The sequence below is a fragment of the Achroia grisella genome, unplaced genomic scaffold (genome assembly GCF_030625045.1).
Source record: "Achroia grisella isolate CSIRO2021 unplaced genomic scaffold, CSIRO_AGI_Agris_v1 utg841, whole genome shotgun sequence".
Lineage (NCBI taxonomy): Eukaryota > Metazoa > Arthropoda > Insecta > Lepidoptera > Pyralidae > Achroia > Achroia grisella.
In genome coordinates, this window is record NW_026713039.1 from 2,283,531 (window position 1) to 2,355,619 (window position 72,089).

At 34.7% G+C, this 72,089-nt stretch overlaps 3 protein-coding genes across 3 annotated transcripts; 2 read left to right on the forward strand and 1 right to left on the reverse strand.

The window, feature by feature from the left end:
* Positions 1-733: 733 nt before the first annotated feature.
* Positions 734-51,175, reverse strand: LOC131852305 (unconventional myosin-Va). The gene is made up of 40 exons (XM_059202979.1): positions 51,103-51,175; positions 50,444-50,566; positions 48,787-48,905; positions 45,450-45,532; positions 43,822-43,944; positions 43,235-43,365; positions 42,595-42,814; positions 41,834-41,941; positions 41,286-41,413; positions 40,059-40,305; positions 38,685-38,821; positions 37,790-37,988; positions 37,054-37,274; positions 36,132-36,310; positions 34,993-35,073; positions 33,917-34,055; positions 33,210-33,367; positions 32,736-32,910; positions 32,474-32,563; positions 31,214-31,398; positions 30,101-30,357; positions 28,299-28,425; positions 25,804-25,882; positions 24,730-24,825; positions 23,593-23,701; positions 22,455-22,598; positions 21,292-21,371; positions 15,350-15,379; positions 14,306-14,415; positions 13,669-13,776; positions 8,843-8,942; positions 7,659-7,776; positions 7,210-7,344; positions 6,336-6,540; positions 5,494-5,639; positions 4,553-4,782; positions 4,006-4,155; positions 3,071-3,202; positions 1,368-1,484; positions 734-985 (listed from the first exon to the last, which is right to left on the reverse strand). The coding sequence occupies exons 1-40, from the start codon at positions 51,127-51,129 to the stop codon at positions 857-859; spliced, it is 5,475 nt and encodes a 1,824-aa protein (XP_059058962.1). The 5' UTR covers positions 51,130-51,175; the 3' UTR covers positions 734-856.
* Positions 51,176-54,833: 3,658 nt separating this feature from the next.
* LOC131852269 (neuropeptide SIFamide) lies at positions 54,834-57,078 on the forward strand. Its single transcript, XM_059202927.1, has 3 exons — positions 54,834-54,884; positions 56,233-56,362; positions 56,905-57,078. The coding sequence occupies exons 2-3, from the start codon at positions 56,242-56,244 to the stop codon at positions 56,994-56,996; spliced, it is 213 nt and encodes a 70-aa protein (XP_059058910.1). The 5' UTR covers positions 54,834-54,884; positions 56,233-56,241; the 3' UTR covers positions 56,997-57,078.
* Positions 57,079-61,706: 4,628 nt separating this feature from the next.
* LOC131852179 (probable inactive tRNA-specific adenosine deaminase-like protein 3) lies at positions 61,707-64,913 on the forward strand. Its single transcript, XM_059202819.1, has 2 exons — positions 61,707-61,893; positions 63,526-64,913. The coding sequence occupies exon 2, from the start codon at positions 63,579-63,581 to the stop codon at positions 64,656-64,658; it is 1,080 nt and encodes a 359-aa protein (XP_059058802.1). The 5' UTR covers positions 61,707-61,893; positions 63,526-63,578; the 3' UTR covers positions 64,659-64,913.
* Positions 64,914-72,089: the final 7,176 nt, after the last annotated feature.

Genomic DNA, 72,089 nt, shown 5'->3' on the forward strand with positions numbered 1-72,089 from the left:
GATCCCCGTTTGAATTGGACGGGGGATCGATCGGAGGGGTCGATCAGGGGAAAGAGAGAGACGAAAACTTGTATCTGGCTACACATAAAATTAATAACTCGCGTCTTATAAACATGAAAATCATCGTTGCTTTTTCCTTCATCCCATTATTAGAATTTCCTCATAACTTTGGAAATACTAATCAAAATGTCGTGTGAACTATGAACCCGGAATATTATTAAGGTTTAGAATTTCGCAATTTCATACACCTCATTGATATCGCATCTTCATACATTTAATTGTGTACTATTTTCTTGAAACATAATTACGATTAACCTAATACCATAAACAAGAAATCATGATTGCTTTGCTATCATACCATTGTTAGGAAATTTCCTTATAAACATGGAAATATTAATCAAAATTTCGAGTGAACCCGGGTATTAATAAATAGTTTTTTTTTTTTATTAATAATGGGTTTGCGCTTGGTCTTACCTCATCTGATGGTAAATGATGGTAAGACCTAGGATGTAGCGCGCTTACCCAGAAGATATCTATTCACCATAGACTTGAAGAATCCGGGGTTGTATTTCTCCGGGAACACAAAAGCTGGAAGTGTGTTCCACTCTTTGGCAGTGTGTATTAGTTTAAGTTTAGATTTCAAAAAGCAGGTCTACTCTCAATATGGCCTTTATCTAATCTAATTATGTACCATTATTTTGAAATAATCACAAACAATTGAATGAATATCAAAAGCATGAAGATCCAAATTGCTTTGCTATAATCCCATTATTGAGAGATTTCCTCATTACCATGGAAATACTAATTAAAATGTCAAGTAAACTCGGGATATTAATAATGTTTAGAAGCGACTAACTTATATTTTAGTTAACAGTCCGTCCAGCTCCAACACTTCGGGTAGTTCGATGGCTTCCAATCTGATTGATGACGGGTTGAATGGAAACTGGACTGAGAATATCATCTTCGAATCCATTAATAGGTTTTGCTGTAAAAATATATATAATTATCATTAGAAATATAAATAAACTGTATTCAAAACAGCTTCCATATAGAATAGTAATATATTAGTATTATTAGTTGGGACGGGTCATCGGGGTCCCTACAATATGGTTGAGTGCATCAGTGATCAGTGGCTGTCTCACTCGTCATGCTCGTAAACGGATGTTGCTTGTAGGGACTGGCCTGCTCTGATAACTGTGACTGATTTATTTTGTTACCCACTTTAAGACTGGGTATCAGCTTGTTTGACATTTCAATCACACTTACCTCATCCTTCAACCGAAACATCTTACAAAGAAAGCTGCTTGACGGTTGAAATAGATGAGACCGAGGTACCCAGAATTTGTATAAATTTTATCTCTACTTACCGGTTCCTTGTCCGCGTTTGGTCCAGCTTTCTCCTGCATCTTCCTCTGTATCTCATGAATGAATTCGCGGGTCACTTTCACCTCGTACTCTTCAGCTGGTGTGTACATGTTCAGGATCTGGAAACATTACGACGATAGCAATTAAGCATACGACTGGCCTGATGGTCGCTGACAACCGCTGAATATAATCGAATTGTATTTTGTGTGCAAAATGTGCAATTTTAAACAACAGGTCAAATCTCAATGTCTATTTATATCTAATATCGTATTTCTTATTACATTACAGAAAATTCAATTTTATAAAATGACAAAAAAAATACAATAAACAAAACTTTCCAATGTCCGTCGTTTGTTGCAGCAACCGATGGAGAGAAGTGATTAGATTTGAATTGGTACGCGCGTGTAATGATTTTTTCGGAAGAAATTTTACTTTAAATATACAAATATTTATTCATTTTCAATACAAAATAATATAATAAACTTACATATACATACATATATATGAATATATATACAATCCCACATACATACGACCGTAATACTACTATTACGATAACTTAAGTAAATAGTGGTTTTTGATACCTAATTTGAAGCTCTGCAGTAATTTTAGTCTTACAGATTTTAATTATTTTTATATTATTTATACTTTGTTTTAAATAAGAATAAAATTGGTTAAAAAGAAGTCACTGTTTTGCGGGAATAGATCTGTGTTAAAACGTTCGAAGGGTTAAACTGAATAAATCTATAAGAAAGTCAGTTCTATATTTCAGTAAATATAGAATATGTAGTTAGTACCTTGCTGGTGTACAATTCAAGAGTACAAAAAGAGCGAAAACAGGCGGAAGGGAAGCGAAATAATAATAATAAACCTGGACAAATCACAGAGCGTCCTTTATTTAAGCTAAGTGTAGTTTGTTTTATGGATACTTGACAAGAGATGGAAATACCTAAATATATATTTTTTTGTACATAAGTATATATAATAATACAATACAAACAATGATACTCATGAATACAATTGTTTGCGAGGAATTGTACCCGGAACCATTCTCTATACGTATAAATAAAATTGGAGTGTCTGTTTGTAATGTTGAAATAACCGTTCTTTACTACATGCATATGAATATAAATACGGTACATATACCAAAATAACATTTTTTACAATTTTTGTCTGTCTGTCTGTTTGTTCCGGCTAATCTCTGAAATGGCTGGACCGATTTTGACGTGACTTTTTTTGGCAGGTAGCTGATGTAATAAGGAGTAACTTAGGCTACTTTTATTTTAGAAAAAATAAAGTAAAATTCCACGCAGACAAAGTCGCGAGTACAGCTAGTAAACAATATTATATCGATCTATGAATATCAAGACTAGACATATATACTCAGATATTGCCAGCTACACATATATTGACAGCTGAAAATCTGTGTTTTGTTCCCTAAACAATGTTCCACGCTGAGTTTCGACCTTTTTGTATTGCTACAGATCACACATAATAACACACTCGTAAATCTTATGTCGTATTATGTATTGTCTATTCTTATGAACATGTTGTGTGTGATTAGTAACAAACAAATAAACGATATATCTATCTATCTGTTCTATTTAATCCGCTTAACCGTTGAGACCGTCAAAATAATGTTTCTAACTATCCCATATAATATAATAGTCGTGAGGGTATTAGGGTATTATCATTGTAGTTTTACCTTGCAGACTTGCATGGCGGTGAGGTCTGCACACATCTCCACCGTGCTCTGTACGTCTGCCATCGACTTCCTGGCTTGTAGCAGCTGCACGGCTTGCGTGATAGGCTTCAGGACACCCAGGATCTCTTCCACCTGAGGATAAGACGACACAAAAACCAAAATATATTTATCCATATAGTCGTATTACAGACTCTTATGATATGTTAAATCTACCGATAATTAGGAATGCTTCCGAGCTAAGAGGAACTGACAAGAAACTCTCTTATTCTTTTCAAACTAGCTTGGACGTAATTATTTTTAAAACTTTGTTTATAGACAACGATAGAAACCATGTGAGTAGAAATAGAAATAATCTTTATTCAAATAAACTCAATGTAAACACTTTTGAATAGACATATGTTTGGACACTACCACTCTTTCGGAATGCAGACTTATAACAAGAAGAATGAGCAAGAAACTTGGGGTTAGAATAGAAATAATAGAATAGAAAATCATTTATTCAAATAAACTTACATTGAAGCACTTTTGAATAGTCATAACATTTTTTTTAATCTACCGCTCATTCGGAATGCTGTCTAGTCACAAGAAGAACAAGCAAGAAACTTATGTGTTGCTCTTTTAAATAATTTATTCTTACTTACAATTTAAGTTTAAGTGTGTGAATACAAACCACCGATTAGAACTAATTCAATGAAATAATAAAATAGAAAAACATTAAATATACAACAACTGGTTAAACAATTAATAAGAAAATCAGTCATAGTGATTAGAGCAGACCAGTCCACACCAGCAGCACCCGTTCACGAGTATGACGGATGAGCCACCATTGCTCTTATGTATAAATTTTATTTTAAATAAATACAGAGTAACAAGTAGGAGGCATGCGATAATCATTAGCTTATGTCAGTTCAATTACATAATATAACTATACTTACACTCTTCTGTCCGTACTCGGCCAGGTGCTCCTTAATCCAGGTCTCCAGGTGGGAGATGTTGTACCTGATCTGCAGACCCTTGGCCCAGCAACACAGGTCTTTGCGTAGTAGCAGCTGGTTCAGACTGTACGCGCAGATGTAGTAGAATAACTGCGGAATAATAAAAACATAGTTATAAATTTACGACTGTTATCCTAGATGGGGTAGTTAGAGGCATTGTTAAATGTTGACACGTTGTGAACGCAACACTTAATACGCCTTCATCGAATCAATTAATTCATTCATTCCTTCAATCACTTCAATCGATTTCAGATTTTACAAGAGAGTCGGTCAAAAATATAAATTTATAATACAATACACAAGGCTTTTTTTATTTCTTTATGAATTTCCTCATTGATGATGATGATGATGAGTCAAAAGATCCCAGATACGGTCCTCAGTATATTTCGGGCCCTTTGACCGACGTTGATATTTAATTTTGACACAATTGCCCAGTTCCCCAGAGTTAGACGTCGACGTAGTTCCTCATTAAGCGTCGAACACGAACCTGCTTGAATATGGTAACCCTGAGGGGCTGGTCGACGGCGAAGGTCTGCAGATGTTCGTGGGTGAGTGCGAGCTCCTGCTTGAGCCTGGCGGGCCCGGCGGCGGGTGGGGGGTGTGCGGGGGGCGCGGGGGAGGGCCGCGCGGGGCCCGACAGCCCGCTGATCTCCTCGTGCTCCAGGATCGCCGGGATGATCAGCCGCTCCAGCTGACGCTCCAGCAGGTGGATCAGACCTGCGTGTGCAGCATGCCCGGTTACTCCCAAAGGGTATAAGCGGCAGGGATATACAAGTGACTCGGTAACGAACGACTTCGTTCGTTCTATAAGTTTCGCTGAAGCCGAATAATTTCATTCGAGATTCAATAGGTTCAAAGTAGTTACATTAAATATTGAGGAAGGGGTTCAATCATTTCAAAAAGATAAAAGGATCATCATCATTTAGCCCGGAAGACGTTCACTCCTAGACGAAGGCCTCCCCCAGAAATCTCGACGACGATCGATCCTGCGCTGCTCGCATCCATTAGAGTAGAATAGAATAAAAAATCATTTATTCAAATAAACTTAGTTTAAGCACTTTTGAATAGTCAGCATTTTTTTAAATCTACCTTATATTCGGAAAGCTGTCTCATCTCAAGAAGAATAAGCAAGAAACTTGTGTGTTGCTCTTTTAAACAATCCTTGTAAGTTCACATTTTACAAGTCGAAACGTGTGAATACAAACTACCAACCAGCACTAATTTATTTAGGCTCAAATATAATAATATTAAATCTGTCGTAGTGATAAGAGTATAATATATAGAAGATATAAGAGTACAATATCTTCCGATCCACGATCGTCACTCGAAGACTTTACTGCACCAACGGCCATCTGCCCTGCCCATTGCCACTTCATTAATAAATATTAAAAATAAAAGGTTATCTTGAGTTAATTTAATTTCACTAACCTTGGTATATCCACACGGCGATATCGCTGAGTACCTGCCTATACTCCGAAAGATCGAATATCCTCAGACACTGTTGATTCTGACGCGGTGTGTTCGTGTTCTGGTATACAGAGTCCCCGCTATACTGTCGTAGATTGTTCAGTAATCTGCGAAACAGAAATAAATTCCACATTATTATGTAAAAAAATACATAAAGAAAAATCAATAACCCTGGATCCTATACATCATCATTCACGATCAATCTCATGACGCCATCTACTCCCATACCTAGTACCCATAACACAAGCTCTGCTTAGCTTGTCTTATGGGTACTGAACAACTGATAGAAATATGGCGGTCCTGCACCATGCGTTTTTTCAGAAACTCTTTGTCACGCACAACCACATTGTTGAATCACCTTCCCGAAATGATATTTCTGAACCAATAAGATATTGAAACCTTTAAGAAGAGACCTTTAATATCATCTGCTTATTCCTTGTACCATTCATTTGCGGTCGGCGTAATATATTTTTCTCTTCCATTCATCCCTGTTCACAGTCATCTCGTTATTTACTCCCTTTCTTGCCATATCATCTTTCACACAGACCATGTATCTCTTTCAGCCTTCCTCTGCCCTTATAACCATCCACATTCATATGTAAAACTTTCTTTAAAATATTCTCATCATTCCTATGCAAGAAAAGGGCTTATTCCTTCTTAAAAGGTCAGCAACGTACTTTAAATTCCTCTGCTGTTGCGTATGATATATTCCTTTGGGCGACAGTCATCACTTACCATCAGGTGAGCCACAAGCTCGTTTGTGCTATAAAAAATAATAAAAATAGGTTTAACATTTTACTGACCTGAGCATATTGGCTAACCACAAAGCATTATACTCCACGCTGTCGGCCCGTCTCTTCAGGGTTTTCTTGACGCCAGTCCTGACTGCCTTCATCAGCTGGTGCATCTTGGGCTCATCGTCCACGTGGTCCATATGACGCAGCATCATGAACAGGATGTACGCTGGCAAGCCGGGTAGGAAAGTCACTGCTATCTTGGGTTTCAGATCTGGAGATTATGAGATGAGAACGTCGTTACAGAACTGTTATGGTATGTACTGAGCGATGCCCAGCTTAAGGATTTGTTTAAGTGCCTTATTTGGAAAATAAAAAAAAAACAACCACAATAAAAACAGACAAAAACCAAAATAAAAAGAAAAAACATTAAATAAATCCTGATTACATATAGTACTACTTCTTAGGTTAAGCTGTAAATATGGTATGAACCATAATATAGCGTTGTTTTAATTTTTTTGGAATCTCAATTATTTACATAATACAAAACGAAGTCGCTTCCGCTGTCTTTGCCCTTAGATCTTTTAAACTACGGAACGGATTTTAACACATAGCCGGGGCGTGTAGCTAGTTTATAATAATAATAAAAAAACATCACGCATGCTATCTCTATGGAATAATAGCTGCAATGAACATCCATGACAATAAATGCAGTGTTAGGCCACCAGTGCTATATCGTTGTAGCTCGTTCGTGTACTGATACAGGTTCTGTGCAGTACAGTAAACATAACTGAAATAGGTAAAATCTTAAAATATTAAAGGGTCAGTAACTGTCTTGGAACCTAAGTGATCTCACAGTACGGTTTCAGAGGAGTTTCCTCCTGGATACAATTAGTGGAATGAACTACCTGCTGAGGCTTTCTCACGAGACTACAATACATACCCGTGATGAGTTTCTTTATGATGGTCCCCTCATCTTGGACCTTATATTCGAACATGCCCAAGTATTCGCGCTCCTTCTTGCGCGTCACGGGCGCCATCTGTAGTGTCAGCGGCGCGTTTGGTGGCGCCACTGTGTCTGAAAAAAATAGTAATAAAAATAAATATATCCCCTATATATATATATATATATATATATATATATATATATGGCACCAGCTTAATAGCTACGTTAAGTTAGTATTAATTACACAATAAATGACCAAAGTATTAATGATTTTTTTTTTTTTCTCAGCTTTTGCTGGTTTTCTCCACACTTACGGGCCGAAACCAAGTAAGTGCATAGTGTGTGTATGTGTGTGTGATGTATGAATGTATGTGTGAGTGTGTGTGTACTTACTGTGTGCGTGGTGTGACTGGTGTTATATCCTTTATTATTATTAATAAAAATACCTGTATTTTCCAAGATGTCGCTAACATCGTCGATGCCGACTTCCTTCAGCTTATTGACCAACAATCGTATCTGGTTCTTGTACCGGCGGCAGCTCTCCGATAATTTGTCGACGCGTTCCTGAAAATAAAATGTGTTTAAATATTATTCACGCGGGTAATTTTTTTTATTGGTGGATATGGGGCGTCTATTGTCAGTTGCTGAGACCTGCAATACTGCGACCTGTATTGTGCTCGGCCTATTATTTATTTTTTCGTCAAACAGGCGAGTTAATCGAAAAGCATGTATAGTGCACACGAGCTTAACTTTTCTAAAAAAAAAAAGAGATTCCACTTTTATACCTGTATATTCTAAAAAAATAAAATATATTTTATAGGTACTTTTATTATTGAGGGTTTTGGGCTGTTGTTAGGTGCTAAGACCTGTAACACTGCGCCCTGTATGGATCTATTGTGCTCGCCCTTATTCAAAGTTCGCTACCTAGACCCGTGAGGGACAAGAATTGAAGGATATTCTTACGAGATACTGATAATGCTGACCTACACGATTGTTGTAAACCCAAATGTAGTCAAATTGACAGCGTCAGTGATTTACTTTCGACGATCGCAGATTCGATTCCAAGCACGGTGTAAATATATATATTCATGAGTATAAATTTGTATTCAAAAATAAGTATTTAAGTATTTATATCAGTAGTCTAGTATCCATAACACAAGCTATGCTTAGCTTGGGACTCCAAGGGGATCGTATAAGTTAGACGTTAAAACGTTTTTATTAATTTTATGCAAAAATTCTAACAGTTCCATGATGTTCTAACCGTCACCTATGCACAGAAAATGCACTACGGACATCACGTTAACACGTGACACTAGCGATACCATTCAGTTTTTACGGACTACTCTAATGCTGTTGGCCGCAGCTGGTCTTTACACCTTCGCCGACGATAGAGGAGCGAGTGTAGATGGCAGTCCAAACCAAAGGTAGGACTAATGGAGCGGTTGAAGATCAACTTTCGCCTGACGGATACGATTTCACTCTGAGGGCACCGCTAGGGGTTCGAACCTCGGCTCAGGCCGTCGTAATTTTGATCTCCGTTTGCAGTGGACGGGGGATCGATCGGACGTTCATGCATCGCCATTCTGAATAACTAATAATTAGTAAACTATTATAAATATATGTATAATACCTGCAACGCCAAGCTCTCCGCTGCCAAGCGTATGATTTCATTCTGCGAGAACTCCAGCGACTTGTTCTTGGGCTCTTGACTGAGGTCCGCACTGAGCAATCTATGACAGAAATGTCTTATTATTTACGTCCTGACTTAAATACAGATATATGTCAATTTATAGACTTGACGGTGTATTTTCTAACATACAAAAATATAGAACAAATTTTAACAGTTTAGTAGAGGTTAGGTCCTTAAATCTATTGTAATAATTCCAGTATTTTATTAGTTTCTTTCAAATTAAGAAAATAGTCCGAAAGAAACAAAACAAATAATAACCTAAATAAAATTAGACATTTAACCATTCTAACAAATTCTGATCAATTTCTTATTACATAGCATAGCATAAAATAGCAGAATAATGGTTATATACTGTTTGGCAAATAAAAAAAAAGTAGTTAATTCATTGAGAGCTAATTACACAGTGAGATGAGCTCTAAGATAAGCTATTTGTTACATAGTGGATCTGAGAAGAGTCCTTAGTTATACTAGTTTCGAGAAGAGCCGCATATTAGACTGTGGCTCTGAGAAGAGATCTAGGTTACACTATGGCTCTAAGAAGAGCCGAGGGTTACACTGTGGCTCTGAAAAGAGCCGGTTGTTACACTTGGCTCTGAAAGAGCTCTGAGTTACACTGTGGCTCTGAGAAGAGCCGGTGGTTACACTGTGGCTCTGAGAAGAGCCGGTGGTTATATTCTGGCTCTGAAAAGAGCTCTGGGTTACACTGTGAAAGAAGAGCTCTGAGTTACACTGAGGCTCTAAGAAGAATCGGGGCTACACTGTGGCTCTATGAAGGCTCTGAGAAGAGCCGGTGGTTACACTGTGGCTCTGTTAAAAAGCTCTAAGAAGAGCCAAGGGTTATACTAAGAAGTGGCTTTAGAAGAGTCCTGGATTATACTGTGGCTCTTGAAGAGCCCTATTCTGGCTCTGAAAAGAGCTCTGGGTTACACTGTGGCTCTGAGAAGAGCCCTGGGTTACACTGTGGCTCTGAGAAGAGCCAAGGGTTACACTGTGGCTCTGAGAAGAGCCAAGAGTTACACTGTGGCTCCGAGAAGAGCTCTGGGTTACACTGTGGCTCTGAGAAGAGCTGGTGATTACACTGTGGCTCTGAGAAGAGCCAAGGGTTACACTGTGGCTCTGAGAAGAGCCAAGGGTTACACTGTGGCTCTGAGAAGAGCCAAGGGTTACACTGCGGCTCTGAGAAGAGATGGTGATTACACTGTGGCTCTAAGAAAAGCCGAGGATTACATTGTGGCTCTGAAAAGAGCTCTGGGTTACACTGTGGCTCTGAGAAGAGCCAAGGGCTACACTGTGGCTCTGAGAAGAGCCGGTGGTTACATTGTGGCTCTGAAAAAAGCTCTGGGTTATACTGTGGCTCTGAGAAGAGCCGGTGGTTATATTCTGGCTCTGAAAAGAGCTCTGGGTTACACTGTGGCTCTAAGAAGAGCCCTGGGTTACACTGTGGTTCTGTGAAGAGCCAGTGGTTATACTGTGGTTCTGAGAAGAGCCGGTGATTATACTGTGGCTATGAGAAGAGCCGGTGGTTACATTGTGGTTCTGAAAGAGCTCTGGGTTACACTGTAGCTCTAAGAAGAGCTCTAGGTTAAATTGTGACTCTAAGAAGTGTCGTTGGTTACACTGTCTTTGAGAAGAGCTCTATGTTACACTGTGGCTCTGAGAAGAGCCCTGGGTTACACTGTGGTTCTGTGAAGAGCCGGTGGTTACACTGTGGCTCTGAGAAGAGCCGGTGGTTACATTGTGCTCTGAAAAGAGCTTTGGGTTACACTGTGGCTCTGAGAAGAGCTGATGATTACACTGTGGCTCTGAGAAGAGCCAAGGGTTACACTGTGGCTTTGAGAAGAGCCAAGGGTTACACTGTGGCTTTGAGAAGAGCCACGGGTTACACTGTGGCTCTGAGAAGAGCCGGTGGTTACACTGTGGCTCTGAGAAGACCTGGTGATTATACTGTGGCTCTGAGAAGAGCCAAGGGTTACACTGTGGTTCTGAGAAGAGCCGGTGGTTACACTGTGGCTCTGAGAAGAGCCAAGGGTTGAGAAGAGCCAAGGGTTACACTGTGGTTCTGAGAAGAGCCGGTGGTTACACTGTGGCTCTGAGAAGAGCCAAGGGTTACACTGCGGCTCTGAGAAGAGCCGGTGGTTACACTGTGGCTCTGAGAAGAGCCGGTGGTTACACTGTGGCTCTGAAAAGAGCTCTGGGTTACACTGTGGCTCTAAGAAGAGCCCTGGGCTACACTGTGGCTCTGAGAAGAGAGCCTGAAAAGAGCTCTGGGTTACACTGTGGCTCTGAGAAGAGCCAAGGGTTACACTGTGGCTCTGAGAAGAGCCAAGGGCTACACTGTGGCTCTGAGAAGAGCCGGTGGTTACACTGTGGCTCTGAAAGAGCTCTGGGTTACAGTGTGGCTCTAAGAAGAGCCGATAGTTATACTATAGCTCTGAAAGCACTCTGGGTTACACTGTAGCTCTAAAAAGAACTCTAGTTTACATTGTGGCTCTAAGAAGAGTTGGTGTTAACACTGTGACTCTTTTTGTCTCCAAAAAGAGGCGGTGGTTACGCTAGCTAGTGAACGTGTACTTTGAGAAGTTGGTTTTATTCTGTTAAAAGGATGTGGTGTTTCTAGAGGTATATAGGAATAACTAAGTACAATTACAAGACTACTAGTTTCATATTCTCTATGTCTAGCCTTTATCACATAAGTTAATATTTGTCCACAATTAAGTGTTTGACCACAATCTCGCTTGATTACTGTATCGATTTTGATATAATATATAATATTCATACATTACCTTAAATTTACATTTAAAAAAATATTGAATAAACAATGTATAAATTCTTGCATAGTAAATGGTTGAACGGTTGCATTAAAACATTTATTTACAATAAACATTAATAAATAATAAACTTAGAAATAATATAAATAAAAATAATAACTTAAAATAAAAAATCTAATGTCTAATTATTTACACTATGCTAATATTGTTTGTTTGTCTAATCAGTCTGATTAAAATTCAAAGTCAACAGATTCCTAATGACCATCTACACTAATATAATAAAGAGGAAAGATTTGTATGTTTGTAAGGAGTAAACTCAAAACACAACATATAAAACAATTCAATACAACTTTGAAAGTGGTAATAATAATATAAAAGAAAATGAAAATATAGCAGAATGAAAATTTAGCTACATTAAATAATTGTAATAGGAATATTATTGTTAATAAATATATATAGAGTATAGAAATATTATTTTTAGTTTAGTTTACACGTAGCTAAAGAAAAATTAAAGCGAGATAACAATGTTATCTCAAGTAAAATGGAAAGATGAAAGAAAGAAAATCAGGAATAGAAAGTAAAACATTATTTACATTATATATATAACTAGATTAGTACAAAATGAATATGATGCAATATCAGAGTACCTAAAGGTATATTAAAAAGACAGATATACCTATACATACACATATTATATACAGTATATATATAAAAGATGAGAGGAAAGCTAATTTTAGTATTTCTAGATTTTTTATATAATTTTAGGGGACGTAGTTATTTACCAATATTTTTTACATTTTAGCAACAATATCAATCGACATTGGTTAATATTAGCAATGTTTTAAAAGTAAGATTAGCAACCTTTTTCTTATAGATAACCTATATAAGCTTAGCTAATAAAATAGGTAAGATAATAAATCATTTTTAATTCATGTATAAAATTATTTATTTTAATTTAATCTTGTCGTTTTAAATGTAGCAACGTAGCATTAAAGAATCTGTTGTCTTTCAATAGTTATCTAATTAAAATATATCGATACATAATTAGTTACGCAACATCGATAAGATTAGATTCGACGCACTCTACATTCCTAAATCACATTCACAAATCAAACAAAAGTATAATATTGTTTGAATAAATAATTTTTATATTCCTAATTCAAATGAACAAGATTCCAAGTCCTAAAAAGAAGAATACAAATAGTTTATAAAAAAAAAACTATTATTTATATTCATAATTCAAATGAATAATACAAGTTTTAGGTTTTGGACCTTCATAACATTTTGAGCACTGAGCAAGTAACCACTATGTTTTAATTTGTCTGTTATAAATAAAGTACTGTCTCAGACAATGCTTATTTAGTTTTTTTTTTTTTCAAGGATACGTGTAAGACAATTAGTAATATATTGGGACCCTGGAATCTTGTTCTATAGCAACTCGAACAGTATTTTTGGTACTACTACTACATATTATCTACATCTGCCTATCAAAGTGCGCCAAATAAAGAAAAAGTCAAATGAACAAAAATGTCTATGTTGAATAGGAAACTTCTAGGACGAGACGTATTATCACAGAGTTCGCGTAAATATCTTCTCAATGATCTTATATTGGTTTCTTCATCGCTGTAATAAATTAATATAAATATGCTTCTTATATTGACCTCTAAGAGTACAGAGATCTTGTAAAGGTATGGTGGAACACGAGTTGAGCGGTCCAAATACATTCATTTATTGTTCAAGTACGGGATATTTACATATTATATAAATATATATTACATTTATACGTTTTATAAATGCTATAAACTCTAAAATAAAATGTAAAAATATTATATATATATTAAAAATATTGTACTAGTTGTATTTTTTTCAGAAAACTCAATCCAAAAAATACTTAATAATGTAAAATAATATAAATATTAAAAGGACGAATGAACAGGCGAAGTTGCCAGCATCCAGGCCCTTAAAAAAATTAAAAATTAACAAAAAAATACCACTTACTTTTGATACTTCTCATTCTCCTCTCGCAACCTGTCGATTTCACCTTTAGTCTTCATGATGTGCTCCGAGTAGAATTTCTTCTCTGCTGTCAACTCCTCTTGCAGTTGTCTAGCGTGAAGGCATTATTATTAATGTTAGTTAATATAACTCCCTCTAACTACCCCATTCAAATTAGGGAGGAGAAATTGTAGCAAAGAGGCTAGTAGCTCTATTACTAACAATGGATCGAAATAGTTCAACCTCCATGCGGTCACCCGTCAAACCATCGTTGCTACTCCCTAGTGAATATGCCATGATGTGAACTGCTAACTGAATTTCATGGATGTTTGATTGTTTTAAAATTAATGTTTAGTAAATAAAAATGCAATATCTCGATAACCTCTGTTAATTGTAATTTTATTCTTTTTATTATTACGTTTTTACAGCATGGCAACGCACATATTTGTAGGCTGCCAGTTACAATTTTATTTTTATATAGATTTGTACTTATTTCGTGCTCATCCTATCCTTCTCCACTGGTGCCCCGCCAGCATACACCGTTCTGCATGCTGGCAGGGCACCAGTGCATCACTTCAACATTATCCATAAAAAAACCGCTTATCCGTGGATTTACAAGAGTGGGTGTATTCTTTCTTACCTGTTAATACCTTTCTGTGCTTCGTAAGCCGTTGCCAGTTCCCCATCTTCGTTGATGATGTCCACATCTGAACCGTAATTGGACGACGCGAGGGACTTTAGATTCACCGTCTGTACACATAAAGTTTACATTTGTAACACAGCTTGGCCATATTTTTTTTATGTAATTATGAAGAATTTAACAAATACACTTTTATCCCATCTGGGTTATTCTCATTAAGACATACTCATTTATATATTCTTAGAGACATTCTCATTAAGCCATACTCATTTAGATATTCTTAGAGACATTCTCATTTAGACATCATGGGACCGTAACACTTGACATGCCCACATGTCACTCGGTATATTTGAATCCAACGTGACTAGGGGCGAGTCTACCGTCATCTCTCGGCTTATTTTGGTTTTTTATCGGTATTTGTAACACCTGAGAGATTTCGGCCACATTGGAAGATTTTTTTGGTGTGCAAACGTATATAATAAATAACAATATATAAACAATATATAGTATGCATTTATAAAGTTCTTTTATTAAGTAAATACTAATAATGTGTATTAATACAATAATATGTATATAATAAATCATATCTATGCAGACAGAAAAAATATATAATACAAATTAAAGTAGATACCATGCAACAGGAAAAGAATGCATGAAAAATAAAAAAATAAAAAGAGAAATGTAGTAACATTTACATACTCCAATTTTGAATAAACATGTTTCTAAAAATTCAAAATTGGAATACATTTCCACACATACGTACTTCTGAAAAGTATAGAAAAAAAAGTCTACTAAATCCACGATATGCTAGATTCATAAAAAAACATCTATTGATTAATAATCCAATGTGTTAATAAAAAAAATCCAATAAAAATATAAAATTAAAAAAAAACTCCAATAAAAGAAAACATTTCCACTCTATATATTTTTTTCTATTAAATAACAAAAAAATATAAATAAATGATATACAAGCTGGCTCGGTACAGTCATGCAATCATGTTTGCGACTAAAACAAACAATTCCATCTAACTGAAGATTACTCACGACACTTTTGAGCGCTTGGAACCATGGTTTCTGTGGTTGAAACAAATAAATATACATATATTTATATACTATACTATAACATATAATATAAATAACCCTGGACCATTCACACAGTGCCATCTAGTCCAAAACAAAGCAGAAATTGTGTTATTGGTATTAGACAACTGATAAAAATACTTTTAAACATTTTTTTTTTTGTTATAAATTACTAGCTGATCTACTACTTTGTTTGCATTACACTTACATGACATTTACCGATTGTTGATTCAATTTACATAATATCTTTTTAAATTATAGCCTATATGTTATTATGATGTAGGTATAAGCTATATTACGGTAAAATTTCATTAAAATCCGTACAGTAGTTTTTGCGTGAAAGAGTAACAAACATCCATCCAAACTTACAAGCTTTTGCATTTATAATTATAGTAACATAATATGCACAGAATTCTAAGTATACTATAATATATTACAACAATAATAATATCTATAAATTTATTTCTTCTTAGGCAAAATATATATAGAAATAAAAAATATATTAATATTCTAATTCCGCCGACCGTACCACATTTAATTTAGTTAATAAAGTAATCTAAACAAAAAATAAAGGATATTAAATTAAAACAAAAATACGAAAAAATACACTAGACCCAGTACGCGGATCCTTCTATTTATATTCTTGCCTACCTTCTTCTTATGAATGTAACAAGTCCTCGGTATAACAGGCAAATCCATGTACAAAGTTTTCGATATCCGCGTTAGAAGAGGCATAATTACGTATGCCAATTATTATTTAATTAACTACCATGCGACAGTTATTCAGCTAACTGTATGTTAGCGAGAACTGTCTAGATACTGTCAGATAACTGACAGACATATACTCCTAGGTATATATGTATATAATATACAATCTCTCACTGGGTTCCGTTCCTACTACTAGAATGGTATAATGAAGAAACCCAGCCTCGGTGGTCTAGAGGTTTACCACACTGCTTTAATTCCGATGGTCGCGGGTTCGATTCTTCGGACGGTGCAAACATTTGTATTCATGAGTTTGATTGTTTGTAACAATCTGGTGTTTTCTATGTATTTATTTTATAAAAAAAAAATCTAAATATATTTATCAGTTGTCTAGCACCCATAACGCAAGCTCTACTTAGTTTGGGACTAGATGGTGCTGTGTAAATTGTCCAGGAATATTATTATTATATTATTTACTGTGATAACATTTATTGATGTAAATATCGTTATAAGTATCCTGGTCACATGTCGATTGAGCCGTAATAACAAATCAAATCAAAATATCTTTATGTAGATCTCTTACACACTATTATGATATGTCAAGTCTACCGTCATTTCGGAGAGCTTTCGAGCTAAGAAGAACTGACAAATAACTCTGCTCTTATTCATTTCAAATGTACATGATTATAAGAATACCGATTAATATTTAAATTCTATTAACATATTAATAAATTAATATATATTGAAATAAATTAAAAATACATAAATAATATTATCTATCGTATCTATAATATTTACATATATTACCAACTATGATAACAGTTTAAAACATTAATATTTTATTGTTTTGACGACGAAATTGTTTTTTTCGGATTACTCTAATGCTGTTGGCCGCAGCTGACCATTACAGCTTCACCGGACGATACGGGACGACTGCATATCGCTCTCCAAACTAAAGGATGTACTTATGGAGCGGCTGAAGGCCATCTCCTGCCTGACGGATACGACTTTAGTCTGAGGGCACTGCTAGGGGTTCGAACCTCGGCTCAGGCCGTCGTAATTTCGATCCCGTTGAATTCGGCGGGATCGATCGGAGAGGATCGGATGATAGCGACCATGGAAGACTTTTACGAAGGCAAAGACCATACATATTTATATATTTATATATATTTGAAAGTCCGTTAAAAACAATCCAATATATAGAACCCAAATCTAATATTTACCTTATAACGATTACACGAAACACATTAAAAAATATATATACTTTCATATTTGAAAACAATAGGATTGTTCTATTTATGCGTTTAAAAATGAGTTTTATTGCAAAGAAATAAGTTTGAAAATCAAATAATACGGACGGAGTGTTTTTAACGGATAAGTATGAATGTACCTGCTTACTCGTCTCTCCGTCCATGTAACACGCACGAAACTACTGTTTACTCAGATAATGTGGACAAACATTACAGTTTTAGGGTTCCGCGGTCGATTATACATAAGTAATCTATCAAAAATATCTCTCAACTAAAAATTTGTACAGGTAGAAGTAAAAATCATTACATTTTATACAATGATAAGTCAAAATCATTACATATTTATATAATGATAAGTCATTCGTTCTGTAGCAATTAAATGCTACATAATATTAACAAAAAACACCTCTAACTAAAATTTTGTATAGTGCAAATAAAATTCTAATTATTGTGACTTATCATTATATAAAAACCTAACGACTTTGATTTATCATTATATAAAAATCTAAAAACATGTAATTATCATTATATAAAAAAATAATGTTTTTGACTTATCGTTATATAAAAATCCAATTATTTTGAATTGTGAAATATTTTTGTTAACATTTTGTAACATATCTATATATATGACATATCTGTGAAAAATTCACCCTAATTCAACCAACAGTTTTTCCATGGAAACTTAAAACACAAGCAGACTGTTCTTTCCCAGTCGCGATTTTATTATATGTAAAGAAATAGATATTAAATGTATTTTGTTTCATTTTATTCTTCAATAATTTCGCATTAAAAATCCCACGGGATCAAAATTCGATTTCCGTATTTATAACTATGACTGTTTGTTCCAGTATGGATAAGTACAATTATTTAAAAGAGCAACACGCAAGTTTTTTGCTCGTTATTGTGGAAAAAATTTAATATTAATGAATTATTACTAAAATTGTACTGTCTAAGCTTATATAATAGTTTATTTCTTATGTTTTGTATTCAATTCATTATAAAAATGTATTCGACTGAAGGACTTGTATCCATGGTCATGAATAAAGCATTATTAAAAATAAAAAATTAAAAAATTTGCTCGTTATTCTTATTACGAGACAGTTTTCCGAATGAGCGGCAAATAAACAAAATATGATTATTCAGAAGTTTAAGTTAATTTGAATAAAGAACTTTCTATTCTACAAATGACTTCTGATTTTATTCAAAAATATATTGTAACATACGGAACCAAATGTAAATAATTAATTATCTAAGATATTCGTTTATCAGTATAAACTCAAGATATGCCAACATATCGCGTGTCATACGACATACAACAGGAAATAAATAATCACAATAAAATTTTATAAATATACATTTTTTTATATAACAACGAGCAAGCGGCAAAAAGGCAAAGACTAGCAACTCACAATCTACAATTCCCCTGGAGTTAGGGGTGCTCATGGGCTGCGGTAATCATTCACCATTAGGAGTATATATAATAGACGAAAGAATATAGAAGAAAAATTAACAGACGGTAGGGAAAAATTTATAAAAAAAAAATTACGTTCATAACCTGCTAAAATATCATACATTAATAAATTATTTTTTAATTAGAATTAGAATAGAATAGAACAAAAAATTCATTATTCAAATTATGTTTTATAATAAAACTTATTTAACTTATTTTTTAAACCGCTCATTCTGAAAACTGCCTCATCCAAGAAGAACGAACAAGAAATATGCGTGTTGCTCTTTTCTTAAGAGTTTCTTAAGGGTCGCGCACACGACACCCCTGGTGTTTCAGGCGTCCATAGACTACGGTAACCGTATACCAGATAGGCCGAATGCTTATTTGCCACTGTCGTAGTATAAAAAAAATACATACAACCCTAAATTTTCGCCATTCTATCCCTATTAGAAATATTTATATATTTTTGTAACCGTATACCATCAGATAGGCTGAATGCTTATTTGCCACTGTCGTAGTATAAAAAAATACATACAACCCTAAATTTTCGCCATTCTATCCCTATTAGAAATATTTATATATTTTATATATTTTTGTAACCGTATACCATCAGATAGGCTGAATGCTTATTTGCCACTTGTCGTAGTATAAAAAAAATACATACAACCCTAAATTTTCGCCATTCTATCCCTATTAGAAATATTTATATATTTTTGTAACCGTATACCATCAGATAGGCTGAATGCTTATTTGCCACTGTCGTAGTATAAAAAAATACATACAACCCTAAATTTTCGCCATTCTATCCCTATTAGAAATATTTATATATTTTATATATTTTTGTAACCGTATACTATCAGATAGGCTGAATGCTTATTCGCCACTGTCGTAGTATAAAAAAAATACATAAAACCCTAAATTTTCGCCATTCTATTATTAGAAATATTTATATATTTTTGTAACCGTATACCATCAGATAGGCCGAATGCTTATTTGCCACTGTCGTAGTATAAAAAAATACATACAACCCTAAATTTTCGCCATTCTATCCCTATTAGAGATATTTATATATTTTTGTAACCGTATACCATCAGATAGGCTGAATGCTTATTCGCCACTGTCGTAGTATAAAAAAAATACATAAAACCCTAAATTTTCGCCATTCTATCCCTATTAGAAATATTTATATATTTTATATATTTTTGTAACCGTATACCATCAGATAGGCTGAATGCTTATTTGCCACTGTCGTAGTATAAAAAAATACATACAACCCTAAATTTTCGCCATTCTATCCCTATTTGAGATATTTATATATTTTTGTAACCGTATACCATCAGATAGGCTGTATGCTTATTTGCCACTGTCGTAGTATAAAAAAATACATACAACCCTAAATTTTCGCCATTCTATCCCTATTAGAAATATTTATATATTTTATATATTTTTGTAACCGTATACCATCAGATAGGCTGAATGCTTATTTGCCACTGTCGTAGTATAAAAAAAATACATACAACCCTAAATTTTCGCCATTCTATCCCTATTAGAAATATTTATATATTTTTGTAACCGTATACCATCAGATAGGCTGAATGCTTATTTGCCACTGTCGTAGTATAAAAAAAATACATACAACCCTAAATTTTCGCCATTCTATCCCTATTAGAAATATTTATATATTTTTGTAACCGTATACCATCAGATAGGCTGTATGCTTATTTGCCACTGTCGTAGTATAAAAAAAATACATACAACCCTAAATTTTCGCCATTCTATCCCTATTAGAAATATTTATATATTTTTGTAACCGTATACCATCAGATAGGCTGAATGCTTATTTGCCACTGTCGTAGTATAAAAAAATACATACAACCCTAAATTTTCGCCATTCTATCCCTATTAGAAATATTTATATATTTTTGTAACCGTATACCATCAGATAGGCTGAATGCTTATTTGCCACTGTCGTAGTATAAAAAAATACATACAACCCTAAATTTTCGCCATTCTATCCCTATTAGAAATATTTATATATTTTATATATTTTTGTAACCGTATACCATCAGATAGGCTGAATGCTTATTTGCCACTGTCGTAGTATAAAAAAAATACATACAACCCTAAATTTTCGCCATATAGAGATATTTATATATTTTTGTAACCGTATACCATCAGATAGGCTGAATGCTTATTTGCCACTGTCGTAGTATAAAAAAATACATACAACCCTAAATTTTCGCCATTCTATCCCTATTAGAGATATTTATATATTTTTGTAACCGTATACCATCAGATAGGCTGAATGCTTATTTGCCACTGTCGTAGTATAAAAAAATACATACAACCCTAAATTTTCGCCATTCTATCCCTATTTATATTTTTAAAAGAGATTTTAAATTATATGAGTAAACAACGTTTGGAATATTAGGTAGTAATTATATATTACAATCCATTATCATGTAATAAAAAAAACATGTGTATAATAAAATGTATCATACCTGATTAGTAAGAACGCTCTTGAGTTGTACGCATTCGTCTCGTCTCCTGTCCAATTCCTTCTGCATCACACCCAGTTGTTCTGCAAACGAAAATAATTCTTATTTATCACTAGCTGTACAATTAGTACAAGCACAAGCTGTGAATTTAACGTTATTTTTCTGAAATAAAAGTAGTCTAAGTTACTCCTTATTACATCAGCTACCTGCAAAAAAAAGTCCCGTCAAAATCGGTCCAGGCATTTCAGAGATTAGCCGGAACAAACAGACAGACAGATAAAACTTGTAAAAAAAGTTATTTTGGTGTATATACCGTATTTATATTCATATGCATGTAGTAAAAAACTTTTATTTCAATATTACAAACAGACACTCCAATTTTATTTATATGAATATGTATATGTATCCAATATTAATTTAGGGCCTCGCTGGTCTACCGTTTTTCCGATGGTAGTAGATTCGATTCCTCGCACGTTACAAACATATGTACTCATGAGTATGATTGTTTGTATATGTATGTTTTCTATGTGTATTATGTATTTTAATCACTTTCTAGTAATCTTAACACAAGCTCTACTTAACTTGGGACTAGATGGCGTTGTGTGAATTGTGCTAGGTTATAATTATGGTATATTAAAACGATTATTATTTTATGGGTATGGTATGGGTATGGTAGTAATATGAATTTCCTAGTTGTCTGATACCCCCCTAATAAAATAATAAAACAATTTTCATCCTTGCTGTTCCTTAATCACATTATTTGTGGTATCACGCTATATGTCATCTTCTTCACTGATCCCGATTTCAATGTTGATTATCGCATGTCTCTTACTTGTTATACTGTAATTATATATAAAAAAAAACATCTATTCAAAAGAGCAACACACAAACTTCTTGCTCATTCTTCTTGTGATGCATCTGCATTCCGAATGAGTGGTAGAATCAATATATGACCATTCAAAAGCGCTTGTAATGAGTTTATTTGAATAAAGATTTCTATTTCCCTATCGGCCGTCATATCTGAGCATACACTCCTTTTATACATATCATCTTTCACACAATCTATCCATCTCATTTTCGGTCCTCGTCCTCGTCCTTTCCCTTTTCATGTTATATACTTCCTTTAATACATGATTCTACATACTTAAGTAAATATCCAGACTTACCAATGACTTCCTTGGAGATGAGCATGCTGTCTCCAGCTTCCCGAAGCCTGTCCAGGTGCTCCCGCAGCTTCTTATTCTCTATCTCCAATTCTTCCACCTTAAACCTGTCGATGTTGGGGTTGCTCGGTGGGGAGGCCATGCGATCTAGCAAATTAATAAGAATATATTCTCTACAACAATATCAGAAGAATAATTAATGAAGAAGAATTATTGAACGCATTATTAGTTATGTCAGGTTGACCTCCACGCGGTTCCCTCTGGAAACCATCGTGATATTCCTGGCGAATTTGTCACGATGGGCTAACTAACATGTCCACATGCTATCATCCATTAAAAAAAAACAATATTAGATGAGGGTTTCCACTTACTTTCTTGGTAGAAGTGGTTTAGTGTTACAAATATTCTGAGTATGATTGTTTTTATTGGTCGGGATGTATTTCATATATTTATTCACAAAAAGAAATTATTTACCTATTTCTATCAGTTGTCTATAATAGTAGAGTACCACAAGTTTTATTTAGTTTTAGACTAGATGGCGCTGTGTGAATTGTTCTAAGTGATTGTTATTTTTTTCCGTAATATTGTTCCGTATTCCGAACCTCTTTAGTCTAAGCTGGTTGTATCACCGGCTTGCTTACTGGAGCAAAGGCCGCTCGGTAATAACATATAAAAACATGTGGCCACTTAAATTAAAAAAAAAAATAATAACAAAACAATTGAAAATAAGAACTGGAATTAAAAGGACGCTCCGTATTTTTATCTATATAAAACAAGATAATTAATTATTTATTTAATACAATATAATTGTTTTTGATGAAAATATACACTCTAGAGTGCGTGGCCACTAAACAGTACTACACATCGGGACGTTCCTGAGCAAAGGTGAGTAAGTTTGGTGTAACATTGCTTACTTTGTGTTGAGTGTGGAAGACGTTCTTCCAGGTCGAAATCGTATTTTTATTCCTTTTCCATTAATTATTTTCTTTTCAATAAATACAGTCCACTCTCTCTCTTTCATATATTAATTTAAAGGGTTTTTAATCCAACAAATATTATTCCACCACGCCTGTTTCGGAAAGTTGCTCAGTTCCAAGAATACAATCACAGACTTTCTTCTTTTTTCTTGTATAATACTTACTCATAAGCCGCTCCTCTAAGTCGGCGGCGCGCTTCGAAGTTCTAGAAAGTTCGCTCTGCAACGCCGATATTCTGTTCTGCATACGAAGAACCAGACCTGCATCCGCGATCTGTAGTATATACAATAATAACTGTTTTAATATATACTAGCAAGTCGAACTACTATTATAGTACAGAAAAGTTCTAAGAAATTCGAATATTTGTAACGCAACTAGTATTGCTGCTAAGTGAATTAAAATACTTTAAAATTCTCTGCTTTTTGTACTGTGATAAGCATATATTATACATATAAACGTTCGTGTTGAATCGCTCTATGTATTACTGAAAAGTGCATTGAAATCCAATCGAAACTCACAGACAGCGACGTTGATTTATACAAACTTTGTTTTATACAATGTAAACATATATATAATATATATATCTTAATCTGACTAATATTATAAACGCGAAAGTTTGTGTGTATGGACGTTTGTTACTCTTGCACGCAATAACTACCTAACGGATTTTGATGAAACTTTACAGTAATATAGCTTATGCATCAGAATAACACATAGGCTATATTTTAATTGAAATTTAATGGGGGTGAAACCGCGAGCACAGCTAGTGTATAATAAAGATATGTATTATCTATGAAATTGCTACACTCTTTAAACAGAGTCCAAGTGTGTATTGTTAATTTATTATTTATAAATTTATTGTATATGCATGTACAAATACAAATAAATTTATTAATAAATAAACAAAAAATGTTTTTTATCGAGTTACTTAGTTTTTTACACATCATCAATCTCCACTCCCTTCACTCAACTTTAGAAGCATACAATATCGCAGTTTTCCATACAGCAATCAGATAGAAATATGACTCATCACCCTCATCAAGTACAGGAAGAGATTGTAAGCAAATGAAATGGAGTGGTCTCATTGCCAACAATATACCATATAAATCCGACCTCCACGCTGTCTTCCCTGGAAACCATCGCTGTTAATTTCTGGCGATTACGCCATGATGGGTTCATTGACCTGACTCCATTCTCATCCTATCATCCTCTACTGGTGCCTCGCCAGAGTATACCGTTAGCGTAGGCGGATACACGGTTCCATACTCATCTATTGTATTTAATAAAAAATATATACTCACCGGCGCTGCGCCGTTGTGTGAACCCGTAGACCAGTTGACAGCTTCCAACGCCGGCCGTGTGGTCTCCACTGAACGCACCGATCCATAGCCATAATCCTGTGGTATGTCAAGAAATTCATCTATAACTAGTGTATATTAGATCAGAAAAATAATATACAGAATAATTAAAATCTGTTAAAGCTACTGTATCTCATTGTAGCTTGCTGCTACCATCAGGGTCCATAGTGCTTTTTCGCGCCATTTATAAACATATCAAGTGGTATGGTATTATTACCCATATCCTAATCCCTTTCCCGCGCACAGTATGTCAACTGAGGTCGCCCGACGACCTCGTCTACTAACGTGAATGGTGACATCTCGTCCCAACCGCTCCGCTTTAAATTAATTAATATAATATATTGATAAAAATAATATATAAACTTAGTATTCATCGAGTGCAGCAGCTGTGCAAGAATACACCCGCTCTCCAGTCGCAGGTACGTACTGTGCGCCCCCTTTATTTCATTCCATACAGTCCACTTACATTATCCCGCTACCCCCCATTTCTCCAGTGCTCTTATAATAATATTTTGTCACTCTTTATTGTAACACTATGGAATGCAAATGAATAAATAATAAATAAATTATAAATATAAATATTTTTTGTAAAAAGAATTCACTAATTTCAACTGAGACTTTGAGACTGAGCAACTGTAAGACATTTGCGTAGGTATAGTCTGACCTATTACAGGCGCTAAGCAGCTTACTTTGTAAGCTGTATTTTGGTTATATGTTACAGATTAGATAGTGACATTCAAGTTAGGTGACCATAAAGCAACAAGCTACTTTATAATTCGGTATTAGGGTGTGATTAGACAGTGAAACTACAGTTATGTTAGTCTTCTGAAATGGATGAAAATGCTATTCAAGTAAATAGGCCACGGTTACCACAAATATATTTCTTTTTTAAAATCAATGGCAATATAAATACTAGATAGGATCGATCCAATTCAAACTAAATACTCGGCTGAACAAAATATTATTGGTAACGCAAGCGATGTTGTGAGCAAATATAGTAAAAAAAATATTACTAACATCTTCGACTGTAGTCTCCTGTTGGGAGTTGTTGCTTGCATCTGACAGTGATCGTCTGTGCTCCTTGGGCGCCGAAGTCCTTATGAAACAAATTGTAATAATATCTTAATAATATTATAAACGCTAAAGTTTGTGTGTATGTTACTATCTCTTGCAAAAACTACTGATCGGATTTTGACGAAATCTTACAGTAATATAGTTTATACATCAGAATAACATATATAGCCTATAAATTACACGCGGGCGAAACCGCGCGCAGAGCTAGTATATAATATGCCTGGACAATTCACACAGCGCCATCTAGTCCCAGTCCCAAGCTAGGCAGAGCTTGTGTTATGGGTACTACACAACTGATATAAATAATTATATTTCTTAATACTCGTATATTTTCTTGTAACTACAAACACAGTATATTTAGAAAACAGCCAGTCTGATACAAACAAGCATACTTATATTTTTACCGAAGAATCGAACCCGCGACCTTCAGAGTTATCATATCATAGCGCTATCTAGCTTCAAACTAAGATGAGCTTGTACTAAACATTCAAATATTTTTATATATACTGGATTTACCCTTAAATAAATTCAAAACATCTGTTAAATCATATTTACTGAGCAAAGCCTATTACTCACTAAACGATTACTGGGATGACGAGCGTGCATGGCAATAGTTGTTCATGCATGGGATTAATTTCATTTAATGTTAGATATAGACACCTATGTATATACTTGGAAATAAACTGGCTTTTTTTTTAAATAAAATTAAACATTTAATTGACTTTCTTGCCAGTTCTTCTCAATTTGCATATACTGAACTAGACGGTAGGGAAAAAAATAAAATTATAATGTAAAAAATTTGACGTTCATAAGCGGCTAATATGTCCTACATGAATAAATGAATTTTGAATTTGAATAGTTAATAATACACTCAGATATGAATGAATTAATGTTCATTTACATAAATCAATACAAACAGTCATAAATATAAATACCAATATTTACGTTGTGTGGGGTTTGACTCCGGGACCATTAAAAACTGTTCAGAATGTTTGTTCGCTTTGTCAGCAATGCTCCGGATCGAAGCCATTATATCACAGTTATTTAATGATAGGAATAAATATATACATAGAAATATTATATAATATGTATAGAAAATCCGAGACAAATATAAATATTTATATAGTGCGAGGCATCAAACCCACGACCATCGGAAATTAAGCGGTGTGTATGGTCGTCAATAGAATAGAATAGAAAATCATTTATTCAAATAAACTTACATTGAAGCACTTTTGAATAGTCATAACTTTTTTTTTTAATCTACCGCTCATTCGGAATGCTGTCTCATCACAAGAAGAACAAGCAAGAAACTTGTGTGTTGCTCTTTTAAATAATTTATTCTTACTTACAATTTAAGTTTAAGTGTGTGAATACAAACCACCGATTAGCACTAATTCAATGAAATAATAAAATAGAAAAAAAAAACATTCAATATACAACAACTGGTTAAACAATTAATAAGAGAAAATAAGTCATAGTGATTAGAGCAGACCAGTCCACACAAGCAGCACCCGTTCACGAGTATGACGGATGAGCCAGCCACCACTGCGCTCGACCATATTTTAGGGAGCCCAATGACCCGGCCCACCACGCCGCCACAAGTCTGGACATTTTTGTGAGCATGACTACTCAAAACACCAGACCACGTCATAGCTACTCACAATTGCCATCTGATGTTTATAGTATTCACATTTCACATAAGAATGCATGCGGCAATTAATACAAAACCCGCTACGCTTTCATATTTCTAAAATAATTGAATCAAGAAAGCAATGAGATAAACAAATTATAACGTTGTATGCTAATAAACTAGTTATTTACTTGATATGTTGTCGTCTATGAATTCGTCTATCCTGTAATAGGCTTTCTTACACAAAAATTGTTTAATATAAGATTTGAATTGCCTCTCTGTCAGATTTAGTGCAGATTCTGGCAGTTTATTATAAAATCTTACGCAATTACCATAGAATGAATTACTGACTTTGTGCAGGCGGCATTTAGGTAAAATTGCGCGCTTATTTTTATTCGTAAGTTTCTATTTGTACAGTCTTTAAGTTTTCTAAAACTCTCTAAATTCTTCCGTGTATACATGATATTCTCATAAATGTATTATGAAGTAACGGTGAGGATATTTGAATCTTTAAAACACTGACGTAATGACTCTCTTGAACCCATACCATAAATAGAACGTATGGCTCTCTTTTGTAAAGTAAATATAGTATTTATATCGGCTGCTTTACCCCACAGTAGTATACCATATGACATAATGCTATGGAAATAACTAAAGTATACAAGTTTAGCCGTCGCCACGTCTGTTAATTGCCTAATTCTTCTAATTGCATATGCAGCTGAACTGAGTCTATTGGCCAATTTTGAAATATGAGGCCCCCATTGTAATTTCGAGTCCACTGTTATACCTAAAAATAAAACTAACTTACCTCTGTAACGCATCCAATCGTTCCTGCAACTCATATTGAGATGACAACAACTTCTGCCGACTCTGTCTTTCTGCTTCTAACTCTGCGCACAGAGCCTTCTTCTCTTGTTCGTGCTGTTTGTCACGTTCTAGAAGAACAGATTTGTAAGTTGAGTGCTTTAGATCTATATTCATATAATTCCGTTGTTTTATGTTTTTGGAATAACAAACAATCAAACAATACAGATTTTTTCAATAATTGCACCTAAACAAAGTGATGGTTGTTGTAATACGTAAATAATATAAACTATTTTCTAATGTTCAAGTAATTGATTGACATTAACTTAGATTGTGGAATGAACTACCTGCCGAGCTTTTCTCACGAGACTACAGCATGGGGTTTTTCAAAAAGGATATATTAAGGTTTCTTAAGGGTTAGCAACGCGCACGTAACACTCCAGGTGTTTCAGGCGTCCATTGGCTACGATAACCATTTACCATCAGATGGGCCGTATGCTTGTTTGCCACCATAGCAGTATAAAAAAATAAGTAAAGTAACTAACAGACCTTTCCAAAAATTTGTCCTTTGCTCAAATTCTTTAGACCAAATTATAAAAGAATCACTGGAGGCTATTTCAGCCTTCATCTCTGAAGCATCAGATGGGACTACCATGGTACTATGGCACTATTTATAACCAATCATCAATAAGATTATGATGATAAAAGCACTTTTCAGAACTTCCACAACACATATTTACACTACACAATATACACTAAAAATATAGACCTTGTTCCAATTATTTAGTTCAGATAAAAGGCGATATCGTCTGATTTAGCGTATGCAATTATCATATTAAAAGAAACATACAATTTACATGATATAAGCTATCATTAAACGCGTAAACAAATTTGTTATCAGACGCGAACTAATCATAACATTGCGCGCGAATTGTAATTCAAACACTTCAATAAATGCATCCCGTCACGTTATTTGCCAGAAAAACTTGGAATATGTATAATTGGTAATCACACAGACATTCTTGTGTGCTGCATTATCAAATAGCAAGATCGTGACAAATTTGATAATCATATATAAATAAAGGGATCGATACGAAATATTAATTATCATCAAATTTTATCAACGTACACACTTTTATCTAATGTGATATCTAATCAAGAATTATTATATTAAACCACGGTAAAAGCAACTGTCGAATATTATCTATACTAATATTATGAACAGGTAAAGTTTGTGAGTTTTGATGTCCACGGTAATCTCCTAGACTACTGATCCGATTTATTTTACTTAAGCAAATTCATTATTTGGGAGTTTGTATTCACACGAAATTTTAAAAATGTAATATTTTAGCACATGTTTTAAAGACCAAAAAGCAAGCTTTCTGCTCATTCTTCTTGAATGAATCTGCATTAGGAATAAGCAGTAGAATAAAAACACTACTAATATCAAAATTGTACTTATATGAAGTTTATTTGAATAAAGATTACTTCTGTGTCATTTAGGTCTATTGTTAAATATAATAGGGACAAGTACAGTCTTTGAAAATGTGGTTTAAACAGTTTTGAAAGTACTATCCACAGGTCATGTAAAACACGAACTTACTGAAGTTAGCTAGAGAATTTACAGAAAAATATCAAGAAAATGATAATAATAGTAACTCGACCCGTCTTTGTTACAGATCCATCATAACAAAGATCTGTAATTTTAAAAAAAATTAGTAAACAAAAAACATTCCATAGCGTATTCTTTTGTTTATCCCAAACTAAACTTGCAACACTCTTAATATAAGTTTGAATAAATCTTACCTTCTATATCCAAATCGTAGCGTTCCTTATTACTTCTCAATTCCTCGGCTAATTTCTCACTCTCCGCTTCCGATTCTTCTCTATCTTTCTTGTATTGCTGTTCTATTTCTTTCTTCTCTTCGGACAATCGCATATTGCTATCCTTTTCACTCGCCAGTTCCGCTTGTAAAGCAATAATCAAGCTGTCCTTATCATCGATACCGACACGAAGAGTTTTAACTTCAATTTCCACTAATTTTAGAAGCTCTAACTTTGATCTGTAAAATAAAATAAATAGTATGTGAGATCACATAGACTTGTTCACATTCTCCACTTTGCTAAAAATGTTCACTATTATAATAATGTTGGTAAATTATTGTGTGTGAACAATTACAACACAGTAATTCAATACAAATTAAAGTCAAATTTAAATAATATGAATAAATTTCCAAATAATATCAATACATATACAATAATTATATAATAATATAACAGATAATAATATCTCAGGGCAATTCACACAGTACCATCTAGCCCCAAGCTAAACAGAACTTGTTTTATGGGAACTAAACAACTGATATAAATACATAGATACATTTTTTGTAAATATATATACATAGAAAACAACGATGCCTAAACAAACAATCATACTTATGAATCATAATTATAGAAATGTTTGTACCGTGTGAGAAATCGGACCATCATTGCGAATTAAAGCGATGTGCTAAAGAGCTAGACCACTAAGATCGTCATATAACAAAGAAAATTTGACTTAAATATTTATATTTAAGTCAAATTTTCTATACCACGTTCTTCAATTTCGTGACTTGAGCAGTTTTTTACTGGGATATTGCATTGTTTTACTATGTTATATTATATATAAAATTCTCGTGTCACAGTTTTCGTTCCCATACTCCTCCGAAACGGCTTGACCGATTCTCATGAAATTTTGTGAGCGTAGTGAGTAGGTCTGAGAATCGGCCAACATATATTTTTCATCCCCCTAAATGTTAGGGGTAGTCCACCCCTAATTTTTTTTTTTATTTTAAGGCAAAACAACGTATGCTGGGATAGCTAGTACATATACATATTAGTAATGGTAAAGTATGCCAATATGAAATCTATAACACTTACTTTAAGTCCGCAATTTGCGTGTGCAACGGCTCAATACATTTGTTCCTCTCGAGGGCATCACCGAGCCGCTGTTGTAAGCTGATGATTTTATTCTCCAGACCTTTGTTCAGTTTCTTCACATGATCAAGACTGCGCGCTTCTATACGGAGACGTTTGTACTGACGGCGGGCGAGGAAGCGACGTATCTGATAAATAATAACATATTTTAATAACACATAGAATATAATCTATACATATAAATAAAATTGGTGTGTCTGTTTGCAATATTGAAAGAACCGATTTTTACTACATGCATATATAAATACGTTATAGGTATACACCAAATATTTTTTTTTACAATTATTGTCTGTCTGTTCCGTTTGTTTCTGTTTGTTCCGGCTAATCTCTGAAATGGCTGGACCGATTTTGACGGGACTTTTATGGCAGGTAGCTGATGTAATAAGCAGTAACTTAGGCAACTTTTATTTTACAAAAAATCTGTCTCATCACAAGAAGAATGTTACTTTACATTTTTGAATTGAAGTGTGTGAATACAAACTACCAACTAGCACTAGTTCAATTAAATACTCAAATATAGAAAATATTAAATATACAACCAACTGGTTGAGTAAATCAGTCATAGTGATTAGAGCACTCAGACCAGTCACTGCGCTCGACCATATTTTAGGGAACCTAATGACCCTAATGACCCTAATAACCATACAATATGAAATGAACATTTTTTAAATAAGAGAGAGAACTGCTTTAGTGGAGCAGCTCCAAATCGATTAAAACTATGACTAAGTATTCAAAACTGCTTAAATTTAAGTTTATTTGAATAAAGGATATACTATTCTATTCTCACAACTTTTGTGACTTTTTCATAACTATTATTATGGGTGTAGATTAAATATAACGGGGAAAGAACAACGGGGTTTTTGTTTCCAAAAATATATAACAATTTAGATAGGTTACAACGAAATTGTAATTTAAGTAGTACCAGCACTGAAGTCGAAATTAAAAAGAGCACTTTTATATAAAGTTTAAAAAAAAATTGTACATATATTATTGTTAAAATTCTGTAAAAACACGTATTTATGTGTATGTATGTAGGTATGTGAGTATTAAGAAAACTGAGCGATATCTTGCCAACAAACTGTTCTGCAGTTTGGCGAGTCAATGTGTAAAAATAAATGTACTTATCATTTTATTAAATTAAAAAAAAACGGTCGGAATTTGATCGACAATAGAGTTATTTCAATTTGGATATTGACGACTTACAGCCGCTTGTGCGATGACAATCTGCCATCTCAGCTTCTTTGCTTTCTTTCTCGCAAGGTAGCCCCGTGCGTAGCGTTGCAACGTGATTACCTGTAAAGAACATTGTATTATGTATAATGAAAATAAACACTTTTAAGAAAGAATAAGCTCTTACAGGTTTACCTCATTTCTATCGTTTGATTAATTACATCATTAATATACAAAGTAAATACAAATTAATAAAAAAAACCATAAGTTATATAAATTTTGCTGGCATACTTACCGCTTTGACCTTCCTCCGGTCTCTGTACAGTCTCCTGGCGAGGAATCCCCTGCCATACGCCTGTAGACCGATAGCCAGTTTTCTCCATCTTTGGTATTCAACCCTTGCGAGCCATCCACGAACATTCCTCTGGATTTTAATTGCCGCACGGTTACGGCGAACTTCTTGTGCTTTGCTGTAGAAAAAAAAGATATTGTGTGATTTCCTTCATGTAATGAGAATGTCAAAAGCCTATTGACCTCTTGAGAGGTATCAACTGGCCCCACTGACCGTCGTGCGAGGTATCCCCTCGCCCGCGCCTCAGTCTTCTGTCCCCACTGACCGTAGTGCCAGATATCCCCTGGCCGCGCCCCAGTTTCTTGCCCCTCTGACCGACCCGCGGTATCCCCTGGCCCGCGCCCCAGTCCCCTGCCCTGCCTTACCGCCGTGCGAGGTATCCCCTGGCCCGCGCCCCAGTCCCCTGCCCTGCCTTACCGCCGTGCGAGGTATCCCCTGGCCCGCGCCTGCAGTCCCCGCAGCGCAGTCATCAGCCGCAGGTACCGGCGCCTGGCGACGAATCGCCGCACGCAGCTCTGTACGCGCACGCAGTACAGCCGCTGGATATCCGCACGGATCTTCTCCAAGTATGCCACCTGCAAACAGTACATCATTTTTTTATGTGAAGTAAAATAACAAGATATTTGTTGGTGGTCGCATCGTGCGAGCGCAAAACGACCAAATGATCTTTAACTTAAATTTAATTTAACTAGTGATCGCCCAGTAGTCGTAATTCAACCATAATTAATTAACATTCAGTAAGACAAATAATATTAATGTCCGCGCATTTTCATTTCCCTAAAAAAGGGTATAAAATTTCTGCATCACGTATTAATATAATGATCATTAATTTACAAATCCATTAAGTAATAAAAGGGACTTCTTTGTCCATCTTATCTATTAGATCTATCACCAATTCAAATGGGGATCAAAATTACGACAACCTGAGTCGAAACCCTAGCAACCCCAGACTAAAGTAGTATCCGTCAAGCAAGACTTGGCCTTCAGCCGCTCCAGAAGTCCTTCCTTTGTTTTAGAGTACCGACTGCACTAGCCCCCTATCAACCGGTGAAGCTATAAAGGCCAGCTGCAGCAAACAGCATTAGAGTAATCCGAAAAAAATCTTCTTAAATATGACTAATTACCTGTCCGGCTCTGAAGAATATCTTCGTAGCTCCAAACTGGTACTTGTCTGGATCTTTGAGATGTTTGGCCAGTATGCGACCACAAGTGCTCTTGATGTTGGTGCGATCTATGTCTTTGTGAACGCAGAGTAAACGGTATCTGTAAATAATTTTAGGTATATATAAAATTCTCGTGTCACAATGTCAGTTACCATACTTCTAAACAGCTTCAGCGACTTTTAAGAAATTTTATATGCATATTCAGTAGGTCTGAAATCGGTTAGCTATTTTTCTTACCCCTAAGTGATAAGGCTTGTCCACCCCTAACATTTTATATTTTGGACAATTTTTATTTTTTTATAATATGGCATTAAATACATACAACCCTAATTTTTTACCCTTATATCACTAACCCCTATTTTTTTTATACCGCTATTAATTTATATAGCAAAACAACGTTTGCTGGGTCAGCTAAGTAGATATCAATAGAAATAGAAATAATCTTTATACAAATAAACTCATTACAAGCACTGTTGAATAGTCATATTTTGATTCTACCACTCATTCGGAATGCAGATGAATCACAAGAAGAATGAGCAAGAAACTTGTGTGTTGCTCTTTTTAATAGATGTTTTTTTATATAAATAATTACAGTATAACAAGTAAGAGGCATGCGATAATCAACATAGAAGTCGCTACGCACTCATTATTAATGTAATCAGATAATATTGTCAGTGCTATAGATTTAAAGTTTTTCTATAAAAACATTATTATCGTTAACGAATTCTTCAATTTTATAATAAGCTTTTTTGCAAAGGAACTGTTTTATTTGACATATAAATCTTTTTTCTGGCAGATTTATAACAGACTCTGGTATTTTATTGTATTGTAATATTGAAAGCATCAGTGGTCTTATGGCCGAATTAAGATTTTTATGAAAACTTTATTTAAAATCGATTATCTGAAAGTCATCATTGGCTAACTGACCCAACTGCATGCTCATTCCATCATCCTCTACTTGTGTCCCGGTAGTGCATACTATTTGTGCAGGCAGGTGCACCATCCATTATAATCAATTAAAAAATATTCTCATTTACCTATGAAAGAAGTCTTGGTACAACCACCGCGATGGGAAACCAGCCGCTGATATCCGTATGGTCTCCAGCACACCACAGGCCCTGTAAAGTAAAATTTCAATAAGTGAACGCACCGACACAGCCTAGTGGTTATTATCTCATCTTACACTAAAGATAGCGAGTTTCAATGAGTGTGTTCTATTATAAAGAGGTAAAGTTATGAGTTTGAGAAATTATAGAATAATCTCTGGATCTACTGAACCGATTTTGAAAATTCTTTTAGCGTGGGATATAGCCTAACCAATAGGAGCGGAGCTGCAATGCAATATGTATCAAAAACTGAGAAAATGTGGAGCAGATGATATCGCCCGGGAATTAAGTAAATAATTTAAATAAAGTCCCATACCTAGTTATAAAAATATCAATCTGCTTTTATTTTCAGTTATGAATCTTTGGACTTCTCGCGCTACATCGAACGCACTCCTGATTGCGCGTGAAAGATCTTTCACAAAGTAGCAAATGATAGCAAAAAATAATTTCATTTCATTATTATATTAATAAATATTTTCATTTAGACGGCCTCAGTAGTCCAGCAGTTTAGCCGCCTTACTTCCGATGGTTGCGGGTTCGATTCCTCGCACGGCACAAATATTTGTATTCATGAGTATGATTGCTTGTATCGGTCTGCGTGTTTACTGTGTATAATATGTATGTATTTACGAAAAAAAAATATCTATGTATTTGTATTAGTTATCTAGTACCCATAACATAAGCTTTAGCTAGCTTAACTTGGGTTTAGATGGCGCTGTGTGAATTGTCCTGACATTATTATTATTATTATTAGGGTTCTCTCTACTGATTGTCACTATTATCCACGACCAAACAACGCTCGGTAACTTCAATAGTCAACAAGGGTACGGACACCGCGACTGCTGTGTGTCGCGATATTTCGTTGGACAATCTAATGACGGTAGTTGAAAGAACACATAGGTGTCAGCACCTACCAACATTGACATCGCTGATCAGCTCGTTACCATAGCTACTGCAACCATATAATATGCAACCATACCATATTTTTTTTTGTGAACAATATAAATAAATTAAGTTAATTAAAGTCCCGTAGATAGTTATGAAATATCAAATATCTTTTCAATCCAAACCTAAGTTGATGAACAGCCCTGGCGGGATCGAAGCTGAACGATTGCTTGGTGTCGTTGGGCTTGATGCAGCGCACGTAGTGCGGCGTGGTGGCCGACAGTGTGGCCATCAGTGCGGACAGCGACGCTCGGAACTGAGAGCCCACCGTTTGCTTCTGACCGGATGGTCGTTTCACTGGTTGCTGGTAACAACGGGAGAATTAGCTAGGCATTCCTATTTTTTTAATTCTCTCCCTCTACCTCTTTCTTTCTGCATATATCACTGTTTAATTCGCTTAGGGTTATTATAATCCTAATATTTCTCTTGGTTTTTTATTTATTGAAGGGTTGGACTATTATCAGATACTTTAGACCTGTAGCACTGCGACCTATATAGATCTATTGTGCTCACTCTTTTTCAAAGTTCGCTACCTAGATCCGTCAGGCACAAGAACTGAAGGATATTCTTAGGAGTGATGGTTTTTTTTCCTCAGGAGATATAACCACATAAGATGTTTACTTTGTTATAAAAGTGTAATAGTGTCATTTTTAGAGCTAATGGGGCAATTTATTTTAATAACTTGAATGCCAATCATTCTGATGGAAAGTGGCAGAATTTTACTACAAGTATTTATAGTATAGGAACAGATGAATCAGTCAGTCAATCACTGTATAGTATAACAGATAGCACATGATAATAGCACTGCATGCATTAGCACTCTGCCTTATCTATCTTCGTAATCATGCAAACAACTTTGTGCAGTCTCCCTTAGGTTGAATGTATTTATTGTATTTATTCATTCTCTCATTCAATTCACTCATTCATTATTCATTCATTATGTACTAATTTAGTCACTGTCTCATTCTTTCACTAATTCAATCGTTCTCTCATTCATTCACGAATTCAGTCATTCTCTCACTCATTCATTCATTCTCTTATACTTACTGTAAGACTGCCAATCGCCATGTTGGGCTGTCTGCGTCTTGACGGCGGCGGTAGAGTCGCGGACTGGTCTTGCTGCTCCGCGAACATTGTGTGGATGAGACGGCAACTGGTCGCTGACTTTATACATTCCAGCTGCTCCTCAGACACCGTGTCTCTGTTCTTCTCCAGAAAACCACCGGATTGATATTCCACGTTGTCGGCGAAATGTTTTATTATGAACGCTGTGAATCAATACAATAGAAATTTTATCGAATTAGGTTTGGAGCAAGTACATTTCATTACATAATGGATTTATATTACTTTGTTTATTTCTACTACCATTAGCATGTGTGAGACAATAAATATTCAGTGCGGAGACCACCGCTACTGGAAGCATTACAACCTTCTATACCTTATACCATATTGGTGATCAAATACAACCTTTATTGAGTCTACACCCATATTACGACACATATCTACGAGTCGACTGTTTGCATCAGGGCACAGGGCAGTTTGATCGTCGAACAGTCAACACTATATATATCCGAACTCTATTCAATACTTGATGACGCCTCTTTTTATTTCTGAACTTAGAAGCATTATTCTCAGTTAATAAGACAATTTCAATATTATAAATTTTATATTATTTCATAGGTATGTTAGTCTATAAGGTATTTATAATATGGGCCTAGTAGCCTGAAATAAATAAATAATAATTAAAAAACTTAACAAAATGGAAGCATTTCACTAAACTCACCAGATCGGCCGAACCTTGGCTTCATAAAGTGCGGGTACTTGGCACACTTATCATGCAACTTGGACACGAAACCCTGATCCGAGCCCTGAGGTACTCGGCACTCCTCGTCGAGCAGCGCCAGGATACCAAGTTTATCCTCAATCAGGTCTATACACGGCTGGTTGTCGTAGAAGTCGATCATCTTCCATGATATTTCCTCCTGTTATTAATAGGGGAGTTGAATAAATTTAATGTCAATAGATTTTGTAATATTTGAAAAAAAAAAAGTACATATAAAATAATTTGAAACTTGTGTATTTTTAAATAAGGAAATAAAGGTGTGATTTAATATTAGAAAAAAAATCGATAGTGTGACATTTATAGCAAAGGATTGTAGTTAGAAACTTAATATAAAAAATCATATGACCAGAATTCATTCCACTCTTGTGGTGGAAGATTTTGTGATATTACGTTTACAAGATTTTTTTATAAATAAAATTAGTAATTTTTTTATCCAGAGCAAATATATTACTATAATCGAACAGAACTAAACATGTAATACGGGTAGAGTTTACTGTGCCATGGGTATCATATTGCTGTGACGTAATATATGGATAACCAGCTATTAATAATAATAATAATCTCAGGACCATTCACACAGCGCCATCTAGTCCCAAGTTAAGCTAGCTAAAGCTTGTGTTACGAGTACTAGATAACTGATACAAGTACATAGATTTTTTTTTTCGTATATATATAAATTATACATAGAAAACACCCAAACCGATACAAACAATCATACTCATGAATACAAAATATTTATGCCGTGCGAGGAATCGAGGAATAAAGCGGTGTGCTAGATCGCTAGACCACCGAGGTCGTCATACTAATTACATAAAAAGCAGAAATAACTACATACCTTTATATATTCGTCCTGTTCAAGCTTGAAGACGTGCGAATTGAACTGCTGCTGTAGTTTCTCGTTCGCGTAGTTAATGCAGAACTGCTCGAATGAGTTGATTTCGAAGGTTTCAAACCCGTAGATGTCCAGCACGCCTTAATTAAAAAAAAAACATTTATATTAAAACTGAACCGGCACATTTTGTTGTTCTATATAAGTTATTTCTAGATAGGGCTACCCTTATCACCGTTAAGACTTATGACCTATTCTTAAAGATCAAGAAACAAAAAAGTTTATATTCCCGACTAACCCCTAGCAATCTACCCCATATAGGATAATAGTCGTGACAGTATGTCATGTTTATATTATAAATTAAGTTGGAAAGTTAATTTCATTTAACATTACTTGATTCTTTTTCATTTAGTCACCAAGTGATATCATTAGGTATACTTTTTGAACGAATGAAAAGAATGAATGATTTCCCTCGACACTCACCAATGAAATGTTTTTTCTCGTGGCCAGTATCGAGCGCTCTATTGACAGCTCGCACGAGCCACGCGAACTGTTCGCCGTACATTTGTTTGACGAAAGCTATTCTAATTGAGATATGTTCTATAACCTTTTTCACATTGCTTGATATAATACTTGAGTCTTTTTCGTTCGTTACTTGAAGAACGAATGATAAGAATGAATGAATTCCCCCAACACTCACAAATGAAATGCTTCTTCGCATGACCCGCATCGAGCGCTCGATTGACTACTCGTACGCCAAGCGAACATTAGCTTGGTATTTTGTGCATTGAAGTCGTATAAACAAACAAATAACACTATTAAAATATAATTTGTTTCGCCACCTTTTATTTGAGTTACTTGTTGAACGAATGAAAATGAATGAATGAATTCCCCCAACACTCACCAAAGAAATGCTTCTTCGCATGACCAGTATCGAGCGCCCTATTGACTGCTCGCACGAGTCAAGCGAACAGTTCGCCGTACATTCGCTCGACGAAACCTATTCTAATTTAATTTTTTTTAATTTTTAATGTAATACTCTATTCTTTTTCAAAACCAAGTAATATCATTAGATTTACTTGTTGAACGATTGAAAAGAATGAATCAATTCCCGGCCAAGCGAACAATTCGCCGTACATTCGCTCGACGAAACCTATTCTAATTGAATTTTGTTCTATAACCTTTTTAATATTACTTGAATACTCGATTCTTTTTCATAACATTCGATTAATTGACGCCAATGAATGAAAATGAAATGCTTCTTCGCGTGATTCTAATTGAATTTTGTTCTATAACCTTTTTAATATTACTTGAATACTCGATTCTTTTTCATAACATTCGATTAATTGACGCCAATGAATGAATTCCCTTAACACTCACCAATGAAATGCTTCTTCGCATGACCAGTATCGAGCGCTCTATTGACTGCTCGCACGAGCCATGCGAACAGTTCGCCGTACATTCGCTTGGCTAATGCGTCTCTGGCTGCGGCCGCCCGCGGTTCGTCGAGCCTGGACACGATTACTTCGTGTGCGGACGCTATCTTGCGGTGAGTGAGCCAATGACGGAGGTCAGTCGCTGTGATGCCTAATAAGTTGCTTGTCGCTAGCAGATGTCTGTCCCGCGCCTGGCAAACATAGTTTTATAATAAAGGTTTATTATAATTAAGAATCATTAGATAGTATAAAACAAAGTCGCTGTCGCTGTCTGTCCGTCCCTATGTATGCTTAAATCTTTAAATCTACGCAACGGATTTTGAAGCGTTATTATTTTTAATAGATAGAGTGATTCTAGAGGAAGGGTTACATGTACATCCGTGGGAAGCCGGGGCAAGTAGCTAGTTATAAATAATTCACTTAAAATGAGAACTAAAAATATTAATGTATACAAAATTAAACATTCATGAAAACATAAAAGACGGTCATCATCATAATCTCAGCCCGGAAGACGTCCACTGCTAAACAACGGCCTCCCTCAAAGACCTCAAGGATCGGTCTTGAGGAGCTCGCCTCCATCGCTTTACAGCGATCTTGACCGACTCTTGCGAACTTGATAAAATACGGTATATACATATAATGCAGACGGCGGAGAAGTAAAATCGAAGCAGCAACCACGCATAAATGATAACATTTGTTGATTGACTTACTGAACGAATCTAGATGGCCTCAGCGGTATTGGGTTTACATATACACAGATATACAATGCTAGGTATGACTTGTTAGAAAGTATTTTTTATATAATATGGTCTTTTAGTTATTGTATTATGGTTTTCTTAAGAGTCCGCAACGCGCACGTGACACACCTCGTTCAGACGTCCATAGGCCACAGCCGTAGGGAATGAAATTGGCTATAAAACATATTAAAACAGTAAAGCGTTGCTGGCAAACACGCATGCAGCCCATCTGCTGGTAAACGGTAGTAGTAGCAGCTGAAATGGACACCTGAAACACCAGGTGTGTCACGTGAGCGTTGCTGATATATTATCATATGCATGTAGTGAATAGCTGTTAATTTAGAATTACAAACAGACACTTGAATTTTATTAATTTGTATTATTATTTAATAGTTGTTATTATATAATATTTATTATATTAATCTTATATTTACATTTATGTAGGCTCCCTCCTCGCTCTCTTGTCCATCTTCAGGTCCACACGTGGTCAGCTCGATGTTACCCAGGTGTAGGATGCAGGCGAGCACCGCGTACATGTTCTGTTGCTCCGTTTCTGACACACCTGAGGATTTTTTTTAATGACTGTAATGCCACAACTGGTGGTAAGTAGCGCAGCTTTTATATCGTACACTTACAAACTTTAGAAAAGTCCCTCTAAAGTTTAAAAATATGCTGTTGTAATGCTGTTGGCCGCAGCTGGTCTTTTGCGAGTGCAGAGAGTATTGTAATCCCGCGAAAGCGCATTGTAATCCCGCAGAAGGGCATTGATATCCCACGGAAGAGCATTGTAATCCCGCGGAGGGGCATTATAATCCCGCGGAAGGGCATTATAATCCCGCGGACGGGCTTATGATACAGCTGAAGGCTCGACACTCAAGCAGTCGTAATTTCCATCCCCGTTATATTCTACACAGTGATCGAAATCGACAGAGTAGTAGAAGATAAAATTCAATCATGGGGCCTTCTTGAGAAGGCTAGTTACCTAATGTGACGAGAGCATTCCTGGTCTCATTGAATGCTTTCAAGTCATCCACGCCGTCGATGTTGGGACTCCCGCCTTGGTTCAGGTAATGGAATGTATCCTGGTGATCTGGAATGAAGAGTTCAACAATTACTGACGGCCTTTAGCACGCGCAGTTTAGCACGGCGCTTTACTTCTGATGGACGCGGGTTAGATTCCTTGCATAGTAGAAACATTTGTATTTATGAGTTTGATTGTTTGTATCGGTCTGAGTATTTTCTATGTATATTATCTCGGTATTTACTAAAAAATATAAGTATTTATATCAGTCGCCTATTGGCTACCCATAACACAAGCTCTGCTAAACTTGGGACGAAATTAATGCACTGAAATTATGTGGAGTAAGAAAATAGAAGGATGCCGAGCGTTGTTAGAAATATTACAAGTGTTGCTTACACTTGTAATATTTCTGGCAACACTCGCCACCTTTAGCAATAGGACCTAACGCAGTTACTACTGAAGTTAAGGATGGCTGTTGGTATAATAAAGTCCTCGATTGGCGACCGCGGACCGAAAAATGCAGCGTGGGAAGGCCTCCAACAAGGTGGACCGATGATCTGGTCAAGATCCCTGGAAAGCGATCGATGCGAACAGCGCAGGACCGAAAGGAGGAGCATGTCGTGGAGATTTTTGGCGAAGGCCTTTGTTCAGCAGTGGACGTCTCCGGGCTGAAATGATGATGATGATGATGATGATATTAAGTATATTTAGTTCATAAATACCCAAATGCAGCTCCGGCATGAGTCCTCTGGCGGCGCACAGCTGGTAGAAGATGTGGTAGTTCCTCTCTCCCGCGCTCTGGTACACCACACGACTCTTCTCCAGCAGGTAGGTGCGCATGCTCGCGCCGGATATCCGGTACTGGCTGTCGAAGTGTATTTCTATGAACTTGCCGAATCGCGACGAGTTGTCGTTCCTTGTTGTTTTCGCATTACCAATAGCCTGTAATAAAAATGAATAATTTTATTAGAGATTCAGCGTAATAGACGTAAGTAGACGGCCCACATGACGATAAGCGGTAACCGTCGCCAATATAGCAATTGGTACATTGCTAGATTGGCGAGTCAGGTAGACCTCCACGCGGTTCCCCCTCAAAACCATCAAGGTAAATTGCCATTTGCCCAGATGACCTAACTGACCTGACTTCATACTTATTTTATCATTCTCCACTGGTATATCGCCAGCGTAAACCATCATCGCAGGCGGTTACACCATTCCATCATCCTCCACTGGTGTCCCGCTAGCGTAAACAGTTAGTGCAAGTGGTATTTATAATAATCATCAGTGTAAGTATCGACTGGATGGATGGGATTCGAAAAGCCGTCTTTTTTTCACAGAATAAAATATATTTATGACGGTTACCTCCATAATAGGGCTGGAGGCGAGGACTTTCCTCTCTACTTGTGTCTCGCTGGCGTTGCCTCCCACTGCCGCGAAATATCTCATTGCATATTTGGCTGACACTGTCTTGCCAGCGCCCGATTCTCCGCTTACTGTTGACAAAAAGTAAAGTTTTTTTATAGCACTATCAGCTACTCGCCCCGGCTTCGCACGGGTGTACCTGTTTTATATATATAAACCTTCCTCTAGAATCACTCTATCTCTCCTCTAGGATCCTGGGGCCCGTTCAAGTATTACGTAAGCACTATGTGGGGTGGGGCGTCTTTGCTTTGCTTATTTTGGATGGCATTTACTTTTTTACACGAATGGCAACCCTCACATTGTCTTTAATAAAAAACATTACATTAATTGAAAAATATTTACGTAAGCATGGGAGGAGGGGGTAAGAGCTTTGCTTACTTTTGCTGACAAGGGAGATGGGGGGGGGGGGGTAAATAATTGTAATAAGCTGCTAAAATATTTGAACAGCCCCCTACAGATGATGTATAGATTTGTGTGTAAATAAAAAAAATCTATGCTTAGTGGGTTGATGTTAAACAATGACTCACCTATGATACTTTGATCCCTGGTTTCCCTCTCCAGTTTTGTGTAGGCCTCTTCGGATACAGCGAAGATATGCGGGTCCAAGTCCCCCATAGATTGGCCCCGGTAAGCCATAATAGTTTCATCTCCTGTGGAAATATCAAAATGTACAATAAATAACTGTTTATAGCCTTTATAGCTTCATCTGACGAAAATTGGGGCGATTTTTTTCTAAATATTCTAATGTTGGACGTAGCTGATCTTCACAACTTCATCAGACTATAAAGGGGGCGAGTGCAGAGAATACTCCAAACCTACTGAACGACCTTTAGAACGGCTGAAGGCCAACTCTGCCTAAAGAATTCGAAGTCTGTGGGCACCACTAGTCTATCTTCACGCCATATACCTTACGGGGTAGACAGAGAGAACCGAGTCCGAGGTTCTGTTCATATTTCATATCCAAATCCCTTTACATAAAATAAAGTTTTAATTCCTGAATCAGGTACCACAGGAAGTTACATCAAAATATATAAAAAAAATTTAGTAAAAATTAGATATACAGACTCAAAAAATATACAGTATAATTTTATATTTAGATAGTACGTCATAATCGCTTAGGATGTATAATATCCGTCGTCGACTGATAAATAATTATTATATACGTTGGTACACAAAATGTTTGTTTGGTATTTCAGCATTCCTTTCCTTTACCATTCCAAATACTTAAAAATAATAGTTTTTTTTTTAAGTATTTGGAATGGTAAAGGATTTAATTGTCCTCCTGATGGAAAGCAATAACGGTCGCTTATAAATATATAAAAAACCCTGTACAATTAACACAGCGCCATCTAGTTTCCTGGTAAGCAGAGAGAGAGCTTGTGTTATGGATACTAGACAACTGATTTAAATATAATACTTATATATATATATATATATTGTCAATATATACATAATGTATATAGAAAACACCCAGACCGATACAAACAATCATACTCATAAATACAAATGTTTGCACCTTCCGAGGAATCGAACCCGCGACCATCGAATCACCGAAATATCGAATTACTATTACTAGGTCATGTAACTATTTCATATTATATTTATATAATAATTCATATTATATTATTATATTAACATCTATACGATAGCACTAGAAATGTTTTATTTAAATAGGAACAAATATCCAACCATCTATTGAAACTGACTTTCGCGGTTATAATATTAGTAGCTTAGTAGAGTTGCGGCCTCTTTGACAGGACTGCTTGCTGGCCGCTTATAAGACGTAACTAGGACAGACTGAACAATTGACAAGAGAAAAATACGACAGAGAAAAAGACGGACGACAAGATAGGAATTTTCTAATTATATTTTATTATACAAGCTCTCTTTATTATCGACGACATTCTTAACGGTCGCCCGACAAGCAGGCCGTTCAGAAGAATTAATAGGTTTAGTAGGATTACTGGGATAGTAGGATTAGTAGAATAGTAGGATTATTGGTGTAGAAGGATTAGTGGTAGTAGGATTAGTAGAATAGTAGGATTATTGCGATAATAGGAATTGTTAATAGTAGTATTAGTAGGATCAGTAGGATAGTAGGATAGTAGGATAGTAGGATTAGTAAATTAGTAGTATTAGTGGGATGCGCACTCACCGTAAATGGGTAAATCATAGTATGGATTGATAGCCACCAGCACGATGCCGCAGTATGTGTAGATGGCGTTGCGGTCGCAGAACCTGTGAAGCATTTCAAATTAATTATTGTAACTAGTCAAACAAATTCTCCGGTGATGGTAAACACCTATAACTAATAAACGACAATCTGACAGCTAAACTCATTTGTTATTAATCCACTGGTCGCAATATATATGTATTCAATTATTACCGGTTACTTTTGTAGGGATCGAACTCACGACCACTATCATGATAATGAAACAGTGTAAATTTCGCAAAAGTATTACTGGATTCTAATAATACCAGCTGAGCCCGCCACTTCATACCAGTTGTATTCAGAACAACAATAGTTTACAACTTTTTTGTTTGTAAACTAATAAAAAAACACTAATTTTTAAGTGGAGATACCACAGTATATTAGTTAAAACCGCATCCGAATCAGTTAAGCCGTTTCACAGTAAAGCGTATAAAGACAAACTGAGAAGCATTTAAAGAATCATTGTTTTAACTATTACGTTTATAAAGTTCCTTTACTAACTTTATTACAGAGCAAACAAATCACACAGCGCCATCTAGTCCCATGGCAAGTAGTGCTTGTGTATGGGTACTAGGCAACAGATATAAATACTTGGATATATTCTTTTGTAAATACATAAGAAAACACTCATGACTACAAACATTTTTACCGTGCGAGCATTCGAACTCCTGACCATCGAAAATAAAGCGATGTGCTAAACCGCTAAATCACCGAGGCCGTCAATGTACGTCTCATGTATCTTCTCTTCCAGACAGTGATCAGTTACACTTTAATTTATATTACGTCATGTATATAAGTAATACAAAAGTGTCTTAACTAAAATAATCAAATTTTTAAATTAAACTTTAAAGTAATAACTTTAGAGTGTACATTCGATAATTTGATTTTATTATTTAATCCTTTATTATATTAGGTGTGGGGTATGACCTTTTCTTCTATTCTTGTTGAGGACTGGTTTGAAACCTGCTGTTAATTATATTTGAACAGATGCCACAAAATCAGCACACGTGTAAGTGTACAAATTAAAAACCGTCACACTAGTTTGTCAGTTCGAAATTTAAATAAAATAATTAAACTAGTTTCTTTAGTCCATGTCCATTTAATTTGTTAATCGAAGCGATTATGATATTGTTTTTAATAAATACTAGCGCGTGGTACGAATTTTAGTGCAAACTTTCATCCCCTATTTTATTTTACTTCCTTTATTTTAAAACTTTAAATGTTTTATTTATTTATATTTTATTAACAGCCTAAAAATAAGTTTCAAATGTCTAGCTTTAGAAATTACGGTACTTCCATAAAACCTTTCATCTCTCGCTCAGATGCAAGTTGTTGTTTTTCGCATTAAAAAGTAGTCTATGTCCTTTCTCAGGGTCTAGACTATTTCTGTACCAGATTTCATTTAAATTGCTTCAGTAGTGATGGCGTTAAAACGAGACAGACAGATAGAAACAAAGTTACTATCGCATTTATAATATTAGTAAGGATTGTACCTATATGTTTTTTATATATAAATGTTCTGTTAACGTAATGATTCATAGAATTAATATTATTGAGATATTTCATTTAAATCAGTTCAATAGTTTATGCGTGAAAGCGAGACAGACAGCCACAGAGTTACATTCTCATTTATAATATTAATAAGGAAATGTTGACGATATTTTTTTATTTAAAAATGTGAACTTACAAGGATTGTTTAAAAGAGCAACACACAAGTTTCTTGCTTATTCTTCTTGTGATGAGACAGCTTTCCGAATAAGCGGTAGATTTAAAAAATGTTGACTATTCAAAAGTGCTTAAATTAAGTTTATTTCAATAAATGATTTTCTATTCTATTCTATTTAAATATATAACAATAACATATATTTCACCACCATTATCCCAGCGGTAATCATGGCCAACTGTGGACATTGCCGTTTTAGTGTACATATAAGACCAATTAAATTTCCTTTGACCTTTTAATATCGCTCATTACATTTGAATATGGGATATAGGGTGAGTGTATTTGGGTTTGTTACAGATGTTTCTATCGGCGAAGAGTCACGTCATTTTCAGAAATTAGAATTAAGACACAGTCCTCTCATTATTGAAAGATTCAAGACCTTTATCCTAAGGAGGTTAAGGATCAGGATCGTACAAAACATTTAAATTTTCATTTTTGATAAAAATAAACTTTATGTACTGTAACTTTAAAGTTCATATCAGTTCCTATTTATATCCACTGTGTGTATTGTGTATTTTATTTTATCCTGTGTTCCGTTATCCTGTATTATTTTGATATTTAAATTTTCATTTTTGATAAAAATAGACCTTATATACTGCAACTTTAAAGTTCATATCAGTTCTTATTTATTTCAACTGTGTGTATTGTTTTTTTATTTTATCCTGTTGTCCTCAACCTACCCTCGAAACCGCAGCTGACGTTCACAATGCTTCACAATACAACTACCTAAACCTTATAAAAACCTTAACCATTATAAAAGTTTTCAACTGGAACGAAACTAGTCAAATTCACATGTTCCTGACTCACGGGCCAGAGGCACTAGCCAGTGTAAATTTCATATCTCATCCACTGGCCCAAGTGATCAATTTAAAATAGTCGCGTTATACCTACTCAACTGCCACGTTAGAGAATGTTGCATATTTATCTGTGCATGACTCATTGCATATTAATTCGATAGGCATACGAACAGATACAAATGTTTACCCATAAAATTATTATGTTTTTATGGAATTTACTTCTAAATACAATAATAGCGCAGGACAAATCATTGCAAGGCCAACTAATTCCAAACTAAAGGGACTTTGTCTATGAGTTTCACTATGGCCATTAATGTTTAACAAACAGATTTTTTAAAAAAATACATACATAATATAAACCCAAACACTCAGATTAATCAATACAAACAGTATGACTGAATGTTTACTTGTGTGTGTGGCTTATTATCAGGCACGCCGTCAGCTTGTTTGCCGTGCCTCTACTTATTTTGTTCTGTGGGCGTGCCAAGTATATAAAATAAAAAATACAATAGCTGACCTGGCAAACATTGTTTTGCTATAAACATTGAATTACTATTACTGCTAAATAAAAATATTGCTTAATAAAAAAAAATATTGTTTAAAAAAATTTGGGGTGTACCTGTAGTGTTTTTTATTTTGCAATGGTGGCAAACAAGCATACGGCCCATCTGATCATAAAAGGTTACCATAGTATATCGACGCATGAAACACCAGGGGTGTCACATGCATATTGCCGACGCTTAAACCAAGTGATACTTACCTAACTTTAAGATTATGCAACACAGCTGGCTCATGGAGGTATGATAGAGAAGTGAGATCATTCTGGCCAATCAGTAGTAATGGATTCCTCAATGGGGGCATCTGTTTCTCATCTGTGATCTAAAAATTACAATACAAGAAGTATAGTAAAGGTAATAAAAGCCAAAGAGTTCCCTTAAACCTACACCCGGGTTACAAGTCACAGAAACACTCGGAGGTTCTCTCAGCCAAATGATAGAAACTGGCACAAATATGGTGATTCAATGGAATCTTAAGAAGTTCGTCTATAATAACCCAAGACAATCACTCAGCCCTATCTAGTTCCAAGCTAAGCAAAGCTTACATTATGGGTCCTAGACAACTGATATAAATAAATTTTTTTGTAAATATGCATGTACATAATATACATAGAAAACATCATGACTGATACAAACAAACATACTCATTAAACAACAGATATAAATACTGAAATACATTTATTTTGTAAATACTTATGGATTATCTGGGCATAAATACAAATAATCATACTCATGAACAGAAACCATGCGAGGAAATGATCCCACGAAACAAATCAATCAGAACTAAGGCGGTGTGCTAAACCCCTAGACCACCCACACTATCAAATCAGTCATTGAGGCAAGACAAAGTACAGAAAAAAGAATAAAACAATAATGTTTATTTATTAGCGGAAATTAAAAAATCATTGGCTTGCATAAACCGTCCAGTTATAGACAACAGAAAAGAAATTATTCACTTAAACTATACACAACACTTGGTAAACAAATTAAGAAATATGGTACCCTTTAAACTACCTGAGAGTACATATATGGACAAAAAGGGCAGATTCAAAAAATGCATTATTGAACAGTTTACTAGATATGAGGTTTTAATTTTAAAACACATATATTTATTATTATTAAAATATATTAGGTCAGTTATTATTTATTATTTGTCAATCAGTTGTCTATCAATTGTTCTCATGTCATAGTCCTATTAGCGGCCAGTAACCAGTACTGTCAAAGAGGCAGCAACAATTATTTTAATACTCTGTGGTATGAGAAGTTTTTTAGTAATAATTAAGAAATAAAAGAAGTGTTCTATCCATTTTATAATGTACTTTTCAGGTGATAGCTACATATGCATAATAAATTTTAAAAAAACTCTGTGGTACAGTTATCCATCTTTAGTAGTAAGTTATTTTTTTAATCTGATACTGAACAATGTGACTTATGTAATTTATGTTTAGTATAGACTTGTTTTTCTATAATAAATTAATTAATGACAACTCAATAAGTAGTGGTCAGATCAAGAGCACTGGCTTTCAAATAATAAAAAAAAATCGAAATTAATTGACAGAGAAAAGTTCTGAGGTAATAAATAGAGGCATAAAAAATACAGTTTTTTTTTAAGTTAAAGACGGCGTGAAAAAGTGCTAAAATCTTTATTTATTTGAGATTGTCTTTCTACCTACTTTAAAGAGAAGGAAGTAATGAAACAGACATGTTTGTGTGTATGTTTCATGTTAATAACAACAAATCATTTTGAAAAATACTCCCATATTCATTTAGTTACACTGTACTCGAAAACTACATTATTAGCTAGTGACACAAGTAGCATTCAGTATGGAAAGTGCAAATACTCATAAATATCATAATCACCTTTATTTGTCGTATCTCCCCAGATTGATCGAGTTTGACTATGAGGACCCCAGAACGGAAGTCCGCTACTACTGTTGCACTCTCCCATACTGTATCCAAATTCTCTACCCATACTTGGGCATCCTGCAATGTTACAGAAGTTACATTATAATGTCATTATTTAAAAAAACAACCTACTAAACTTTATGGTTTTATTCAAATAAATAATGAACAATGATTAAAAAAAAATTGTAAAACACATGTATGAGATAAATAATCAACACTTAAATATATTGAAATAGATGACTATTATGTTTTTATGTTTACAAATTTAATGCACTACTCTTCTAATGAAAGCATTAAGCGTTAAATAAGTATGATGATGAACGTAAGCTGGCAGTTTAATGAATATGCAATCAAGATCCGTAAAATAGTAAATAATTCATGAACAAGTGGGTAATGTAATAATTTCATGCATTGTGACATAGATAGTAAAAGTACTCTAATCTTTTACATTTATGGGTCATCTCTCGGCATAGTAAACGTTTACTTTTGTCCATATGTTAAAAATAAAAAAGATAAAATGATAATTTCTGGGCAATAAAATTTTATTATTCTAAATTCAAATAAATTAAAAAACCATTGAACGTACTGGCAGAAAATAATGATAAAAAAATTACCTTAGTGTAAAGCTCTTTCGTTGTCATTTTGATTAAAGTATTAAATTATTTTTAGATTGAATTAAATTAATATTCATAATATTATTTCACCACGAGTTTTGATATTTGTAAATACATTTTATAAATAAGGTAGATTGCAATTTGTTAATTTCCCGATGCGAAACGTCACTGATGTATTGTTATTGACATTTTGAAACAGTGTTATCAGCTGTTATATCATTCCAATGTTTCCGCGGATATTAAAGTAATAATTCTGTAATAAGTAACAATATAACTTTTCCGGGTCCCAATGAGAAACATTAGATTCCATTAAGAATCTCATAGGAACGTAAAAAACATACAACAATGCTGAAAGTGGAGAAAGTGATTATCTTTTTATTCCCACGTGTGTTGCCATATCAAATTATTAAGAAGTAGGTCAAAGTATGTTCCGTTTCATGCTTATAGTATTTCATGTACTTACAATTAAAGTTAGAAAATTTAGAAAGGAAAGGGTGTCAAAGAAAACAACAATATTTTTTAGAAGTATTTATTAGTATACAATATTTTTAACATATGAAATCCAGCCTATATTATAATTGATACGCCTTTTTTTATGCAAAAAGTTTTTGAATGTTGCTATGGCGTGACTTATAATATACCCCACAATGTGATAAAATTCTACAATCTTGATGATGCACATATTGCCAAAAGGCAATTCTCCAAATCAATTATGAGTCCCTCGTTCTAATAAATTAAACGACGAAGCGAATACTAACTTCAACATCTTAATTTACTTTCATTGAGTGAGACAAGTACACGCCATTATTCGCAATACATCAAATGAATATATCAAATCGTTCCCAGTCCATTGCGATTGCAGTTGTCATTAAATATTTATATTAGACTAGTTTAATAAAATTCACTTGTTTTCTTGAGACGGGAACCAAGCCTGGCAAGCTTCTGTGGCAATCTCACACAGTGCCGTAAAAGTTTTTCCCCGGGAATCGTATTCTGAAAAAAGGTACTTTATTAGAAAATCTTAATATGAGAACTTTTAAAATTTACGGATTAATTAGATAGACAGATTAGAATATCAGTATATTCTATAGCATTGGGTTATTGACTATAATTATATATTCTCTAATATTTGTTTCTAAACTCCTTGGAAACGGCTTTACCGATTTTTATGAAGTTGGTCTGAGAATCGGCCAACATTTATTTTTCATACCCCTCTGTGATGAGGGTAACCCAAATTTTCGCCCGTCTATTACCGACTTCTATTTTTTAATAGCGATATTAGTACTTAAGTTTTATATAGCAAAACAACATTTGTCGGGACAGCTAGGGTTTACAATAAATCCAATTGGAATTTGTCAAAATGAATATACCATCTGAGAGTTTACAAAATGAAGCACAAAATCATAATCGCTGCGCACACAACTGACTATCTTTCATCATCATCATTGCCTTGCCTTTATCCCATTATTTGGGGTCGGCGCAGTATGTCATTCTCTTCCACTGCTCTCTATCAGTCGTCATATCTAAACATACTCTTATTTATTCATATCATCTTTCACACAATCCATCCATCTTTTCTTAGGGCGTCCCCTCCCTTTACATCCATCCACATTCATATTATACACTTTCCATAAGACATGGTCCTCATTCCTCCGCATAACATGCCCATACCAGCTCAATCTGTTACCTCGCAACTTTTCTATAACCGGCGCAACTTTCAAACTTCCTCGTATATACTCATTCCTTATTCTGTCATTCCTGGTAACCCCACACATCCATCTTAACATTCGCATTTCTGCCACATGCACACGCCTTTCGTCCATCCCCTTTACGGCCCAACAACTGACTATCTTTATTAAAAGATATATTTGTTTCATACCGGAAGGTCCTCTTTTGCCAAACATTATGCCGTTCATGGGCGCGTTTTTGTAGTTAGCTTCGCTGACGCCAGCAAGGGACAGAATTACAATTATGGCGCAGACAAGTGCCATTGTGAACCTCAGCATGTTTGCAACCATCTGAAAGGAAAATAATTTCTATTAAAAAATGTTAGTAACCAACTTTGTGCTATAACTTGATGCAATTATTATTAAATATGAAGTGAAACTTTGTTAATCGTTTCTTTTGCAACAAATAACCTATTAATTTAAAGGCGATTAAAAATAGGTTCTGGACCTATTAATGAATGAATTAATGCGTAGTACCTTAGCGAAATAGAAAATGAGTTATTAGTCTTCAAGCATCTCAACAGATCTTCATAAATTATAGCTAAGAACCATCTTGTTAGGTCAAACAAAAAACACATCAAACATTTTTGAAACTATGGTGCCACAAACAGACATATAAATGAGGTAATAAGTGCTACTTTACTTTTTAAAATATTAAATATATTTATATATATGTTTCATTATTATTTACTAAGCATATAAAGGTAGTAAAATATTAATAATTAATATTTCTAAAACGTAGTAATTAGTAAAAATTGTTTTCTAAAATTACCTTTGTTTATGGGTAGAGCGCTTCTACTGGTAATACTGCTGAAGGCTGCTTGTCAACTGATGGAAGGATACAATTTTCCCGCCATTTTATAGCTGCTCGAATCTGGAAACTGGGATGGTCCTTCGATTATCGGATTATTGGATGTTGACCGCATATTGACAGTGTTAGATGGAATAAATCGCATGGGAATTCATGGGATTATAACTTGGTTAGTGCACGCTATTAGCAGGGAGATTGAAACGTAGTTTGTTTTCTTTAACATATTATTAAGTGGATATGTTAAGGCAAAATATTAACTGATATATTTAATCAACATTGTAACGAACTCCTTGATAAGTTTCTATACTATTTTTAAATTTTATAATAATATACTTTTTTTTTTTTTTTTCCCATTTCGTCCATCTCCTTTTCAGTGATGGAACAGGCAAAGATCCTTAGACCGTACAGCCTAGTCTACTTTTAAACTTCTTCATATTATTATAATAATATACTTTGATATATTCTTATTTTTTTGGTTCGGTTTTTCCCTTTTTAGGGAAAGGCAAAAGGACTCAGCCCATACAGCCAAGACATATTATTTGTTGTTACATCCTATTGTATATGGCTGTCATATTAGTCGCATTTTATTTTATCTCCTTATTTTCCTTATTAAAACCCTCAGCACCTCTCACTCATCAGACACTTTAGACACCTCCGCTTCGTACATCATACCAAAGGTAGATTTTTAACAAAGTCCTTTGCGTGAGAACCTCCATCTCATTTCTACCATTAGCATATAGTCCTAAAATACGCAGAACTTGTATTTAACACTGATAGGAATACTTACATCCATCCATATAATTATTTGCTAATATATTACTGAATATCTAACTGTATAATACGCAAATAAATTTCATTTCGTTTCAAAAATCATACCGACTCGTAAATACGAATACTTGTACCATACGAGAATCGAACCTGCGACCATGGAAAATAAGTAATACTAAACCGCTAGACCACTGAGGCCGTCAATATTATACTTATTACAGAATAAATTACTGTTTTATTGAATCGCCCTATTAATATCGAAGCGTACTCTTGCAAAGTGCAGTAACTCCATAAATGAGAAGAATCCAATCCAATACATAATTTAATACCCATAATTTGATTGTTCCTCTTATGAGCAACGGCAAATATTGTTGAGAAAAATTATTTACAAGCAATATAAAAGCAGAAGGATCAATGAGTGCAGTATCAGTTAACATTTTACTTCGGCGTTGTGAAGTTTCTTGTGATTATTTATTGTAAGTTATTATATTTAGGATTTTATAGGTTATATATAAAAAAAACTGTACTTAGTACTATTTTTATTACAAATGAGAAAAAAGTTGCGTCTTATTTCTATAAACACTAACCCTATCTATATTTATTATATATATTTCTATAAAAACTGATCCCGCAAACGTTATTTTACCATATAAATTAAAATCACTACGCATATATAACAGAAATAAAGTTAATAAGAGCATTTTAAAAATAGGCCTTTTTTTAATCTACCACTCATTCAGAACACAGACTCATCACAAGAAGAATGAGACAGAAACTTACGTGTTGCTCTTTTAAAAAAACATTTCTATATATTGTTCAAACATATTATATTATTATTATTAATATATAGCAGTGCAATAGCTCCACATTAAATTTTTGGTTTGTTCTGTGGGAACATCCCGCTGGTTAACAGTGGCACCAGTACGAAAAAAGAGAGGACACTTCTTAATAAAATATTAATTCATTCAGAACTTAAGAGCCACGCTCTTGTCGGTGGAGCTCTTGCCACTTTCCACGATCTTCCTCATGGTCTTTAAATGTTGATATTATACGACTCTCATTTTGTCTTTAATTTGCTTGATGTAGCTGTGCCTTGGTCTTCCGCTCCCCCTCTTTTCTTCTATTTTTCTCTCAATTATAATTTTCATTAACTCCTGGAGTCACATGAAGTGTACATTTTTCCTCGTCTATTTTCTATTGTATTCAATATTTTTATAATAATAATAATCTCAGGACAATTCACACAGCGCCATCTAGATCCAAGTTAAGCTATAGCTAAGCTAGCTTATGTTATGGGTACTAGACGATTGATACTAATATATAGAGATTTTTTTTTCGTAAATACACACATATTATACATAGAAAACACCCAGACCGATCCGAACAATCATACTCATGAATACAAATGTTTGTGCCGAGCGAGGAATCGAACCCGCGACCATCGGACGTAAAGTGGTGTGCTAGACCACCGAGGTCGTCGAATATTTATGCCTTTTTTCTTTTACCCTGTGTACTATTTTTTCATTTCTTACTTTATTTTTTAATTATTTCTTTCCATCCTTCTCCAACACCTCATTTCAAAAGCCTCCAGTTTGTCCATTTCTTTTTGATTGAATGTCCACGTCTCGCATACAAAACCGTACTCCAGATATAGGTCTCAATAAATCGCTTCCGTGTGATCTTTGATATCTTAGCACGTAAAAGTTATTTTTTTGTCATTAAATATTTTGTTTGTTATGGCTATTATTGTTGAATATCCGTGGTACATGTAGTCCCTGGTGATTAATAACAGCGTGTATTTACTAATATTTTTTCTATTTCTAGGACTCCAAGATGCGTACGATAATAACTGTCGGCTTTTTGGCGATGTTCCTGTGCCTTATTCAGATTATTGAGGCTAATTACAAGAAACCTCCATTCAACGGGTCTATTTTTGGAAAAAGGGCCAACATTGGTTAGTACTTTCACGGATAAATATTTAATCTTGATAGTGGCAATGAAATAAAATTAATATTTATTTATTTAATTTAGGCTACTAATAACCCATATTATAAAGTCAGTGCCGTGACCATAGAGACAATTTTATTTACATATTTTATTATTATTTCTTATGTGTGTTAGTCTATAAGGTATTTATAATATAGGCCATGTAGCCTGAATTAAATAAATAAATAAAAATAAAAAAAAATCCCTTACAGACTAACATAGATATGAAAGATATTAAATTTAATATTAAATAAATATAAATTCTGTGGTCATGTTCGTACGGTACTTCATGAGTGCCGTGACCACACAGAGATCGGCAATCTGCCACGGTACACCAACCCCATCGGCAAGTAGTCCTCCTTTATGAAGGAACCACCTCCTTTTTGATGGAACCCCCTCCTTTCCATAATCCAATGGCATAGGACCATGAATTGACTTCTAGAGTAGATCGGCTGGAATAGATATTGTCACCGTCATTATATATTTTTTTTAATTTTTTTTCTATTTCAGAATATGACTCTACAGGAAAAGCACTTTCAGCGCTCTGTGAAATTGCCTCAGAGACCTGTCAGGCGTGGTATCAAGCTTTAGAAAACAAATAAATATATAGTTAGACATAAAATAATATCTACAATTATGTATTCTATATATACTTCACTTTTGTATTGTTAATTTAATATTATCTAAATGCCATTGTTTATAATAATAATAATAAACATTATTAGCTAATAAAGTTCTTTTACATTTAAGATATTACGGCGACCCACGCCGGGGTATTGCCCAGCCCTCAAGCTCAGAGGGCCCTCGAAACCTTACCAAAAAATCTCGACAAACAGAACTTTTAAAAATTTCTCCCATTTTCAAAATAAATAGGTTGCAACCCGATTTTAATCATGGCAACTCAGTTGAGAGAAATTTGAAAATTATACCTTCGGAATTCCCCTAAATTGTTTCTGTGGGTTGGCAATGTTCTCAAATTGACGGATAGCGATAAGTGCGTTTTAATTAAACTGTAATGTAATGACAAATAAAAAAATGAGGCCCCACTGATGAGCAGTGGGGCCCCATTTTTTTTATTTGTTCCAGGGCCCTTGTTTACCTAACTACGCCACTGACCACAAACTAGACATATAAGTCTGTACCGTGTGATTCCGAGGATTACTTTAGAGATATTGATACGTTAGTTTGTTTTGTACTCTTAATTTAGGACTGAGTGAAATTTTGAATCCTCTAATTTTGTATTTGTAATAAATTATGAACTCTACATTTTTGTATATTCAAAAAAAGTCAGCATGTGCATTTTCAAGAAGGGTATATTAAGGTTTCTTAAGCGTCGGCAACGCGCACGTGACACCCCTGGTGTTCGAGGCGTCCATGAGCTCCGGTAAGCGTATACGATCAGATGGGCCGTATGCCTGTTTGCCACCATCGTAGTATAAGAAAAGATGAATAAACGAACGATATAGTAATCAACAAAAGAGGTTATTTCTCTTCAATAATAATATAATAATAAGTGTGTTTATTATGGCATCAATGGCCCATTTGTTAGTATTATAAATTTGTATTATAAAACCGGTAAAATCTACCTAAAAACTCTGAAATGGGAAGTCCTACCCCACCCGCTGTAATCTCCAGACATTGCTCCTTCGGACTATTACTTATTCCAGTCGATGACACATGGGTCTGACCCAGCTGAAGTTCACTTCATATGAACAATCCAGAAAATGGGTCGATGATTGGATTGCCTCAAAAGACGAATAATTTTGTCGAGTTGGCATCCGAAAATTGCCAAAAAGATGGAAAAAGGTAGTGGCCAGCGATGGACAATACTTCGATTATTATATTTGGAACCATTATTTGAAAACGAATCCGTAAACTTCGATAAAAAAAGCTCATTATTAATTCAAGTATCCTATAACTTACATATTTTAAATCTAATGTTAGAAAATCCTAATTTTATTTTATTACAATGTATTTAGTAGCACTACACTAACAGTGGTTACAAATGATTACATCTTTACCTAACAAGTACACTAACAAAATGTTGTATAATTGGCAGGTCAAATTTTTTCATCAATGTATTCAATTTTAAAACGCCGGCAATTTATTTTCCTGGTGTTGCGAGTAGATATCGGCGGCGATAATCACTCACCATCAGGTGAGCCGTGAGTTCGTTTGCTTCCAAATTTTCAATGTTATATAAAAATATGATTACTTGTACCTTGTATATGACACATCAATAACATAAATGTGAAATGATAGCTGAGTTTAATATAAGATATATGCCTTGATTGTTGACTTCTACGACAAAAGAGGTGAGATCTAAATGGGTGCCAAGTTCAATGGTCTGTCCTGAAATGTATTTATAACAATATAAAATATCATTTCGTCTTATAACTGTATATGGATAATATACTGTAGCCTAAGGTCTTACCTAAGGTCGTCTTGACACGCTACCGCGTGTCTAGATTACCAAAAAATAAATTGTATACTGAACTTTGCTATGCACTACAATGTCGTATTCATTTTATATATTTGACCCCAGAAATACAGTTACATGTAGTAAGTATTTAAATATAATACTAGCTATTGCTGCGACCTCGTCTGCTTTCTTTGAGATAAAAGAAAGCCTGTGGCTATTGTACAGTACTGTGTCGCTGGTATTTAATCTATGCATCTATACATATAAATAAAATTGGAGTGTCTGTTTGAAATAATCGCTTTTTAATTATTTGCATATGTATATAAATACAGTACATACATACATACATAATAACATTTTTTCCAATTTTTGTCTGTCAGGCTGTCTATCTGTTTGTTCCGGCTAATATCTGAAATGGATGGACCGTATTTGACGGGACTTTTTTTGGCAGGTGTAATAAGTGTAATAAGGAGTAACTTAGGCTACTTATACTAATTTAGAAAAAGATCTTTTATTTTAGAAAAATAAAGTTAAATTCCACTCGAATGAACTCGCGAGTACAGCTAGTGTAGGTATAATATTAGTATGGTTTATTCGGTAATAGCAATATCTAAGTAAACTGAGCGCTAATTGCTTTAGGAGAGTGGGGGAGCGTCGTGTGTACATTGTCCATAAGGATTATAACATAATGGACTTTAACACAAATATTTGTGTTAAGTAAGTACTTACTTACTATTCACTACTTGTGGTCTATTAAGATTGTTTGATTTTAGTCACCATAGAACTGATCTCTTTCAATAAAATTGTTTCTATATAATAATAGCTGTACAACTTCGTCCTCATGGAATTTAACTTTATTTTTCTAAAATAAAAGTAGCCTAAGTTACTCCTTATTAGATCAGCTACTTGCAAAAAAAAGTCCTGTCAAAATCGGTCCAGCCATATCAGAGATTAGCCGGAACAAACAGAAAGGCAGATAGACAGACAAAAATTGTAAAAAAAATATTTTGGTGTATGTACCGTATTTATATTCTTATGCATGTAGTATAAAATGGTTATTTCAATATTACAAACAGACACTCTAATTTTATTTATATGTATAGATTTGAGATACGCACTTTCCTTCTTTGAATGTCGGCTTACACCAACTTGTCCTTTACAAAATGAAAGTAGATATGTATATAAAGCCCTGCTGTATGAAACCCACTACCGTGTTGGTTCTCATAAATTCGGAGAATATTAATTGTATGGACTGGATACGTATTGTATCTCGTTTACAATGTGATAATAAATATATAGAATAATGATTTTTACGTCAATGGGGACTTTTATCCTCTAACACGAGCAACAACGCTAGAAGACAAAAGATCCTAGTCTGTTCTAATGAACCTCACAGCCGCATGATAGTACAAATCGAGACGAATTCCCCAGACAGTATCCAATTCTAACTACATCATTTTATAAGATCCATAGTAGAATTATGCATCTATAATAGAAAATCCCTATATTACCATATATATGATATTGCTTTATAGTGCGAAAAAAGTAAGGGATTAAAAGGAGATGAAAGGTTGTATAAAAATCGTCATTGTTTAATTGAAACAAAGAAACGTCTTTATTTGGTCAATACATGTTGAAAACACAACTATTATATATAAATAAAATAATTATTTGCTAAGTATAATATTTAGAACAAGTGAATATGGCAATAATGTATCCGACTCTTATAATAAATTATATTGTATCTATTAATAAATAAACTGAATTAATATGTAAGAAGAATTAATTAGTAAATTTATGTTATAGTAATTTCATCTTCCTGTCCTTATCCCAATTATTTGTTACTCATATTACTTAAGGTTTTGGCTTTTAGTTGTACAATCGGCCAGCATCCTGACATCAACCCTCTAGGAATAATATAATAAAAAAAAATATATTAGCACTTTGATAATTAAGATAAATCACGTTATTTAAAAAAATCCAATAAGTAGTTTATGTTACTCAGTTAAGTAGAAACATATCACATTATTAATTAAAATATTACAAGGATCAAAATGGTTCATACTAAATCCACACCGATTGAGCTACACGGTTATTTGCGTCTGTGTGCGTGTATTACTGTGTGTGTGCGTAAATCCATGCGATTAAACATAAAGTTGAGCGGCATCATTTTGTAATAGGCCTCTTAATTGATATTGCGTGTAACGGAACGTCTTCAATACATGTTAAAAAAAATACTGTCAGTGTTGCCAACTCGCTCCACAATTATTGAAGAATAGAATATTTCAACCTTCTGTAGATAAGTAATATACAAAACGTCAATTCCAACCGACAACCACTGCGAGCTTGCTCTGCATGCAAGTTTGCAGAGCAAGCTCAATGCAAGTTTTTCTAAGAATCGACATGAGAATCAAACGTAATCAGTAAAATAATAAATATAAGAATTTTAAACATAATTACATAAAAAAAATAAGACCAATTATCCATGTGCGCGATTAACACATTATTGAGGTATATTTAATTACAAAACATCCTTATTTTTATAACTTAGAACTGTTAGTATAGAACAGTATAGAAACTGACAAAAAACTACTTTTATATACCCAACTATAGTTAATTTAAAATTCGTAGACAGATAGTTTTGTCGTGCAATAATTTGATTTAATGATTTCAGTTATTCTTCAATTTTGGAGCTGGCAACTTTGGCAAGTAAATTTGCTTAACATGCTTTACGTAAAATACAAATGTCAAATTGTGCTTCTGTGATTGGTGTAATATTGAACAACACTATCTGACCAATAAAACCGTTGCTGTGATAAGAAATACAACGACGAGATTGGATAAATTTTGTTATGATTATTTGTAGAACTTGTAGAATTGTAAACTAAAACACACGCTGCTAAAATTCTTAATGGCTACATATGTTTTCTTTTACTTTTCTTGCAAACTTAATTTTTTAATTGCTGGAAGAAATGTATTTTCTTTCATATGATTATGAAATAACAATTTAAGATAACCAAAATTGATGGTGCTGTTTTGTGTTCTTAACGTGGCGGGATCGAAACTGGAATTTTAAGGTATTTTTCTTACTAAATCTTCGATTTGCACGCTTAATCAATTTAACTAATTTTTATGCAAATTTATACACAATAATGCCGTCATACGCGTTCCTTACGACTTTTATCTTAAGTTGGCGTGGTTTTCTATCAAACCAGTACTAATGTACGCACTTATTTACATAATATGTGACGACAAATCACTAAATTAAACATTGTAGAATTTACGTTACTAAAAACAAGAGAACCAATTAGAATCTACTTAGAATTCGTAACCTGCCGCAGAAAACCGCATATTGTTATGTCTTGGTGTAGGTACATAGATAATAAAATCAATTTTTTTCCATAGATATTTTTAGTTATTCAATTTCAAATGTTTATACTCTGTCACTCATTGCCTATTTGTATTTTCTATTCAAGGTAAGCAAAAATTATGTACTGTTATTTTTGTGAATGTTAATAAGATGTATGTGTGTTTGTTACTCAGTTACTTTTAAGTCGCTGGACAATTTAGTATGGAACTATAACACAGATAGTTCATATCCTAGATTAACAATGACAAAACTTTTATAAAATTACTTTCTTTTTTATTATTAAAATTTAATAAGTAAAATTGAAACTTAAACTGCAGTTTCTCTGTTCATATGTCAAAGCATTATTACAGAAACTATAATTTTGAAATGTGAAATAGTTTGTCGATACCTTCCTATATAAATATATTTACTATTTTGTTGTTGTAAAATTATTTATAACTAAATGTTATTCATGTACTCAATTCAAAAGTATGTTTTAATATATCTAAAGATAGCACCTCTATAATTAAATCCACACAGCTGTTCACATCGAAGAAAAAGATATTTATAATCAAAATAAATTAAATAAAATTATTATTTCATAAATATTTTACACTACAACCCAAAATCAAAGCTAAATGCAGAAAACAAAGTCTATTTTTGGACATAATTTTTATTCATATAAACTTTTTATGATTATACTATTTTGTTTTATTCTACAAATAAAAAAATTAAAGCTATTGTAGATCCCAGTGAGATATAATATTATGTAAACTATTGTTTACTAGCTACCTGCCCCAGCTTCGCACGGGTTTTCATGTCTTATACATATAAACCTTCCTCTTGAATCTCTAAGTTTTTAGATTTTAAGGCATCACATTAAAATCCATTGCATAATTTAAAAGACCTTAGCGAACAGACAGTGGAAGCGACTTCATTTTATACAGTATGTAAAGTATGTCAGTCCCTGGGATCACAAATTTAATTTTAATTACTCCATTCTGTGGTGAGGTATAACAGACAAATCCATCAAATATTACTTTATTATCTACAATCTTTAATAATATTTATTCAAACATTATGTTACACAATCACTATGACATCAAGCCTTTTAAACAGAGATAAAGCATGAAAATGTATATCTATAATTATTTTTTTAATTAAATTTACAATTAACACATAGATTAGGTTACATTAAATATATTATTAAAACTACATTTAATTTAAAATATGTGTAATATGATAAAACGAAACAAATTATGTGTAGCTATGGAACAATATTTGAAATTAGAACAGTGTTTTAAAGTGTAACATAATGGCAGTGTGTGAATGAAATAGTGGGATTTTTGTCTCTTTTCAGTGTGGGATCACTGAAGACTGCTGTCCCTAGATTTGTTTTATGTGTTACGAAAAATGGAAGAACCGCCACTGAAAAAGGCAAGAGCAGGCAAGTCTGTCACAGATAACATAGATGATTTTATAGATAATATTGTAAAGTCTTCTAAAAACCTGCAACCCATTATTAATCCAGAATTATATGACTCTATAGCGAAAGAGAAAGTTTACGTTGGTCATATAAAGGATGCTAAAGAGTTATCAAAGACAATACAGATATTAAATGACAAAATTCCATTAAAGGAATTTCAGCATTTGAAAAGAGTACGTAATAGAGATGTACTGCTTTGTCCAACGATTTATGTAACTCAAAATTCATCTATACAAGAATATCTGGAATTAAATGTACCAGATTTGAAACAAGTATTTGAATATTTCAAAGAGCTAGAGGTACCGGCCACTGCGCCTAAATTAAGAAGACAGCATATTGAGTGCAATAAGGTTTGGTCGTGTAATTTTCATCCGAATAGCTACTTAGAGAAAATCGCTGGTGATAAATTTTTCACTGCGGCCGAAATTAAAACACACAGAATGTACATGGCTGTTACTTTTGACGTCGCTAAATTTTATATACAAAATTATAAAATGGACGATACAATTAATATTCTTGATGAAATTAATGTCACAGTTGTTGTGAATCCGATAATGAATTCTATTGTAGATGTAGCGTTCGATAATCGAAGAAATCATCCACTCCAGCACTCGACTATGCTAGCCATAGACAATGTTGCGAAAACTCAAAATGGCGGCGCTTGGAATACAGACAATACAGACGCTGTAAACAATAAATTATGTGGTATAGACAAGGATCTGCTTGTTTACTTGAAGCAGAGGTATAACGTTTGTTTTGGAGAAAGAACGTTTAAAAGTAAAGATGAAAAATCGGATGTAGATGGACCATATTTATGTACTGGTTACTTTGTGTATACAATTAGAGAGCCCTGTGTGATGTGTTCCATGGCGTTAGTGCATGCGAGGGCGAAAAGAGTGTTCTTCTGTTTCGATAATACGTCCCTCGGTGCCCTAAAGTGTAAAACGCAATTGCAGAATGTTCCATTTTTAAATCATCGCTTCGAAGTGTTCTCGGGGTTTTTATAACATTACTAAACTTCTTTGGTAAATTCATAATTAAAAAAAGAATTACAAAATACACCAATAAATTCTTATGAATATTGACCAGAATTTTAATATCACGTGACTTTACAATTTAACGTACAGAATTTATTGTCTATGGTTCATTTAAAGTTGTTTCCCGCGCAATTGTATTCTATGTTAATCAAAATAGTTTTATTGAATTATTACAATCTGTTTATTATAGGAATACATTGTATGTACATTATTTTATGATTACAAATTTTGTGATATCAATTTTTGAGATGTTTGTTCAATTATATAAATTATAACATTACTGTTGTTTGCTTTTGGCCATATAAAGTGCTGCCAAATTCGGTGTTGATATAAATAACATATATTGTTGCATGTCTGTGTGAAATGCCAAATATGACTTTTTTAACACTGTAGAACTTGAAGTTCTCCATATACTATCACGATGATGGGACATTTTACCTAAGTAGATTTCGTACAAAAGCGTCAGTGTAGTTACCTAAAAAAATTAACTAGTTGCCTCTGATTACCTATTTCTTTCTCTGTCTCGCCTATTTATATTTATTCTCGCTGACCCGCGCAACTACTCTTATATTTCGCCCAATTTATGTAATGTCGTTTTAAATTATAACCTATGTGTTGTTCTGATGTATAAGCTATATTACTGTAAAGTTTCAACAAAATCCGTTCAGTAGTTTTTGCGTGAAAGAGTAACAAACATCCATACTAAGAAACTTTCGAGTTTATATTATTAGTATGGTTTCTCAGAATAAAAATAAAGAAAAATCATAAAAAATTAATAATTTTTTTGGGGTTAGCCAGCCTTAACACTTAGGGGTATAAAATAATAATAAAATTCTCAAACCTACTGAATATACTTATAAAATATTTTTTTTTTGTGGTGAGCCCGCCCTAACACTTAGCGGTATAAAATAATAATAAAATTCTCTAACCTACGGAATATACATATAAAATTTCATCAAAATCATGTGACACGTGAATTTTATATATATATTAGACTAGCTTTTGCCCGCAGCTTCGCTCGCGTTCATTTATCCCCTTGGGGGTGGAATTTATCAAAATGCTTTCTTAGGGGATGCCTACGTCATAGTAGCTTTATGCATGCAAAGTCTCAGCCCGATCGGTTTAAAATTGACAAAGTTTCATACATACTTTCATCCCCTAGTTTATCCCCTTGGGGGTAGAATTAATCAAAATCCTTACTTAGCGGATGCCTACGTCATAACATCTACGTGCATGCCAAATTTCAGTCCGATCCGTCCAGTGGTTTGGGCTGTGCGTTGATTGATCACTATGTCAGTCACCTTTGAGTTATACTATATATACATAATACATATATATTAGATATAAGCCTTTTTTACCTGATCTAATGTTGCTCTATAACTATGTGAATACAAGTTAAAGTAAATATCTATTACAATGGTGACATCACTGAAATTTCATTTCATCAGTCACAAAGAGGCTGGTAGCCAATTAAGATTGGTATGTATTGATAAGTGTACAGAGTTGTAATTCGAATTGGATGCGGTATTTCTTACGCCAATTACCGTCCACGTGAGCTTGTTCATATGTTATACTAGCTGTTCCCGCGTCTTCGTCCGCGTGGAATTCAACTTTATTTTTTCTAAAATAAAAGTAGCCTAAGTTACTCCTTATTACATCAGCTACCTGCCAAAAAAGTCCCGTCAAAATCGGTCCAGCCATTTTAGAGATTAGCTGGAACAAACAGACACACACAAAAAAAAGTAAAAAATGTTATTTTGGTGTATGTACCGTATTTCTTCTTAAAAGTGGTAGAGCAAGCTGTACGACCACACGTGGTTGTTCAGCTCGATTGGGCCGCTCGAACTGGGAAATACCACACCTCGGCAGAAAACCGGCGTTAAGCGTTATCGCGTTTCGCATGGTGAGCTGTAGGTTCCGGACGCCCCTCCCCCTCCCCCTATCCCTTTCCTACTTCCTTCCCCTACCCACCCCTTTCTTACATACCATGGCAGCGGATTACAAGGGATTTTTACCCCAGGGTGGTACCAGTAACCATGTTACTGAAGAATCCACCCCTGAGATATCACACTCAGGCTGCCCTGCGTATTCTGGGGTGGGCAATACTCCGCTCAATTTGGCCAAAAGGAAAGCGAGCAAATCTCCATCGGCGTTTCCCTTGCTCATAGTCAGTTTTTGCAACATCAGGGGAATTCATTCCAATCTCAACGCCGTTCACCACCACCTAGAGACGGCGAGGCCGGCTTTGCTCTTCCTTACGGAGACGCAAATATCCTGTCCCGACGAAATTTCGTACCTGACCTACCCTGGATATAAATTGGAACACCATTTTATTCCACGGGCCGGTGTGTGCGCTTATGTCAGAGAGGATATTTGTTGTCGCCGTCTTGGTACACTTGAAGGTACTGACCTGTCCATTTTATGGCTGCGTGTAGATTGCGATGACCACCCCCGCATCTATGCATGCTTATACAGGTCCCATAGCGGTAACACCGAAACTGACCGACTCATTGAACACGTCCAAATGGCTACAGATTTTTTGCTCCAACAGATTCCCTCCGCTGAAGTCGTGATTCTAGGTGACTTTAACGCCCATCACGCTGAATGGCTCGGTTCACGTACCACCGACTATGCGGGGAGATCTGTTTATGGCTTTGCTTTGGCATATGGTTTGACGCAACTGGTATCCTCGCCTACGCGAATTCCTGATGTTGTTGACCATATACCTTCACTGTTGGACCTTCTGCTGACTTCTCATCCGGACGGATATCAGATCTCTGTGGAAGCCCCACTGGGATCCTCTAATCATTGTCTGATACGGAGCGAAGTGCCTCTCACGCGTCCTTCTTTGCCGCGATCTATTGGTCGACGTCGTGTTTGGCATTTTAAGTCGGCAGATTGGGATGAGATGCGAAGTTTTTTTGCATCTTACCCATGGGGGCGAGTTTGCTTCGCACTGGACGATCCTGATGCAATAGCTGAATCTGTCACCGATGTAGTACTTCAGGGAATGGAGATGTTTATTCCTAATTCCCTGGTACCTGTCGGTGGTAGATCTCAGTCCTGGTATGGCGGATCCTGTAGATCGGCGTCGCGCCATAAGCAGGAATGCTTCCGTGCCTGGATTGCAGCTGTGAAGTCGAGTGATCCAGATACCAGTGCCCATAAAAGGAAGTATAACTTATTGAGGTTTATAATCTAATATACCGAAAAAGAAATAAATGTCAGTTACTTAGTAACGGTTGTTTGAACAGAATACAATTTTATGTTTTACACTGCATATCTTGTTTCTCTAATATGGTAGCAGAGCGGTAACAATTACGATTCATACACGCAAATACTCTTCAAAATGACTTCTTCATCGTTAACTATGGATAAATTGTCGGGAATGGCAAATTACGGCAATTGGAAATTCCAGATGAAAATGACACTCATACATGAAGATTTGTACGATTGCGTTGTTGCTACTAAAAATGGAGAACCCGAATGCATGGATAGGAAAAAGCAAGAAAAAGCATTAGCGAAGATATGCTTAAGCGTACTTCCTGCCGTCTATTCAAATGTTAGAAACTGTGAAACAGCATTTGAAGCGTGGAGAAATCTGCAACGTGCATTTGAAGACAAGGGTCTCTGTAGAAGGTTAGGTCTTCTAAGAATATTATTCTCTTTGAAGCTTGAACAACTTCAAGATATGGATGGATATCTCACAAAAATTACGGATATCACTCAACAACTCCAAGACATGAATGCTCCTCTCGATGATGATTTTGTCGCAGTCATAATGCTTAGTGGACTCCCGAAGGATTTCGACCCACTCATAATGACACTAGAAAATGCAAATTTAACTCTATCTAGTGATCTCGTTAAAAATAAATTGCTACAAGAATCACAGAGACGAGATGGTACAACAAGCTCCGAGTACCCTGAGGAGAAAGTTCTGGCAATTTCAAAACGTCCTATATGCTACAAATGTAAAAAGGTTGGTCACTATGCCAAGGACTGCCGTAAGAAAATATCAGGTAAAGATAAGCAACCAAAGTCGAGCAGCAGCTCTGGTGCAGCCAAGAGTGCAATAATGCTGTCGGTCCTATCAGCAGATGTGAAGTTTGAGGGTTGGTATGTCGATTCTGGTGCGTCTTGTCACATGTGCAACAATCGGCAAATTTTGAAAAATTACGTCGAGGACAATAGTTTATATGTGACAGTAGCGAACGGAGATAAAATAAATAGTGTCGGTCGAGGTGATACAGATATTTTGGTTAAAGATGGTATAAAAACTCTATGTGATGTGTTTTATATTCCTAACTTGTCATGTAATTTAATGTCTGTCAATGTTTTGACACAGCGAGAATATCGTGTAATTTTTGAATTTGATTTATGTAAAATATATAAAAATAATATATTAGAAGCGATTGCAAAGCGGGGTAATTCTGGTTTATATAAATTACAAACTGGGTCTGCATTTGTAAATTCCGTTGATCGCGTAAAAAGTACAGTCATGTCTGTGTGTAAATCTTCAAATATTAAAAATGAAGTTCAATCTCACGTAAACCAAGCAAGTCAAGGTATCTGGCATCGACGTTTGGGACATTTAAATAGTCGCAGCATGAGTTTACTCAAGAATGGTATGGCAACTGGCATTGACTATAATGTATCGTCATATGAACAATGCATCTCCTGTATAGAAGGTAAGGCTACTAAACTACCTTTTCCTAAGAAATCGTTTACACGAGCTAATGTTGTGTTGGGTTTAGTACACACGGATCTATGTGGTCCTATGCAGGTGAACTCTTTTGGTGGTGCAAAATATTTATTAACTTTTATTGATGATTTTTCTAGAAAAACTTTTTGTTTTTGTATTGATTCTAAAGGCAAAGTTTTTGAGTGTTTTATGAAATTTAAAGCTCAGGTAGAAAATGAAACAAATAAAAAGATTAAAATATTGAGAAGCGGTAATGGAGGCGAGTACATGAATACTCGATTTAAACGATATTTGAGTGAGTGTGGTATTAAACACCAAACTACAGTCCCTCACTGTCCACAGCAGAATGGAGTCGCAGAACGCGCGAACCGAACTATTATGGAGGCGGTGCGCTGTATGTTACTCGAAGCCGGCCTTGAACAAAAATTCTGGGCTGAAGCAGTATGTACTGCTGTGTATGTCAAAAATCGTTCTCCTACAAAGGCCGTCAGAGGTTTTACTCCAGAAGAACGTTACTCTGGACAAAAGGTAAATCTGTCTAACTTAAGAGTCTTTGGATGTGTAGCTTACTCAGTACAAAATAATAGAAAGAAACTTGATCCGAAATGCAAAAAGTACATTTTTGTTGGCTATTGTGAAAACACTAAGGGGTATAGGCTTGTGGATCCTATATGTCAAAAGCTGACTGTTTCTAGAAATGTAACATTTTTAGAATATAAGTTTCTCAAGGATTTAAATGTAACTTCATCAAATTTGAACATAAATCCTGTTTCGCCATATGTATCCTTTGATATTTCGAATAATGATAACAATGTAGAGCAAATTTCTGATACTTCTGAAAGTAATGAAATTAGTGAACCTTCAACTAGTGAATCCGTCGAAGACCGTTCATTAGATGAAACCTATGTACCTGATATCTCCTTTGAATCTGATGATTCTAGAGCTGGTCAAGCTGACAACTCATTTCTCTCTGCATTTTTACTTGGAGAATGCTATGAAGCGGTTGAGCCTAAAACTGTTAAGGAAGCATTAAGCAGTTCTGAAGCAGAGCAATGGCGTGTCGCAATGAATGATGAGTATCAATCCTTTATTGACAACCAATGCTTTACTGTAACTGACTTACCGAAAGGAGTGAAACCAATAAAAACTAAGTGGATTTTCAAGAAGAAAAGAGGTTTGAATGGAGAGATAATACAGTATAAAGCACGATTAGTTGCAAAAGGGTTTACACAGAAGTACGGAGTAGACTACTTTGAAACATATTCACCAGTCGTGAGATATGAAACATTAAGAATGCTGTTAGCTCTATCTGCAGAATACGATATGGATATTGAGCACATGGATGTAAAAACTGCATTTTTAAATGGTGATTTGAAAGAAACTATATACATGGAAATACCTGAAGGTTTTCATGAAGGTAAAGGTGAAAATAAAGTATATCGTCTACGAAAGGCTGTATATGGATTAAAGCAAGCACCGAAATCATGGAATGAGAAAATAAACAATGTTCTAGTAAATAAATTAAAGTTCAAGAGATTATTTTCCGAGCCATGTGTTTATGTAAAGAAAAATCATGATAAGCTGGTGATAATTGCTCTATATGTAGATGATGTGATACTTATGAGTAACTGTAAAGAAGAGAAAAATAAAACTAAAAGTATGATAATGAAAGAATTCGTCATGAAAGATCTTGGTCCAGTAGAAAAAGTATTAGGATTAAGAATAATGAAAGTGAATGGCACGATTACATTAAATCAAAGTGCGTACATAGAAAAGATTTTAGAAAAATTTAATATGCAGAACTGTAAGCCAGCGAAAACTCCAATGCAATGTGAGAAACTATTTAAGTCAGAAAAGAAGGATGACAACTTGGAGTATCGTGAGTTAATTGGCTGTCTTATGTATATAGCTGTATGTTCGCGTCCCGATATTTGTCACGCAGTAAGTGTATTAAGTCAATTTAATAACTGTTTTTCTGAGATACACTGGAGAGCAGCTAAACGCGTATTACGCTATCTTAAGGGTACAATAGATTACTGTATTACTTATGGAAAAACTGGTTTGACTGTGACGGGATTTGCGGATGCAGACTGGGGATCAAATCATATAGATCGTAGGTCGTATACAGGCTATGTTTTCAAAATTGGGGAATCTATTACTTGTTGGGAAAGTAGAAAACAGCGGACTGTCGCTTTATCTAGTACCGAGGCGGAGTATATGTCAGTCTCAGATGCTTGTAAAGAGGCAATGTTCATTAAAACTTTTCTCAATAAATGTTTAATATCAAGTCAAATTAATAATATAATTATATTTAATGATAATCAGTCTACAATTAAACTAACTGAAAATAGTATGTTCCATGCTAGGACTAAGCATATAGACATGCGTCATCATTTCGTCCGGGAGGCGGTAGGCAATGGTCATATAAAAATTAATTTCTTGCCAACGGACCAAATGATTGCAGATCTTTTAACTAAGCCTCTCTGTATAGTTAAACATGAGAAATTTGTTAAGGACTTAGGGTTGTCCAAATAATTGTATATGTTTCGTATATAAGATTAAGGGGCGGTATTGAGGTTTATAATCTAATATACCGAAAAAGAAATAAATGTCAGTTACTTAGTAACAGTTGTTTGAACAGAATACAATTTTATGTTTTACACTGCATATCTTGTTACTCTAATATAACTCCGCTTCCA

Bases quoted from the DNA above. Each gene is read 5' to 3' on its own strand.
- LOC131852305 (XM_059202979.1), bottom strand. From the start codon at position 51,129: ATGACAACGAAAGAGCTTTACACTAAG. The intron at 50,567-51,102 runs GTAATTTTTTTA...GTAACATTGCAG, and splicing joins CGAAAGAGCTTTACACTAAG to GATGCCCAAGTATGGGTAGA. The intron at 25,883-28,298 runs GTAAGTTAGTTT...TTGTTTCATAAG, and splicing joins CGATTGGATGCGTTACAGAG to GACTTCGGCGCCCAAGGAGC.
- LOC131852269 (XM_059202927.1), top strand. From the start codon at position 56,242: ATGCGTACGATAATAACTGTCGGCTTTTTGGCGATGTTCCTGTGCCTT. The intron at 56,363-56,904 runs GTTAGTACTTTC...TTTCTATTTCAG, and splicing joins TGGAAAAAGGGCCAACATTG to AATATGACTCTACAGGAAAA.
- LOC131852179 (XM_059202819.1), top strand. From the start codon at position 63,579: ATGGAAGAACCGCCACTGAAAAAGGCAAGAGCAGGCAAGTCTGTCACA.